This window comes from Callithrix jacchus, chromosome 17 (assembly GCF_049354715.1).
Source record: "Callithrix jacchus isolate 240 chromosome 17, calJac240_pri, whole genome shotgun sequence".
Lineage (NCBI taxonomy): Eukaryota > Metazoa > Chordata > Mammalia > Primates > Cebidae > Callithrix > Callithrix jacchus.
In genome coordinates this window covers 30517638-30589726 of record NC_133518.1, presented here as the reverse complement: position 1 = coordinate 30589726, position 72089 = coordinate 30517638, and the positions used below count along the sequence as shown (strand labels likewise).

General features: G+C 36.7%; 1 long non-coding RNA gene and 1 pseudogene across 2 annotated transcripts; both read left to right on the top strand.

Annotated features, from left to right (window-relative positions):
* Nucleotides 1-16459: 16459 nt before the first annotated feature.
* Nucleotides 16460-41812, top strand: LOC118148908 (uncharacterized). The gene is made up of 5 exons (XR_013528522.1): nt 16460-23132; nt 23263-23521; nt 31180-31279; nt 34265-34382; nt 41140-41812. It is a non-coding gene; the product is annotated as an uncharacterized LOC118148908 (long non-coding RNA).
* Nucleotides 27251-31167, top strand: LOC100395172 (tubulin beta chain pseudogene; annotated as a pseudogene). Its single transcript, XR_013528521.1, has one exon. The product of XR_013528521.1 is annotated as a tubulin beta chain pseudogene (transcript).
* Nucleotides 41813-72089: the final 30277 nt, after the last annotated feature.

Sequence of the window (72089 nt, the reverse complement as noted above, 5' to 3'; positions counted from 1 at the left end):
AATAAGAGGTTGCTTTATGATTTCATTTAGAAGAGTATTTTCCCCTCATGTTAAGTTCAAAAGAAAATGATAATGCTTTGTGAACAGGAAGCAGGTATCTGACAAGGTCTGGCTTTAAAAATAATAATGAAACTGAATACATGAAGCCCCTTCAGCATAAATGAAGCTTCTATCATGAGGGAGAAATTGGTGGAGGAATAAACAAAATTTCAAGGAACATCTTGTTATGGCTGGAAAAAAGATTATAACAGTTTAGGAAGATCTGAGAAAAATTATGTCCTGATCTTTAGGTATGAATTTTAAGCACAAAAAAAATGAAGCTCTGGAAACCCTAAGGCAGGTGAATGTGATTCAGAGTTATTTCTTAGATTAACAGAAAGTTAGAGTAACTTCTTCCTTTAAAATAATCTGGACAAGGATTGAATAGCTCGAGCACATCAAAGGTGGGAGCACTGAAAAGACACCTAATACTGATGCGCCTGATTTAGAAAACAATACCCTAGCCAGGTGCAGTGGCTCATGCCTGTAATCCCAGCACTTTGGGAGGCTGAGACAGGCAGATCACCTGAGGTCAAGAGTTCAAGATCAGCCTGGCCAACATGGTGAAACATCATCTCTTCTAAAAATAAAAAAAATTAGCAGGTGTGGTTGTGAGTGCCTGTTGTCCCACCTACTCAGGAGGCTGAGGCAGGAGAATCACTTGAACCCAGGAGGCGGAGGTTGCAGTAAGCTGAGATCACGCTACTGTACTCAGCCTGGGCGACAGAGCCGGATGAAAGAAAGAAAGAAAGAAATTAAGAAAAAGAAAGAAAGAAGAAAGAAAAAGAAAGAAAGAAGGAAGAAAGAAAAGAAAGACGCTAGTAAATATGTAAGTGCTTAAAATATCAAGACACTAAACCACCAGAAAACTATAAACATATCAAGTTCCGATGCTTTGTCATACTAAAATCCAATAGGTGAAAGATAAAGATCAGCATTAAAGTAGAATAAGGAAGCCCAAAGCTTGATTAATCAATGATTGATACAGTTGAATATGGGTGTGAGAAAAGATCCACATAGTATTTTTTTGATATTAAAAAAATTGCTATAAAGTTTATTCAGCTGGTTCACAGTTGTAAATGGTAGGCACTATTTTGTGTCATAGGGGAATGCTGGATGACTCAAAGGTTTCTATTCCAAAGGAACTCAAAGTTTTGTGAGTTAAAAACACAGAAATAAATTACTACAGCATTGAGTGATGGAGCCCCACATAGCCAAGGGAAGGAAAAAGTGCAGTGGATTCTCCTGCCTCCAGTGGCTCACGCCTATAATCCCAGCACTTTGGGAGGCCAAGTGGGTGGATCACAAGATCAGGAGTTTGAGACCAGCCTGGTCAACATGGTGAAACTTCATCTCTACTAATACAAAAATTAGCTGGGTGTGGTGACAGGAACCTGTAATCCCAGCTACTCTGGAGGCTGAGGCAGGAAGGAGAATCAATTGAACCTGGGAAGCAGAGGCTGCAGTGAGCTAAGACCACACACTGCAGTCCAGTCGAGGCAACAGAGAGAGACTCTGTCTCAAAAAAAAAAGATACTTCTCTGAGGTCTTAAATGATTGGACTCCATGGGAATGGTAAAGGAGAGAGAATATTAAGCATGACTTTGGTTTCTTTCTAGAGGGGCAAATGTTGCATCATAAGGGGCTGAGGAGGTGGAGGAAGTGACAGGTTTCTATTAAGACAGGCAGGGCTTGTAGCACCAGTGAGAAATCCTGGTAATTTTTTATTTTTAATCTGAAAGATCCAGACTGGAGATACAAATAATTATTCAATGACTTATGGGTGTTAGTTAAAAATCATGACAGTGAATGAAATGACCAAGGAAGTGTGTGTATGAAAAAGATAAATAGAAAAGGACCAAGGATAGAATCCTGGGGAACACTGAGACATTGGAAATACCAGAACAGTGACTGAAGACAACAAAATCGTGCAGGAAGAAGCAGTCAGAGAAATTGGTGGAAAACCAATAGCATTATATTTTGGCTAAAGAAACATTGTATAAGAAATTGTATCAGCGACTATTGTTATCATAATGTTATAGTAATGGGTGGCCGAGGCAGGTGGATCACCTGAGGTCAGGAGTTCATGACCAGCCTGACTAACATGGTAAAACCCAGTCTCTGCTAGATACAAAAAAAATTAGCTGGGCATGGTGGTGCATGCCTGTAATCCAAGCTACTTGGGAGGCTGAGACAGGAGAATCACTTGTACGTGGGAGGCAGGGATTACAGTGAGCTGATGTCACGCCATTGCACTCTAGCCTGGGCAACAAGAGTGAAATTTCATCTCAAAATATATATGTGTGTGGGTGTGTGTGTATACACACACATATATACACACACCCACACACATACACATATATATATATATATAGACCAAACCTAAATCCCATTGATAAAAATGCATGGGATAAGAAATTATAGGCAACCACTAAGAATTATTGAAGATAGTGGTGCCTTGTCCAAACGTATAAAAGTAATAAACATGTAAAAGAATTCAAATGAGTAATATGCTGGATAGTGCCATATCCTTCCCATTTTTCACAAGATGTTTATATACACAGGTATTTAAACATGGAAGGAATTATGTAGAATATACTACTTTGGACTAATTTTAGAACATAAAGATAACTATCTAGCTAGTAAAACTTAAATGAGGTCTCACTTCCTTCTCTTTCCAGAGGAAAAATGTTTCACTATACTCATTCACAAACTCCATGTGTTTTCTCCATTAGTAAATACATGTCTTATGCCAAAATGCACTGGCCAAGAAAGAGTAAACAAATGATTTAATACAATCCATCATCAGTACTGGAAAAAATTGGAGTGTACAACTTCTACAGACTGTGAGTCAGAAACACCAGGTTTTCACATGTTGGTTGATAGTGAGAAATGGGAACCTGAGAAAGTTGTGATGTGAATGGGTGCCATCACATCCTGTGAGCTCAGGCTCGCCACAATAAATTATGTATTGTCTCCCTATACTGCCATCTGTCTCCGCTACAGAACTATAAGCTCCTCAAGGACAAGAACAGCAGCATACTTATTTTTCAACCTCAATACCTGGCATAATGTAAACAATAAATCTATTAGACTGAACTTCTAAGCAATAGGGGTTGTCATCCTAAAGAGGGGAAGAAAAGCATAGCATAGCCATAACATATCTGGGAAATGACTAAACCTATCCAAACAAGTGGGGGAATGTTGTTGTTTGTGTTTATTTGGCAGTGCCGAGAAGTACTGTCCTCCAGCAAAGAAGAGAACAAAGAGTCAATGTTTCACTTAAAAGCTCAGTTGGCAAGGGAGCCCATGCTTCAGCCATGGTACACGAGGAAATGCCATTCACTCCACCAATCAAGACAGATTTCTAGGGATACTTTACATAAAACTCTGGGGTTTACCTTTATGACACTTCGAATTATTTGTTGAATGAAACTATTCTGACTGTGTTAGATTATGGGGAGCTGTTAGCAAATAACATACTCTAACACATAATAGATACCAGAAAAGTTATTAAATAAATATACTTGAATTTTAACTCTCAAAGTGACTATTATAAACTGTAGGCTACTATTAACTGTGGCTAAGAACAGGCCATAAACATTCTTGAAAGGTCTGAGCTCAAGCTGGGGCAGTTAAAATACTACCAATCCATTTGTAATAATCATCACCAATATTTACATAGTTCCAGATACTGTTGTAGGTTGTTCACATGTATTAGCTCATTTAATAACCATTGATAATCCTGTGGGATAATTATTATTATCCTAATATTGTAGATGGAGAAACTGAGGCATAGAGAGACATGGAAGAATGAAAGAGACATGCAAAATCCCTGCCACCCGCCATCCTAAACTCTTATTGGGGAAGATCTGGCTACTCACAATTACCAAGTCACAGGGAAAATGCATCCATTAACAGTTAGAGGTCATCAAAACATGAGACACCAAGAATAGAGGATATGGAACAAAGGAATTAGGACTCTAGTCATTGGTACAGGCAATTCTGATAGCATACAGTGAGGAAGATTAGGAACAAGCCTGGATTCCAGAGATATCGTAAAGGAGCATAGGGCCACCACAATGGTAGACATTTAGAAAGGTCATGATTACCTCTGTGTAGAAGTCAAGCTTAATAATCCTGCTCCAAATGCCATAACCTTTGGGAGCAAAATCCCATTTGATGAGGAAGGAAAATTACCAGTATCTTAGAGGGACCGGTCTAGACTAAGCAAGGAGTGACTCACACAAGGTAAATTTAAACTTCCTCAAGTAGTTTATTTAATTCCACTTGAAGTTTAAGGACTCACAGATACTGGGATGCAGACATTTATGTAGTAATATTTCTAAGATGTCACTCAAATTTAGATCAACTTTTCAGGTGATATATGAGATCATCCAGTTCAATTCAAACATCTCCCCTCTACCATGAACACTAGCTCAAGTCAATGAGTTTTCTTTGTATCTGGAAAAAAGCAAGAGAAATTATGCACTACAGTTTTACTTATCAAATAAGTAAGACATCTAATAAATAGGTGAAGTATGTGACAGAGTAATGGGGAATTTTTTATTCTGGTAACTAACAAAAATTTTAATTTTCTAGGAAGGTGGTGCTATAGAGGGAGAGGATGGTGAGGGGAAGGAATTAACCTTCTAAGTTACCTGAAATCGACAAATCTCCTGAAATTCTGGTTTATGCATATGTGTTTTTTGATGGAAAAATATGTTTAACTATTTTTTAATTGCCAAAGCAGTCTGGAACCCAGAAAAGACCAAGAACCACAGGTAAAAAGAAAATAAGTTAGATTTTTTTCAAGTTTATAATTTGCTGTGTCTACTAAATATTTCACACTGAATTGGAGGGATATCAAAAATAATTTTCACCAGAGAGAGGATAAACTGGTCATTACAATTCATACTTTCTCCTTAGAAAACCTACGTTTATATTTTAGTGGGAATTCATCATAATAACTGAAGAAGAGCCTGGCTCTGATGTGAGATCTTCAGGTTCAAATCCCAAACCCTCCTCTTACCAGCTGCATAAGCTGAGAGAAGTTACCTAACATCTCTCCTGCTCAGTTTTCTCATTAATGAAATGAATATAACGATGATGTCTTCCTCCTACTGATTTACGAGGATTAAGTCACATTAAGTTCACGAAGCCCCTATCAAAGTTCCTGGCACCCTGAAAACACTCAAAGAATGTAAGCGATTATAGCGATTGTTATAATCGTGGTGAAATGCTGTATCTAGAAAATAACTTTTCCCAATTTGCCAGGTTGTTTTTCAGAGACCCATGACGGCTCAGCAGTCAGTCATGAAGAAGCCCAGCCTCCATGTGTGTTTACTCTATTGTCTTTGTGTTATTTTGTTGGGTGCCAAGAAATCCACAGTTTATAAATCGCTTTTGTTTTCTAATGATGACATGTTGCCAGGTTTTTGCCAAGTTTCCTCAAACATGAGTTGTAATTTAATTTCAAGTAAAACTTGAAACCCTTGGCACTCCTACTTGGCAACATAGAACTTCCTATTCTTAAGACAAAAGGCTCAATGAGTTCCTTATAGTTTTCACAAAACAATACGTGAGTGAATAAAGAACTAGGTAATCCAAAACTACATAATTAAATTTCCCTTAAAATAAGCGTTCGTTCAGCGCCTTTGTTTTTAATTAGAGGAGAAACATTTTCTAAACATTGAGCTAGTTACTTTGAATTTTTAAGAATAGGATGGAATGCTTCATGACAAACAAAATTAAGATATTTAGCCAAAAGTGATTCCTGTTGAAGGTGGATTATGATTTGTCTTCAGGATTTACCTACAGAGAAAGGTAACAGAGTTTATTCACATAGTAGGTTCATATACTCCTTGAGAGCATGTAAGCAGCTCCACTTAAAATTACTGTTCCCATACAGAGACACAGAAGAGGAGGCTGTGTGAAGAGGGTGGCAGAGAGATTGAAATTACAAGATTAAATATATATATATTTATGTAGTGCAATTTTTTGTAAAACTTACTTGTTTTTATACTATTATTAACAAAGTAAGCTTCCCAAATGTTTACTCTTCTTTGTGTTCTGCAAAAATGCCTTCAGACATGGGGATTAAGCTGCGGACAGGTAGTTCAGAAAACAAATTTATGGGAGTACTGAAGGTTTTTTTTACATGTTTTCAAGCCACTGATAAGTGCAAAATTAAAGTTGTCTTGTTAAAGAAATATATTAAACTGAAAGGGCAATGAATTCTTAACTGGCCAACTCTAGCTCTATTCTGCATAAATAAAATTACTTTAACTTTAATCATTTCTGTCATGAAAGGTTCTAGATTTCTTCACATAAACTCTATAGATCACAGGACCAGAGGCATCCACCGCACACAAGCTTTAGTTTGCTTTCCAGTTCTTACGCTGAATAACCTTCTTATTTACTCGAACTTACAGGTGTTCTCCCAAAAATGTAATCTTTATAGTTCTGTTTAACAAAATATTCTAGGAAATAAAATGCACTCAGATACATTTCATTTTATCTTGCTTTCTATGAAATATGTTCATCATTTAACTGTCTTAAAAATCTTTAAGTGAATCTCTTTAGCACTTTTTCAGCTTTTCTGGCACAAATGTCAAATCATTTATTGCTTTAACTGAATTTATCTCACTTTCATCAGCATATTTCTATTTTTTATTTCTGTGGATACATAATAGATGCATATATTTGTGGGGTATATCAGATGTTTTGATACAGGCATGCAGTGTGAAATAAACACATCAAGGAGAATGAAGTATCCATCCACTCAAGCACTTATACTTTAAGTTACAAATAATCCTTTACAATATCGCTTTACATGGACAATTAAATTATTATTGACTATAGTCACCCTGTTGCACTATCAAATAGTAGGTCTTATGCATCCTTTCTAACCATTTTTTATACCCAGTAATCGTCTCCACCCCTATCCCAAGCCCCAGCCTCTGGTAACCATCCTACTACTCTCTATGTCCTTGAGTTCAATTGTTTTGATTTCTAGATCCCACAGGTTAAGTGAGAGCATGCAAAGTTGCCTTTCTGTGCCTGGCTTATTTCACTTAATGATCTCCAGTTCTATCCACGTTGCTGCAAATGACTAGATCTCATTCTATTTTTTAATGACCGAGTAGTACTCCATTGTGTATATGTATCACATTTTCTCTATCCATTCATCTGCTGATGTACGCTTAGGTTGCTTCCAAATCTTAGATACTGTACACAGTGCTGCAGCAAACATAGAAGTGCAGATATCTCTTCGATACACTGATTTCCTTTCTTTTGAGTATATACTCAGCAATGGGGTTGCTGGATCATACAGTAGCTCTATTTTTAGTTTCTTGAGAAACATCCAAACTGTACATCATAGTGGTAGTATGAATTTATGTTCCTACTGACAGTGTTCAAGGGTTCCCTTTTTTCCACTTCATCGACAGCATTTGTTATTGCCTATCTTTTGGATATAAGCCCTTTTAATTGAGGTAAGATGATATCTCATTGTAGTTTCGATTTATATTTCTCTGATGATCAGTGATGTTGATAGGCCTGTTTGTCATTTCTATGTCTTCTTTTAAGAAAATGTCTATTCGGCCTGGCAAGGTGGCTCACACCTGTAATCCCAGCACTTTGGGAGGCTAAGGTGGGCAGATCATTTGAGGTCAGGAGTTCAAGACCAGCCTAGCCAACATGGTGAACCCTGTCTCTACTAAAAATACAAAAATTAGCTGGGCATGGTGGTGAGTGCCTGTAATCCCAGCTACTTAAAAGGCTGATGCAGGTAAATCACTTGAACCCGGGAGGTGGAGGCTGCAGTGAGCTGAGATCATGGCACTGCACTCCAGCCTGGGCAACAGAGTGAGAATTTGTATAAACAAAAAAGAAAGAAAGGAAAAAAAAAGAAAAGAAAGAAAAAGAAATGTCTGTTTAACCATTTTGCTCAATTTTTCATTGAACTGTCCGATTTCTTTCCTATAGATATACTTGAGCTCCTTATCTATTCTGGTTATTAATCCCTTGTCAGATGGATAGTTTGCAAATACTTTCTCCCATTCTCTGAATTGTCTCTTCACTTTGTTTCCTTTGCTGTGCAGAAATTTTTAACTTGATGTAATGTGTAAACAAAAATTTGTCTATTTTTGCATTGCCTGTTCTTGTGCAAGGAATTTTTGCCCAGATCTACAGCCTAGAGATTTTTTTTCCAATGTTTTCTTATAGTAGTTTGATAATTTGAGGTCTTAGATTTAAGTTTTTAATACATTTTGATTTGACTTTTGTGTATGGCAAGAGATAGGTGTCTAGTTTCATTCTTCTGCATATGGATACCCAGTTTACCCAGCACCATTTATTGAAGAAACGGTCTTTTCCGGAGTATATGTTCTTGGCACCTTTGTTGAAAATGAGTTCACTGTAGGTGTGTGGAATTGTTCCTAGGTTCTCTATTCTGTTTCATTGGTCTATGTGTCTGTTTTTATGGCAGTACCATGCTGTTTCATTTACTATAGCCCTTTAGTATAAGGTAATGTGATTCCTCTAGCTTTGTTTCTTTTGCTTAGGATAGCTTTGGCTATGCTGGGTCTTTTGTGGTTCCACATAAATATCAGGATTGTTTTTTCTATTTCTGATGGCATTTTTTTTTCTATCTGAGAAGAATGTCATTGGTCTGTTGATAGTGATTGCATTGTATCTGTATAGGCATATTTCTATACATAAAGAATCTGTCATTACAAAAATACTGTTTTCAAACCATGGGAGTTATGATTCATCAGTCTTACTCAGTGCTGATCTGTTGTTCCACTTACAGAGCTAGACAAGACTGACATTTCTAAGGTACCAATGCCAACCTCCTTTTTAACTTGCTTTAGCATTTGTTAAGTGTCTACTATATGTGAGTTATCCTGCTTTCTGTTTGCACACACACACAAGTATACAAATAGTCCTGAATGAAATTATATTACATAGTAAGACTATTTACTACAATTTTATGAATGGCACCAAAGTACAACAAAGGAAAGTGTAACCTCATGTAAAAATTTGCATGTGTCCAAATACCCTTCTGACTTCGGGTTTTAAAATATCCTTTATCCCGCGTATTAATCAATACAAATGATATAAAAACTACAATATTAGTTAATGCTCACCAAAAAGGCATTTTCAGAGCAGCTTCCAAAAGTCTCCAATAAAGAAGTCAGGTACAGGTTGAATGAGTAAGCCTGAAGACCAACATACAAAATATCAAAATATGCTTGAATATGACCAAAACACAGAAGACAGGAGGAGGCCATTTTAAAAAATGCCCTTTGATTGTTCAGACTTTTCCAATTGAAGAAATAAAGACTGAAAGGGGATATGTTACTTGTATATAGGCCGTGGCATCGAGCTTATATGTTAGAAATCACCCACACCTTTCCACATATAATACTAAATTTAAAATCACCAAAAAATTTAATATAAACATCCCCATGTTACTAAACCATATAAATGAAAAGTGAAAATTCATTTTTTTCATAGCTTTTTGGGTAGTTGAGGAATATAAAATATCCATAACTCTTCAAATGCCCTAGTACTTAAATCATTAAACATTTTGACCATCTTCTCTTTTTTCCTCTTTTCTCTCAGCATATACTCTCTTAACAATCACTAGGCTTCTGTTATTACCGCTATAGAACTCCTTGGTCTGTGATTCTATTCTGATATCAGCCCAGCACCAATAAAAACCCTGCTCTACCTTTCCACTTTGATAGTCTACCTACACTTTAAGCTCCATATGCATCAGACTGATATATTCTCATCCCTTGAACATATACTCCTTCACATGTACATACAAATTTGGTTTATGGCACCATGAAAATCATCAATACTTACATTCAAATTGAATGCCCAGTGACATTGATTCTATGGTTAGCAGATCTAAAATACATACCCTTTCCTAACTTCATTCTCAGGACATTAATTCAAACCTTAATTATCATCCCTTGTCTTCACTAGTGCAAACTTCCTGCTTCCTTTTCTTTGCCTACTGTTAATCCCTGATTTAACATTTACAGCTCCAGCTACCTGTACAGCCTTACATCTCAGATTATTGTTTAATGGATACCAATTTTATGAAGCAGTTCCTTCTCACATTCTGGGGCAAGTGTCCCACTCTTTCTCCCTTTCCAGTCTAACCAAAAATATTCCTACCATATTCCAATATATGATTTGAATGGGAACCATCATGTTCTAATGGATTGCAATTTCCCTTCTCTCCAATATCCTCATTTAAGTCTTGTATTTTCTGCATTTTTACAATCAAAGTTTCTCTGTTATATAGCCTAACCTCCAGCTAGAATGAAAATATTCACTTTAAAGCTCAACTCAATGTCATGTTGTCCAGAAGGCATTCCTGAATCTCCTACCTATGTATAAGTAATCTGCTTAGGCATAAGAGTTTATTTACATCTCTTTTGTGGCACTCTAATATCTTTATAACTTCCATAACAATTATGGTATACATGCATAACTTTCTCCCCTTTTGAACTCTAAGCTCCTTGGTGATAAGGCCATATGTATTATAAACAACCAGTAAATGTTGAATAAATGAATGATTTCAATGATGAAGAGAAAAAATTTTTGCAAAAGATTATCTGGTGCTTTTTATTTTTCACTCAGATGTTTGGCATCACAGACACACTTCCAAAAAGGAAATAAATTAATGGGTCATAAACAATGTTTTCTCTTCGCTTCCATTCAAATCATTGTGAGCCACAATGTTCTAACTGCATGTTTGTGCTTCCTCAACTTTCATAGCCAAACACCTGCAGTTAACCAACCACACATACCAAAGTATTTTTAACATGACTCAAACTAATCTGGGGAATTGACAACTTCTCAACCTCCAGCTGAATACCAAGCTAAATGTCAGTAGTTTCACAGAGACTCTTTTAACGACATGGGAAAGCCTGAGATTTCTCTTTTCTCATGAAGCAACACACTGGCCTGAGAAAGCTCTATCATACCTCTTCCACTGGATTAGCAGTGCAGACATCTCTATTGTGGATAAACCAAAAAACATCTAGAAGTTCTGGAAGGTTTTACTTTCAAATGCTGTGTACCTATTATTGTACCAGACAACTAGGCTGAAAGAAAATGCAAGTGATTCTTAGTTATTATCGTCACTCTCACAGACTCTCCTTCCATTTCGATCAATGTATTTCAAGCAAAAAATGCTACTAAAATTCTTTTCCCCTTTAGAGCAACAGTAATACCAACTATGCCACTATCTATCACCTTTAAATAAGACTCGTGACTTTCAAAATCCAAGTCAACACATCAGACATATTTCCTCTAATAACTTTATGTTTTAAGACACTCTAAGCTAGCTATATACTTAACTATATAGTCCAAGATTACCTCTCTACAAGCATTAATTCAAGGCAAATTTTTTTCCCGTATAATACTGTTTTATAAGGTTTATAGCTATTTATTTTTTGGGGTGAGCAAATAGAATAGTACTTTATCACAGGCTTTGAATACCTTAAGAAACACCAGTGAGGAATTTATTATTTATAGCCCATATATTAATGAATGCATTTTATATGTGTGTGTGGTTATTAATAACCATGTAATAAAAAGAAAAAATATAAGTTATTTTGATCTGAAAAAATGCATGTACATTTCCATACTGAGTAGCAAGTTCAAAACAACATAACATGGTTTTTAAGAGATTTGTATATAATCATAACCAATATCAAAATCTAACTTCAAAAGTACTGAATATTTAGCATGCACATAATATCCCACTAAGTTTTGGGCAACAAAATATGTTGGACTTTTGCTTCTCCAGAGGCTCGCTGCACACTTTTGGGGTTTGTGTAAAAATAACTATTGTATATTCTCAACCAGTTCCTTTAGTCACTTCTCCGTGGCCCTTAGAACAAAAAAGCAGATGCTCTATATGAAAATTTCCTACCTTACCTGATCTAGGTTTTATTTCCTGACTTGTTCTTAAGGCTACACATGCTTGAGATTGTTGCTTATGTGGTATCTTGAAGGATAGCAGAAATATTTCATCCCAAATCTGTGGTCTACCAGCCTGATACAAGATAGAAAATTTCTTCCATTTTTGTTTTATTGGGACTTTTTTTTTTAATGTCATGAGCACATTTGACAAACTGAAGGAAAAAGAAATACCAAAAACTCAGAATTCATTTGTAGGAGGATCTTCACGCCACCCGGATGAAAGATTTCTCTCTAATCTTCCACTCATAGAAACTGCATTACGATTTGATGCTACCTTCCACTTCTGAGTTTCTGTAATATATGAATCTCTATTTTTCTCTAATTTCAACATTGAATTGCAGGAAAAAGATTTTCATAAGCTGTAGAAGAGGGATTCAGGTTACTTTGAACCCATCTAGGCAGTCAACAGGATTGTTTTGCCTAGAAAGCTTTCTGAACTTCTCCCTAGTATCCCATACAACATGGTACAAGCTGAGTTTCCTGGGGACTTGGCTTTCTCCAGGTACTTTTGATCATCTGCACATGAAGCATTGTGCTGCTTCAGGCTCAAATTAGCCAAGCACATAAAGGCCACCATTCCTTGAAACCTAGATTAAAATAAAACAAAAACTAGTAGTCAGGCTATTGCCACAATTTTAGATTCACAGCATTTAATTAAATATGCATTTACTAAGGAGTTATGATGTTCAAGACATTGAAGCTGACCTCAAAAAGTTTCACACATCAAGATAAGGAAGAATCTCAAAGAAACTTAGATGCCACGTCTTTTTGTCTATAGGGTAGAGAAGTTGGAATATATATTCTTAATTTTGTGTTTTGAGAGCTGGAAGCAAGATATTCATAGCCTTGAAAATAAATATTGGAGACTAGAAATAATATTGATTTTTTAAGTCAGTGTAATAATTTGAGGACTAAAATATTCTTAATAAATTTGAATTATGTATTATTACTATTACTTTCTACTTTACAACTAAAATAACTTTTTATCCCACCAGTGGGAATTTCAGAGCTCAAAGAGCAAATATGTATTGGGCAATTAATCCGTGGCAGGGATTACACTAGGAATTAGACATATATCTTTTTGCTTAGCACAGTGCTCAGATTGATCTTGGCCTTGTAAAATGTTGACAGAGAAACTAGAATATGTTTTAATTCCTTTAGGTTTCCACAAAGTAACTTCTAGCTCTGTATGAAAGAAATTCCCAGAACATGAACCACATCCATCTTGAAACCAAAAAGCAAATGCTGATGAATTCTGAATTTCCAGCTGCCTAGGACTCACTTATTGAACTCCATTATCAGTGTTAACTGAAACCATGTAGGAGCCTGAGATAAAAGGAAAAAACAAACGTGTGGATCTAAGTAAACCTAACAAAATATCCTCCTATATTTTGAACCAAGTGGGAAAGTTAACAAAAGTTCTACAATTAAAACAGTTTATACGCAATGATCAACCTTCGTAGACCCTCCTGGCAGAAGCCAAGAGGGTTGCACTGGCTGAGAACTGTGAGCTGATTGGAAACAACTGTTTCTGTTGCATAATAATGCAGGGTTGTCAGGCAAACAAACAACAAGATGTCTTTATTTACATTTTTGTTATTTTTGTCATGAATTTTTGCATTAATTTTGATTTTTTAAATATTATATTAAAATACTATTTTGGGGCAGTATGGCCATTTTCAAGATATTGATTTTTCCTAACCATGAGCATGGAATGTTTTTCCATCTGTTTGTGTCCTCTCTTATTTCCTTAAGCAGTGGTTGTAGTTCTCCTTGAAGATGGCCTTCACATCCCTTGTTGGTTGTATTCCTAGGAATTTTATTCTCTTTGTAGCAATTGTGAATGGGAGTTTGTTCATGATTTGGCTCTCTGTTTGTCTGTTATGGGTGTATAGGAATGCTTGCGATTTTGTATACTGAGACTTTGCTGAAGTTGCTTATCAGCTTCAGGAGATTTTGGGCTGAGACGATGGATGGGGTTTTCTAAATATATAATCATGTCATCTGCAAACGGACAATCTGAAGTCCTCTCTTCCTATTTGAGTACCCTTTATTTCTTTCTCTTGCCTGATGGCCCTAGCCAGAACTTCCAATACTATGTTGAATATGAGTGGTGAGAGAGGGCATCCTTGTCTTGTGCCAGTTTTCTAAGGGAATGCTTCCAGTTTTTGCCCATTCAGTGTGATATTGACTGTGGGTTTATCATAAATAGCTCTTGTTATTTTGAGATATGATCCATCAATCCGTAGTTTATGGAGAGTTTTTAGCATAAAGGGCTGTTGAATTTTATTGAAGGCTTTCTCTGCATCTACTGAGATAATCAAGTGGTTTTTGTCTTTGGTTCCGTTTATGTGATGGATTATGTTTATAGATTTGTGTATGTTGAACTAGCCTTGCATCCCTGGGATGAAGCCTACTTGATCGTGATGGATACGCTTTTTGGTGTGCTGTTGCAATCGGTTTGCCAGTATTTGATTGAAGATTTTTGCATCAATGTTCATCATGGATATTGACCTGAAATTTTCTTTTTTAGTTTCATCCCTGCCAGGTTTTAGTATCAGGATGATGTTGGCCTCATAAAATGAGTTAGGGAGGATTCCCTCTTTTTGTATTGTTTGGAATAGTTTCAGAAGGAATGGTACCAGCTCCTCTTTGTACCTCTGATAAAATTTGGCTGTGAACCTGTGTAGTCCTGGACTTTTTTTGATTGGTAGGCTATTAATTGCTGCCTCAACTTCAGACCTTGTTGTTGGTCTATTCAGGAATTCAACTTCTTCCTGGTTTAGTCTTGGGAGGGTGTAAGTGTCCAGGAATTTATTGAGATTTACTGGTTTATTTACATAGAGGTGTTTGTAGTAACCTCTGATGGTAGTTTGTATTTCTGTGGGATTGGTAGTGATATTCCTTTTATCATTTTTTATTGCATCTATTTGAATCTTCTCTCTTTGCTTTTTTATTAGTCTGGCTAGTGGTCTATTTTTTTGATCTTCTCAAAAAAACAGCTCCTGGATTTATGGATTTTTTGAAAGGTTTTTTTGTGTCTCTATCTCCTTCATTTCTGATTTTATCTTAGTTGCTTCTTTCCTACTGCTAGCTTTTGAATTTGCTTGATCTTGCTCCTCTAGTTCTTTTGATCATGACATTAGGGTGTCAATTTTTTATCTTTCCTCACTTCTCTGGTGGGCATTTAGTGCTATAAATTTCCCTCTAGAGGGATGTTTCTCAGAGATTCTGGTACATTGTGTCTTTCTTCTCATTGGTTTCAAAGAACATCTTTATTTCTGCCTTCATTTCATTATTTATCTAGTAGTCATTCAGGAGCAGGTTGTCATATATACACCATGGAATACTATGCAGCCATAAAAAAAAGATTAGTTCATGTCCTTTGTAGGGACATGAATGAAACTGGAAAGCATCATTCTCAGAAAACTGACACAAGAACAGAAAACCAAACACCGCATTTTCTCACACATAAGTGGGTATTGAACAATGAGAACACAAGGACACAGGGAGGGGAACATCACACACTGGGGCCTGGGGGTTGGGGGGCTATAGGAGGAATAGCACGGGGTGGGGGGATTGGGGAGGGATAGCTTTAGGAGAAACACCTAATGTAGATGACGGAGATGACAGGGCGATGGATGCAGCAAACCACTGCCATGGCACATGTGATCCTATGTAACCTGCATGATCTGCACATGTGCCCCAGAACTTAAAGTATAATAAATAAATTAATTATAAAATACTATTTTCATTTCTGAGTGTTTTGGTGCCTCCTTAAATTTGCTCTGAGATAGTGATGCTAATCTCAGCTCAGCCCTGTTCATTATTGTAGTTTATCTAATGTTGACTTCAGTTTCAAAACTTCTTTCTCATCCAGCCTGTTCATTGAACCAAGACTGGTTCTTGAGGAACAGTCAGGTGATTGAAAAGTCAGACAATGAATGGAAAAAAAGCTTAAAAGATGAACACTGTACCGCCTGTAATCCCAGCACTTTGGGATGCCAAGGCAGGAAGATCATCTGAGGTCAGGAGTTTCAGACCAGCCTGACCAACACGGTGAAACCCCGTCTCTACTAAAAATACAAAAATTAGCCAGGCATGGTGGTGGGTGCCTGTAATCCTAACTACTTGGGAAACTGAGGCAGGAAAATCACTCGAACCCAGGAGGCAGAGGTTGCAGTGAGCCCAGATTGTGCCACTGCACTTCAGCCTGAGTGACAAGAGAGAAAACTCCATCTCAAAAAAAAAAAAAGAGATGAACACTGATAATACAAAAAACTAAAAAAAAAAAAACCAACAATATATTAAATATTTGAGAGTTAACTATATTTTCTTTACAATTATTTATTGATGGTATTTTGAATTGTTTAATCTTATTTTAAGAGGTTGCTATTTAGTGATACTGTAACTCTTTCATATTTTCAGAAAGATTGTTATAACCATTGTTTTGTTTAAAGCCTAGTTGAGTACATTAAATCCCTACTGTAGATTTAAAGGAAATAATGTTTTTTAATTGAGTCATTAAAAATGACAAAAGTAATAGGTTTTTAAATAAATTTTGTGCATTCTACTGTCAGAGTCCACTGAGTGATACAGAGGCCCCAGTTAACCTCACTTCTAGATTGTGCCAAGTGGAACATATCACATCTAAAGTGACTAACTGAATACATTTTACTCAACTAAGTGGCCTGGATCAACTACACAGAAATATAGTGAAAGTTTGCTTTTCAGTGAATGTTTTCTTCTTTTAAAAAAGTTCAATGCTTATTATACATACTAGTCTCACTCAAAGACAGAAAAACATCTTTCTCAGCATATTTGGTCTAATTCTCAGAGTGAAGGAACTGCCCATAATAAACCAACTGACAATGAATTCATCTGTTCTCAAGTTTCTAAATTTCCTTTTGTATGCCAAGTATCAGTGCATTTATATAGCACATCTTGCGATTATTTATTAAGAAGAAAATTACTGCTTTGTTTCATCCCAGGTATATGGCTTGTATACCGTTAACTCTGCCCTTCATTGTAGTAATGAATTTTTATTTTAATCCTTTACATTATTAATAGCTTTTCCCCATTTTCCCCCTTTCTCTTTCCAAGGAGAGTAGACCCCCTCTTTACCTTAACAATCTTGGTGAAACACTTTTAATTTCAGCCATCCAAAAGACAAAACATTTCAGGAATGTCTTTATAACTTTTTGTTTCCTGATAAATTAACTCATCACTAGCTTTAGAGTCAGATCTTCTTTGAACCCAACACCAACACTGACAAGCCAAGTGACCCTATTCTAGGCAAATAACATTACCTCCCTGACCTCTTTTCTCATCAGCTTTATGTAAATGTTATCTATCTCAAAGCCGAATTGTGGAAATTAAAGCAATATCCTATCTAATGTGCCTAGTACTTCTTACCAGCAATTTCAGATGGTTCAACTCAATTGCAAGGGTTCAGCAGATTCTGGCTTCTGTGTTTTCCCTGGGAAGAGTCTGGCTGGGCAGGGACTTCCAGGGTAGTTGGATTGCCTGAGATTAAATGCAGTTTATCTCATGCAAAGTTCATAGAACATAAGGTGAGCACCTAAGTATAAGGCATTTACCTTGATGGCCAACTAAGATGGTTAATTCTTTTTGCCTTTACTACAGGTTTTCATGAATTTTGACAGATATTCCACTAAAAGCTGGCTCTACCCTATCTTTTACAGAACGTTCTAGAAGAAAAGAAAATTCTTTTCTTTTATTTCTTTAGTTGTTCTCCAGTTCTCCATGGGTCATATTGCTGAAGTACACAGGAAAATTTTTTCCTCTTTTTCTCTTTAGGAAAGCCCAAGATGGAATCTTAATTTCTTAAACACTGTTTTGTTAAATTCCTATCATAAGTTTTCATGACCCATGGTAAGAAAAGACTGGAGACCACGGGATGCTACTGCAGATGACATTGTTGCTGAAAGGCAAATAAATAAAGTTAAAATGCTAACTTCAACATAGCCTTGGTTTGTATCTCAAACAACAAAGATATCTGAAAAAGTTTTTTTTTTATTCCAACTTCTAGAGAGACTTTTTTTGCTTTCTTTAACAAAAGTGAACTTCCTTTTCTTTTACTCATTCCCAGTAGGACAAATCCTCATCTTGTTACTACAACCTTTCAGTTCCCTGCCTTAGGGCAAAGCTCTGTTTGATTTGAATGGAAGCTCCAAGTCTGGCCCAGAAATGTGGGGACAAGATGCAGGGATGAGATCGTGAATGAGGACATGAAATTTAATATTCATAAACTCAAATGTACTTTCCATGGTGTTCAAATAGGGAAATAAAAATATATCAGCATTTCAGCAAAACGTTTGTTATTCTTGCGAGCTTTACTCTTAATTTATGTAGAAAGACAGTTGGCAGAGACACAAGGAAAAAGACTAGAAACTTGAACTAGGATTACAGATCCATTCCTATGTTTCTCTCCAGGACTTAGTCTAACACTCTCACACGTTTTGTTTTCACACATTTTTCAGTCCTTCTTCATCAGGTTTCACCACTGTGCATATCATATTTTTGTCAACCCAAAACATTATTGTGACGCTCTGAAAACACTTTTTGAATTCAAAGAGAAACTGGCACAGACTACTAATGAAACTAGTAAGTTACATCAGCTTTTATAAATATCTTTTAATCACAAGTAATCTTTTGGTTAAATCCTTGTTCTTATAACTCAGGAGTGATAGTTAATTTTTTAATTATCAAAGTTTTGTCTTTGGGAGGCCGAGGCAGGTGGATCACGAGGTCAAGAGATCGAGACCATCCTGGTTAACATGGTGAAATCCTGTCTCTACTGAAAAACAACAAATTAGCTGGGCGTGGTGGCGCATGCCTGTAATCCCAGCTACTCGAGAGGCTGAGGCAGGAAAATTGCTCGAACCCAGGAGGCGGAGGTTGCGGTGAGTGGAGATCGCGCCATTGCACTCCAGCCTGGGTAACAATAGCAAAACTCCGTCTCAAAAAAAAAAAGTTTTGTGCTCACATTGATTATATTTAATTTAAACCTTAAAAGGAATAGATTTGGGGGAATTATGATTCCTCTTCAACATGTCAAATAAAAATTTTTTTGGCTGGCTGCGGTGGCTCACACCTGTGATCCCAGACTTTGGGAGGCCAAGGCAGGCAGATCACGTGAGGTCAGGAGTTCAAGATCAGCCTGGCCAACATGGTGAAACCCTGTCTCTACTAAAAATACAAAAAAAAAAAAAAAAAGAAAAAAAATTAGCCAGTCATGTTGGAGTGCACCTGTAATCCCATCTACTCGGGAGGCTGAGACAGGAGAATCACAAGCATCAGAGATGGAGGTTGCAGTGTGCCAAAGATTGCTCCTCTGCACTCCATCCAGCCTGGTCAACAGAGCAAGACTCTAGCTCAAAAAATATGTGTTTTTTTTCCTTCGGCCTTTGGAGCAATTTCAACCTACCTAAAATGTTAACAGGAATAGCTACCACTAGATTGACGTGGATTACTTTTTTCTTTGTTTCCTTCTTTATACTGTATTTTATTTTTTCCCCTGCACTTTTAAAACTCTTTACAAAATTGGCAATAAGTTAAAAATATTTTAATCAAATAAGATATAAACTAACTGTGTGTGTGTGTGTGTGTGTGTGAGATGGAATCTTGCTCTGTCCATCTAGGCTGGAGTGGAGTGGCCTGATCTCAGCTCACTGCAACCTCCACCTGCAGATTCAAGCAATTCTCCTGCCTCAGCTTCCTGAGTAGCTGGGATTACAGGTGCCCACCACCATACCCAGCTAAATTTTGTGTTTTTAGTAGAGATGGAGTTTTGCCATGTTGGCCAGGCCTGTCTCAAACTCCTAACTTCAGGTGATCCACGTGCCTGGCCTCCGAAAGTGCTGGGATTGCAAGCATGAGCCACTGCGCCTGGCCTAAACTAAGTTTCTTTTGGGACAACATTTATCACAGTTCTGTGGAAAAAGTATGTTTTGTACAAGATTCTGAATGGAGGTAGTGCTGTGACTTGGCAGAGATGAGAAGAGAGAAGCAATGTCAGAGGACAATGACAGATAAGGGTTACTTCACAGGAAGCATAATTTTGTGGCCAACTTTGAAGCAAATTGGAAAGAGCTCAGAACTTAGGGAGCATTGTATTCACTGTAATTTTCAAAGCACAAGCTATCGCAAGGTCAAACTTCTGTGTTATAATGATTATTCCTATAGCAATATTTGCATAAGCTAGATATTCTGCTAATATATTTTCTTTGATTGATTGCTAGTTACTACCCTGTCTAGTTCATTGGATTTTGAACATTTTTGTTGAAAACTCACTTATGAAATATATTTTATATATGGCAACCCAGTATACATAAGCATGCACACAAACACATTCACGTCATATACCTAGATCTATATCAATACTTATATCCATATCAATACCCATATTTTTTGGTATATAAAATTGTTGTGCTGCAATATTTACACTTGCAACATGGAATACACTCCTGTTCTATTCTATTCTGTTCTGCCCTTCTGTATTCTATCTTGCTCTATTCAATTATTTCCATTCCATTGTACTCCACTGTGACCTACTAAGGCCCATAGCTTGAAAAAAAATGCTGGTTTAGTAAATGCTTAGGTGACAAAGTCCTTATGCGTGAAAATGGAAGCATGGTAAATATTATAATATTTTGTTATTATATTGTTGCAGCAGTCCCAACTTAATATAAAAAAATAGCCCAGGCCTGTGGAAGTATAAAAATAAAATAATATTGTATAATTAGAACCATCATGGCTTGTCTTGGGACCTTTGGATGGGAACGAGAGAGAACTGAAAATGACTCGTGTTATGCATCTGAAGGATCCGAAGCCAGTGACTTTGTGGGGAGTATTGGAAATATCAGAAAAGGGTAATGATTTGAGGGTATGATGTGGCCCTTTACCCTTTATTTCAGACAGAAAATTTTGTCCATTTATGTAGTTAAAAATGATCAAACTCTCAATGTGTCTTTTTCCCTGTCTAAAAAAAAAAAAACTTTCATTTTCTATTCATAAGCATTACACAGGGAGTTATTTTGATTTCCATGTCTTTCTTTATTTGCCACAGTACTGAATATGATGTTCTATAAAAACATAGATGACAGACATGTTTAAGAAAAACAAGGGCCAGGCGCGGTGGCTCACGCCTGTAATCCCAGCACTTTGGGAGGCCGAGGCGGGTGGATCATGAGGTCAAGAGATCAAGACCATCCTGGTCAACATGGTGAAACCCTGTCTCTATTAAACGTACAAAAAATTAGCTGGGCATGGTGGCGTGTGCCTGTAATCCCAGCTACTCAGGAGGCTGAGGCAGGAGAATTTCCTGAGCCCATGAGGCGGAGGTTGTGGTGAGCTGAGATCGCGCCATTGCACTCCAGCCTGGAAAACAAGAGCGAAACTCCATCTCAAAAAAAAAAAAACCAGCTTGTCTACTGAAACATTCTTCTTAAGAAGTTGCATGTGTGCAATTCTCTCCTCTTTATTCGCTAGCACTTAGTACAATTGACAGGTCTCTTCTATTTGCAAGAGGAAGAGTTTTGTCTAAGACAGAACTTGGTTTAAATTCTAGCTCCTGACACTTAACAGCCTTGGAATCTTGAGAAAGAGTGTGGTGATCCCAAATCAACCAGGTTTGGGCAAAAAGTGAAATCTAAGTCTAACATGACTATATCTTGCAAATAATGATTCCAGGCATCTATGACTCTTGCTTTCAGAACTCTTTCTTTCTATCAACTTCATTCTCAATCTCACTATAAGTCTCTTTGTGTTAGCAAAAAAAGGGCTCTAACTGCTCCAAACTTGGTATTCTACAGTTTAACAACTCCCAGGGAAAGAGAACTGCATTTCTAATTGTTTCAGAAAAATGCCTTGGGGCTAATGTTGATTGGTTCTAATTCATTTGAATTGAGTCATATGCCCATATCTGAACCAACTGCTATGACAAAGAGGATGCAGTGCCTTCATTTGCTAAGCATGGACCAGAACCCACCCCTAGAACCTGGAGAGGATCCATCTTTCTGAACCACACAGATGGAGAGTAAGAATTCTCCAAAGGAGGCCGGGCACAGTGGCTCAGGCCTGTAATCCCAGCACTTTGGGAGGCTAAGGTGGGTGGATCACGAGGTCAAGAGATCGAGACCATCCTGGCCAACATGGTGAAACCCCGTCTCTACTAGAAATACAAAAATTAGCCGAGCATGGTGGCACCCGCCTGTGGTCCCAGCTACTCGGTAGGCTGAGGCAGAAGAATCACTTGAACCCAGGAGGCAGAGGTAGCACTGAGCCAAGATTGCACCACTGCACTCCAACCTGGAGAAAGAGCAAGACTCCGTCTCAAAAAAAAAAAAAAAATTCTCCAAAGGAAAATTAGAAAGCACTTGAAGAACAAGAGGCAAAAAATAATAGACTTCTACTTCATCTCATAAAGCTTTAGTTTCTTTATATCTAAAATATGGATGAATTTTGAATAAGATTTGTCTGAAGACTAGAAATAAGGAGAGGATAAAAAAACCTGGCAAAAGAGTAGTTAATGAGAGAGAAAATGAAAATAATAAAGCAAACAGAGCAAAATGGTAACAGGAGAATCTACGTGAAAGGATACATTAGTTTTCCTTTTACTATTTTTATTTTTAAAAGTTTGAAACTATTTTCATATAAAATAAATTCTTCCATGTAAAAAAGAGTATGTCTAACCTCTGGTTTCCTTTTCCACATGTAAAGACCTCAGAAGTAGTGACTCTGTCCTAACAACAAGTAAAAAAAAAAAATCTGAACAAACTGAAAAAGCAACAACTCTTCTTGAATCTCAACGGAAGAGGAGGACATGGAGCAGACCACTGTCCTCAAAAGTGGAGAGACAGTTGGATACAGAGAGTGCCTGAGCAGATGTGCAAGCTGAGACCTGAGGAAGCAGCGTCGGGGAGGAAAACACAAAAGGCAGCAGACAAATTGTTGGAGGTTCATGATGGACACTTCTGAGAGAGAAAAACTCCAGGAGAACCCAGTCATTGGGAGGCCTCGACAATATTGTGAGATTTATGTTCAGGAGATCAAGCAAGGTACCACAGTAAATGCCGTGGGGTTGGTGAGGGGGAGGGGTGGGAATCTCCTCACACTTTTAGCAGAAAATGAACCATTTTGAAATTTATCAGAGTATTTTGTTCTTCTTTCTTTTTTTTTTTTTTTTAGACGGATTCTTGCTCTGTCACCCAGGCTGGAGTGCAGTGGTACAGTCAGTCTCGGCTCACTGCAACCTCCATCTCCAGGGGTTCAAGTGATTCCCCTGCCTCAGCCTCCTGAGTAGCTGGGACTACAGGTGTGCACCACCACGTCCGGCCAATTTTTTGTATTTTGGTAGAGACGGGGTTTCACCACGTCCAGGATGGTCTCGATCTTCTGACCTCATGATCTGCCTACCTCGACCTCCCTACGTGCTGGGATTACGGATGTGAGTCACCGTGCTTCTTAACAAGATCTTCAGGGAAACTAGTTAACAAAAGTCTAATCTTCTGTGGCATTATCAGAGCCTAACTAACCTGGGGAAGGGAAATATCCAAATCCACTCAGCTCTAGGCTTTCACATAGAAGAAGGGAAATATCCAACTCTGCATCCTCTAGCTTTCCATGTTGGGGAAAGGAAGATACCCAACTCCAGCCTCCTCTGTCCATAATGTTCCATTTAAATGAGGGGACTGAAGGCACTTTGAAGCCACAGCCCAGAGGCACAGCCTCACTAAAAGACTTGAGACTTAATCACAGGACTACAGAACACTTCTCCCTCACACCTTATCACCACATGACTAAGGCCTACTTAACCAAATTATTTTGTATCCAGTAAATCATGTCTTCCTCTAATCAAAAAAATTGCAAGTTACACTGTAAGGCAGTAAAGCAGTTTGAAGAGGCAGAATAAGCATCTGAACCAACTATATGTGGTGGGAATATTGGAATTAAACCAATAATTTTTTAAAACTACAATTATTATGATAATGGCTTTAATGCAAAAAAGGCCAACATACAAAAAGGGATAGATAATATAAGCAGAGAGGTGAAAATTCTAAGAAAGAATCAAACAGAAATGCTATATATCAAAAACGCATCTGCAGAAATAAAGCATGCCTTTAACAGTTTCATCAGTAAACTGGACAAGGCTGAGGAAAGACTCTCTTAGCCTGAGGATATGACCATAGAAACTTCCAAAACTGAAAAGCAAAGTGAAAAAAGAAAAAAAGGACAGACTATCCAAGCCCTGTGGGATAACTATAAAACATGTAATCCATTCATAATGAAAAAATGCCTGAAGGAGAAGAAAGAGAGAAACAGAACAAATATTTGAAACAATAATGACTAAAATTTTCCCATGATTAATGTCAGACACAAAGTTATAAAATTAGGATGCTCAGAGAACATTAAACAGGATAAACGCCTCAAAAAACAACAGCTAGGGGCCGGGCGCGGTGGCTCAAGCCTGTAATCCCAGCACTTTGGGAGGCCGAGGCGGGTGGATCACAAGGTCAAGAGATTGAGACCATCCAGGTCAACATGGTGAAACCCCATCTCTACTAAAAATACAAAAAATTAGCTGGGCATGGTGGTGTGTGCCTGTAATCCCAGCTACTCGGGAGGCTGAGGCAGGAGAATTGCCTGAACCCAGGAGGCGGAGGTTGCGGTGAGCCGAGATCGCGCCATTGTGCTCCAGCCTGGGTAACAAGAGCGAAACTCTGTCTCAAAAAAAACAACAGCTAGGCCTACTATATTCAAATTATAGAAAATGGGAGATAAAAACTTCTGAAAGAAGCCAGGGGTAGGGAAATGGGGAGTGGGGAATCTTACCTATAAAGCAGGAGTCCCCAGCCCTGGGCCAGAGACCTGTGCTGGTCTGTGGCCTGTTAGGAACTGAGCTGCACAGCAGCAGGTGAGCTACAGTAATCGAGCATTACCACCTGAGCTCCCCGCCTTTTGTCAGATCAGCCGCATTAGATTCTTATAAGAGTGTGAACACTATTGTGAATTGCATATGCACGCGGTTTATGAGAATCTAATTAATGCCTGATGATCTGAGGTGGAAGAGTTTGATCCTATTTGTGGTTAAAAAAAAAAAAAAAAAAAATCTTCCATGAAACTGGTCCCTGATGTCAAAAGGTTGGGGACTGCTGCTTAGAGGAGCAAATTATATTTGACTTCTCAGAAACCATGCAAGCAAGAGTAAAGTGGAATCAAATCTATGACATATTGAGAGGGAAAAACCCCACTAATCTGGAACCTTGTACCCTGTGAAATTATTCTTCAAAAGTGAAGAAGAAATAAAGATTTTCTTAAATAAAAAATGAGAGAATTAGTCGCCAATAGGCCTGCCTTGCAAGAGATCTTAAAAGAAGGTCATCAGAAAGAAGGAAACTGACCTAGGTCAGAAACTTGCATCTACATGAAGAAAATAAGACCAATAAAGAGAAGATAAGTGAAAGTAAGAAAAAAAGTTTTCTGATTGTTGATTGATCTGATAATAATTTGTTCAAAATAACAATGTTTTTGATTTTATATGCTTATGTATGATTATATATGAGTGAAATGAATGACAGAAATGATACAAAGAATGTGATGAAGAAATTCAAATTATTATTATTATTTTTTTTTTTAGAGACGGAGTTTCCCTCTTGTTACCCAGGCTGGAGCGCAATGGCGCGACCTCAGCTCACTGCAACCTCCGCCTCCTGGGTTCAGGCAATTCTCCTGCCTCAGCCTCCTGAGTAGCTGGGATTACAGGCACGCGCCACCGTGCCCAGCTAATTTTTTGTATTTTTAATAGAGACGGGGTTTCACCATGTTGACCAGGATGGTCTCGATCTATTGACCTCGTGATCCACCCGCCTCGGCCTCCCAAAGTGCTGGGATTACAGGCTTGAGCCACCGCGCCTGGCCCCTATTTTTTAAATTATTCACACGATCTCTGAAATGCTATCATGTTATTTTAAAGTGGATTTGGATTAGATGTACATGTTCATCGCAAGGACTAGAAAAATCTTTTTTAAAAATCAAAAAGAAAAATAAGCTAAAAAGGGAAATAAAATGGATCTGTAAAATAATCAATTAAAACCACAAAAAGCAGAAGTAACAGGAGATAAAAACAGAAATAAAGAACAGAGGGGCCAGGCATGCTGGTTCATGCTTGTAATACTAGTGCTTCGGGCAGCCAAGGCAGGAGGATTGCTTGAGGCCAGGAGTTTGAGACCAGCTTGGGCAATATAGTGAGACACCATCTCTACAAAAAATTTAAAAATTATCTCAGCATGGTGGCACATGCCTGTAGTCCTAGCTACTCAAAAGGCTGAGGCAGGAGGATCACTTGAGCACAGGAGTTTGAGGCCACATTGAGCTGTGATCATACTACTGCACTTCACACTCGGTGACACAGACATCTGAAGAAGAAAAGAAAGCCTTGAAGAGAAAACGGTACAAATATGGTAGATGTGAATACAACCATCACTTTGAACATCAATAGTTTAAATGTACCATTTGTAAGACAGATTGAGTAAATTTTTAAAAAATACCAAAATATATATTGTCTGCAAGAAGCCTCTTTTAAATATAAAGGCATGTATAATTTAGAAGTAAATTAATAGAGAAAAATATGGCATGTTAACACTAATTAGAAGAAAATGAAATAGGTATATTAATTTCAGACAGACAAAGATGACTTCAAAGCAAGGAAGGGTATCACAGATGAAGAAGAGCATTGCATAATGATAAAGGAGTCAATTCTAAGGATATCTAACAATTCTTCATGTATAGTCACCTAATAACAGAGTCAAAACAGCTGAGGCAACAAAGGAGAAGAGGTGAATTCATCATTATAGCTGGAGACTTCAACATCCCTTTGTCAAAAATGGACAGATCCAGCAGGCATAAAATTAGTAACAACCTAGTTGAACTAAACAATACCATCAGTCAACTGTACATAACTGACATCTATAGATTATTTTATCAGGCAACAGCTAATTACAAAGTATTCTCGAACTTACATGAAACATTCATGAATATAGATCTTATTCCCGGCCATATGACACATCTTAACAAATTCAAAAGAATATGAATTAGGCAGTGTCTACTTTCAGACAAAATGAAATTAAACTAGAAATCAATAATAAAAAGATAACTGGAAAATCCCACATCCCAAAATGCACACAGATGAAGCCATATGCCTTTTTTTTTAATACAAGGGTTTGTTCTGTCACTCAGACTGAATGAAGTTCAGTGGCATAATAGCTCACTGCATCCTTGAACTCCAGGGCTCAAGCAATCCTGCTTCAGCCTCCGAGTAGCTAGGAGTACAGGCACACACCACCATTCTGGGCTAATTTTTAAAATAACTTTTGTAGAGACAAGGTCTTGCTGTGTTGCCCAGGCTGGTCAGCAACATGCTTTTAAATAACATGTGGGTCAAAGAAGAAATCTCAAAAGAAAATTTTAAATATGAAATTTATAAAATGGAGCAAAAACAGTGCTTAGAGGAAAATTTATCTTATTAAAATGCATGTATTACTTTTAAAAAAAACTAAAATCAATATTCTAAGTTCCTATCTCAGAAAACTAGAAAAAGAGTAGCAAATTAAATCCAAAGTAATTTTTAAGAAAAAAAATAAGAATTAGAGAAAAATCAAGTCAATGAAATTGAAAATAGTACATTAATAGAGAAAAATCAACAAAATCAAAACCTGGTTCTTGGAAAAGAACCAGAAAAAAAAGAAACACAAACTACTAATATCAGAAAAGAAAGATGTGACATCATTATAGAGCCTATAAACATTAAAAGGATTATAAAGGAATACTGTGAGCAACACATACACAAATGTGATAACCTAGATAAAATGGAGCAATTTCTTGAAGAACACAATTTGGCAAAACTGACAGAAAAATAAATAGACAATTTGAATAGTCCTATATTAAGGAAATTGAATCAATAATAACCTTCCAAAACAGAAAGTTCAGGACCAAATAGTTTACTGATGAATTCTATAAAATATTTAGGAAGAAATGATACCAATTCCCTACAATTTCTTTCAGGGTAGAGAAGCAGAGGGAATACTTCTTAACTCATTTTACGAGGCCAATATTACCCTAATACCCAAACTGGACAAAGACATTAGAATAAAAACTATGAATCAATAAATTTTATAAAAATAGCTGTAAAAATCCTCAGTAAATCATATCAAACAATGTATATAAAATCATACATCATGACCAAGTGGGATTTATCCTAGTTATACAAGGCTAGTTCAACATTTGAAAATCAATTTTTGTATTCCATCACATCAACAAGCTAATAAATAAAAATCAATATAATAAATAAAAGGAACTTCCATTCATTGCTGGTGGGAGTGCAAAATGATATAGCTACTGTTGAAGAGAGTTTGAGAGTTTCTACAAAATTGAACTTATCATACAATCTAGCAAACACATTTCTTGGCATTTACACAAGGGAGTTGGAAAGTTATGTCCACACACATATACACATACAAATGCACATGCATGTTTATAACAGCTTTATTCATAGTTGCCAAAACTTGGAAACAACCAAGATATTCTTCAGTGGATGAAGAAAATTAATAAACTGTGGTACATTCAGACATTAAAATATTATTCAGCTCCCTCACAATGTGAAAACAGCCATTTGTGACATCCCACCCCAGGGGCTAAAAATGTCGGCCACCTTCATTGGTAACAACACAGCGATCCAAGAGCTCTTCAAACGCGTCTCCGAACAGTTTACACCTATATTCAGGCGCAAGGCCTTCCTGCCCTGGTACACGGGCGAGGGCACGGATGAGATGGAGTTCACTGAGGCCAAGAGCAACGTTAATGACCTGGAGTCAGAATACCAGCAATACCAAGATGCCACAGCTGAGGAGGAGGAGTTTGAGGAGTATGCTGAGGAGGAGGAGGTAGCCTAGAAGCTTCCTTTTCTAGGTAAAGGGGGAAGCAGTGTGGATTCTTTAGTGTGTTCTGATAGCCATTGTCACTATGCACTTCTTTGAGTCTTTACATCTCCTCCTGCTGCATTTTAAAGCATTTTCATAGTAAGTAGTTTGGCCTAATAAAGCACTTTCATAGCAAAAAAAAAAAAATGAACTACAAAGATATGGAGGAATGCATATTATATATAGTATGGAGGAATGCATATTATATATAGTATATTAAGTGCAGATTGTTAAGTGAAAGATGCCAATCTGAAAAATCTATATGCTATACAATTCCAACATGATCTTCTGGAAAGGCAAAACTATGTAGACTTAAAGATCAGTAGTTGCCAGGGGTTGCAGGAAGGAAGAAATGAATACATGGAACACAAATAATGTTAAGGGCAGTGAACATACTCCATATGGTACTGTAATTATGCATATGTATCCTCATATTTACATTTGTCTAAACCCATAGAATATACAACACCAAGAACAAACTGTAATGTAAACTACAGACTTTGGGTGATTATGATGTGTCAATGGGGGTTCATCAATTGCAACAATATATACTACTCTGGTGAAGGATGTTGATAATAAGGGAAGCTATGCATGTGTAGGGACATGAAGTGTGGGAAATCTATGTTCTTCTCCTTAATTTTGATATGAACTTAAAAATACTCTAAATAAATAAGTAAACAAAAAGAGTAGGTTCTCGATAACTATTAATATTTCCTCCGAACCTGGCTCAGCAATATGTATCATTACGAAGATGGCTTTGTTTAATCTTCCTAAATGTGTAGAACTTTACATTATTTTCAAAGGCAATTTAATAAAGATGTTGGTGCCAGGGCATTTAAATAAGTAATTAAAAAAATTCTACAAGGCTAAGTAAAGCTAGAGATTCTGTCACATTCATAATATGTTATAAGCTATCATAAATATTATGAAATGTCAATCTCAAGAAATTCTTTTCTAGAAATTTCCAGAGCTCACTTGGAAAAATAATTTTTTTCAGGATATGAAGCTCCTGATATTAAATGAAGAAACCTAATCAGTCACTTAAGTGATAGAAGAGAAAAGGAGAAACAGGACCTGAAGGATATTCTAAGGATAAAGGAGCAAGGGTTTTCCATTTTTTCTCAAAAAAGAAAGACAAGGAATTATAAAATATCTAGGAACAACGAGACCCCTTTAGGAATTTTTTTTAATCACTCATATTTGAATTTACAAAAACAGAGTTCCCATGAGTCATAAAAAATGAATGTAATACTGTGTGGAATCGTGATTTGTCTATGGATTTAAGTGAATTCCTGATGTTTCACATAATCAAATGTGGTTTGTACTACATGATATAAACAGCTCTAGAATCCCCCTTCTTGCTGAGAACTTAATGACTGTTGAATCCTCAAAGCTGAGAAGATGCAGGCTACACAAATCTCAAAATCACCAGATTCACCAGACCATGTTCAGGAAGCCATTCCTCATAGCTGGAAGCCAGCCAGCCATCCTGGGCTGTGGAAAACTTGACAACATTTACAGTGAGATTTGAGCAACTTGTGTAAAAGTGGAACTCGGGACGCAATGTCAGTATGCTCAAGACTTACTGTCCGTAAGCACCATTTAGTTCACTTTTTGCACTAATTATCTCACTCTGAGAGAAAATGGAAATGTGGGAAAAGGGCATGAAAAAAAATAAGAGAAAAACCAAACAGAACAGTGAACAGAAAGCCCCAGAATCAGACTTGACTTGTCTTCATCTTTTTACCTGGGCCAACCTGACTGAAAGTGGACGTTTCTCAAGGAAAAGCAAAGACAACTGTGTCTGAGTAACATAAATATTTGGACAAGCATTAAATGTGGCAGCATTAATAATGATTCTACCTAGGTCCTGTTTTGAGGGTGGAAAAATTGAGACAAAAATGTTAAGTAATGTGGCTTTCATAGTACCTAAAAAAAATTAGGACTCTAAGATGAGGGAATTCACTTCTCTGAATTAGGAGGACAAATAAATAAGTTTATACTTAGCAAAAATACAAAATACAGCCCAGATAAAAAGCAAACAGCCTTTAGATAACTACAGAATCAAAAGTGTTAATAGTTGTTTCCAAATTCTGCGACTTATTGATTCTTAGTCTACCTTGTTTGGTAGGACATCTCGGCAATGCATCTGTGGGCCTTTATCTCCACATTCCTCCTGAATGAAGGCCAGAGGCAAATGAGAGGAATCAGAAATCGGGAGAAAACGTAAAGTAAGTATTTCCATTTTAAATTCCAGAATTTAGACATAAAAGGTTTTTGTGTAGTGTTGCCACGTACAATGTATATTTGCTGTGTTTTAGCTGTGTCTGTTCCTCTTTGATTTGGAAACACATTCTCAATCCCTGGAGTAAATTTGCACTCCACTGCTGTGTGTGCTGCCTTCACGGCATTATTTGTCCAGGTGCCGCTATCCAAGTGGTGGGCCTATGACTCAAGTTACGCTAATTATATTCTCTCTTGAAGGATTTGGACGATTGAATAAAGATGCAAAGACCTAAAACCCTGACAGGTGTTTAATTTTAAGGAGGCAGAAACTCAGGCCAGGCATGTTGGCTCACGCCTGTAATCCCAGCAATTTGAGAGGCCAAGGTGGGTGGATCACCTGAGGTCAGGAGTTTGAGACCAGCCTGGCCAACATGGCAAAACCCTGTCTCTACTGAAAATACAAAAATTAGCCAGGGATGGTGGTGCACGCCTATAATCCCAGCTGCTTAGGGGGCTGAGGCAAGAGAATAACTTGAACCGTCAGGTGGAGGTTGCAGTAAGCCGTGATGGTTTCACTGCACTCCAGCCTGGGTGACACAGCAAATCTCTGTCTCAAAACAAAACAAAAAACATGGAAGAAACTGCTCACCATTTCCTGCCACTGAACTTCTAGTGCCTATCTCTCACTGGGTCTACAATTTCCCCTTTTGTTCTAGAGAGTTAGCCAGCATCATTTCAATTAATGTATTAATATTTTTCATTTAAATCTCAGTCTTCAGGTTGCTCACAGCTTAGTAGGAAAGATGTTGGCTCTCGAGATTTTAGCACATTGTTTGACACTTAGAAGATCTTCAGTAAATACTTTTTGAATGTTACGTTTAAGGTAAATGTTGGCTACACTGAAGTGTATAGATTATTATCTTCCATTGTCTTGAGGTAGGTGTAGAGAAGGCTTACCAGAGGAGTGTGGTTGAAAAAGTCATATTTTTAACCTCCCACAGTACCTTATAGAGAATAGGTACTCAATAAATGTTTGAATCAAAAACATAAAATCCTACAAAAATATGTTTCAGTAAATCTCAAATTGATACAGTTTTACTAATTTTTGTTACAACTGCTATGATCTGAATGTGTCTCCCAAAAATTCATATGTTGGCGGCTAATCCTCAATGTGATAGAATTAAGAGATGAGGCTTTGTGGGGTTGATTGAGTTATAAGAGCTCAATCCTAACGAATGGGATTAGTTTCTTTATTTTTTTTATTTTTAATTTTTTTTTGAGACAGAGTTTCACTCTTGTTACCCAGGCTGGAGTGCAATGGCGCGATCTCGGCTCACCACAACCTCCGCCTCCTGGGTTCAAGCAATTCTCCTGCCTCAGCCTCCCGAGTAGCTGGGATTACAGGCACGCGCCACCATGTCCTGCTAACTTTTTGTATTTTTAGTAGAGACGAGTTTCACCATGTTAACCAGGATGCTCTTGGTCTCTCGTGATCCACCCGCCTCAGCCTCCCAAAGTGCTGGGATTACAGGCTTGAGCCACCGTGCCTGGCCAATAAGGCACCATCTTTAAAGGAGAGAGCAAGCCCTCACCAGACACTGAATCTGGTGGTTCCTTGATCTTGGACTTTCCAGCCTTAAGAACTGTGAGCAATAAATTTGTGCTACTCATAAATTACCTAGCCCAAGATGTTTTGTTCTAGCAGCCCTAACAAAAACAATAACCCTTCTAAGATTTGTTATATTATACTGAATGAGACACCATAGATAGAGAAAAAAATTAAATCCTCCCAAAGTCAGGAGTTTTCATATCTTTTTTACTTCTGCCATCAAGTAAATATTACCATCCCCTGAAAGCAACAGAGCTGAGTTCTTTCTCATCTAGGTCTAAGGAATAACAAACATCCCTGCTTTCTTTGAGTGCCAGAGCCAGTAACAGAAAAAGCTGGTATGAATTTTCAAGAGGAAATGCTAATTTGACCCCTTTCCACAAATGTTGACACTTGACAGCTCTGTTTTTAGAATCTGACACCAAGGGTGTTATCAGGGTATAGGAGGTCTTTTTGAGTTAGAGACAGGGCTCGGAGTTCTTTGATGAGAGCCAAAAGGCAGTCTGGGAACTGGAAATGTTTACTGGACCTGTGTTAAGATTTGGAGAACTGTACACTCATATATATATATATATATATTGCCCATAACCTTCATAGTCTTTGCTTCTGGGCCTAAAATAACATTTTTTTCTCTTTTGCTACCAAAGTAGAAGCATTTTTGGAAACCGTATATTTATGGAAAATATATCAAGATAGACTTCAGAGCAGAATATTGCCAAGACTGTCACTTTAGGATAGTGCAAATAAATTAAAATAGTATTCTTAAGCAAAAAAAAAAAAAAGTAGAATTCTTTCTATTCTACTTAGACTTTTCTGAGTTTTATAAGCATTGAGTACTAGACTAACAAAGTATCCAAAGGAAGATTTAGATAATTTGGGACATGCCTTAACGAGAGTACACTCAGTCTCAGGATTTTGTCATTTGGGACAATTGACGTGATAGGGTATGTCAGCTCTAGGACCAAACAGATGAACAACAGTCAAAACATGTGAATTTGACGTTTTTTACATGAGAAAATAATGTAATTTCTAAGTTTTGATTTCTTCAACTGTAAAAAGCTAGTAATAACTTGACATAGGGTTCTTATAAGGATTAAATAAAACAATATATATGAAAGTATTTTGTCCAATGTAAGCCACTATACAATGATAATAATGATGACGATACTCATCATAATGATAAACTGAAGGCAGCAAAACGAAATCACTTTAGAAGCAAGGATACCTTTACAAATAGGGGAAGGAATTCAGTCCACATTTAAATCTTCAGGTTTATCTAGAAAGTCTCTGCCATCTTTGTTGAGAATCTCTATTGTTGTGCCTTTTCCTGCAAAATTGAAGTTTTCCTCTGCCATTCTTTGTGTTCTCTCATACCTTCTAGATGAAAGCTTGAAGCCTAAGCACAAGAAAAGAGAACCGTGTATGGGAGAACACAGAGACAGTGCTGTGGACATACATCAGAATCGGGACGGTCCCAGTTCTGCCCTTCAGACATGACGGTATCTATTCCTGGAAGAAAGGGGAATAACAGGACAAGGGCTCTGGAATCCTGAGGAAGTTAAAGCTAGCAGTGGTTTTGCAGCTTCCTGACTATCTTCTGACTCCACTTATTTTTCCTTAATGTGTTATCTTGGATCTTGTCAGGCAGTGACAACAAAGCTGATGAGTCTATTCTTGAGATGCTGCAGTAGATGCAGGCCAAGTAACCTTTACCTCCCCTTCTAGGTCCAAGAGCAGAAATCTAGTATCTTTCACTCTCCAAGGAAACTTCCAGTGGTCTTGGAAATTGTACAGCCCCCAAATGTCCTGGATGATACCAATCACCAGTGTCAGATGTTTTACTATCACCTCTGATGGCCTCACCCTCACATTTGTCTCCCTCAGTACTTGAAGGTTTCTCTCTTGTTCCCACTACCTCTGCTACTACCTTTGCAGAAATACTCAATATATAGTGCACTGATTTTTATTAGACCCAGTAGTCTCATTTATAAAAAATAAAAATAAAGAAGGAACCAGAAAAAAAGACTCAGATGTATAATCAAGAGCTCTTAATTTTTCTATTTGCTCTGCTTGACATTACTAAAATTTAGATGTCTGATGATTTAGCCAACCAATCTCTAGGTATGTCAACATCTCAAAATAACTGTACACAGAGTATAAACCATTTTATTAAGTGAAGATTATTAAAAACAGGCAACTCCCTCCTTCAAATATTTTAGGATTCCCTTTCTGACCTAACATAATTAAAATTCCAACTGGTCAAATGCCATTTTATAAAACGGGTTTATCCATGTTAACTTTTAAAAATATTTTTTCATTTATCTTATAAATTAATATATTAGTTTCAATGCAGATAAATAGAAAGAATACCTATAATCTCACCACCAAGAAAGAGTTAACTGCTCAGAAAAATTTGGTGCATTTCTCCTCTTCTGTGTGTTATTTTTAAGTTTAGCATGTACAATATATACAATTTTATTGTCTTTCTTTCTTTTTTTTTTTTTTGAGACAGAGTTTTGCTCTTGTTACCCAGGCTGGAGTGTAATGGCACGATCTTGGCTCACCACAACCTCCGACTCCTGGGTTCAAGCAATTCTCCTGCCTCAGCCTCCTGAGCAGCAGGGACCACAGGCACACGCCACCACGCCCAGCCAATTTTTGTATTTTTAGAGTTTCACCACATTGACCAGAATGGTCTTGATCTCTTGACCTCGTGATCCACCCACCTTGGCCTCCCGAAGTGCTGGGATTATAGGTGTGAGCCACCGCGCCCGGCCATTTTTATTGTCTTTTTTAACCTGTTTTGTCATAAGTCTTTTCCATCCATTAGATAATTTTTATAAACACAGTTTGAATGAATGTTTATTAAATGTTATAAATTATTGTATAATATAAATAAAATAATAGATATTACATTTGTGGAACTTCTCTAATTTTATATAATATATAAATTTTTTATGATACTTCTAAGTATATTACTATCTGAATGAAAGTTACATCCAGAAGAGGCTTTTTGCTTTTTTGAATAATTAATGTGATTACTATTTCTGTACCTAAGTATGTTTTCATCTTGAATTACTTTCTTCTTAGAATATATTTCCCAGGTTGGGCACGGTGGCTCATGCCTGTAATCTCAGCACTTTCTGAGACCAAGGTGGGTGGATCATGAGGTCAGAAATTTGAGACCAGCCGGGCCAACATGATGAAACCCCATCTCTACTAAAAATACAAAATTAGCTAGAGGTGGTGGCAGCCACCTGTAATCCCAGCTACTTGGGAGGCTGAGGCAGGAGAATCGCTTGAACCCAGGAAGCAGAGGTTGCAGTGAGCTGAGATCATGCCACTGCACTCCAGCCTCAGTGACAGAGCAAGACTCTGTCTCAAAAAAAAATATATATATATATATATATATATATCTCCCAAATTGAAATACTAGGTGAAGTCATTAGAAGTTACGTTTTGTGTTATAATTTTTTGGTGATCTTGATACATAGGAACATAGCAAATTTTAAATCCTAGGCTCATTTCAAATCAATCGTTATTGAGGTCATCATAGAATAGGACTTGCATTTAATAATAGATAGTATTATTGAGCATTTTATGTGACTCTTCTAAATCCTACTTATTTCTCCCAACAGTCCTGATATGAAGGCCCTATTATTAACCCTATTTAATAGAAGAGAACAGCAAACCCCAGAGAGCTGAAATAACTGGCCCAAGGTCACAGCTAAAGATAGTGAGAGTCAAGATCTGAACCCATGCAACCTGATTCCAGGACCTTTATTCTTAACTATCACTTGTCCTCTAATAAGATAGCAATTCTTCAGCTCTTAAGGCAGAAAAAAACTTTCTCCCTATAAAACGTCTACTTACTATTTATTATCTGCTTCCTTTCATTAAAAAGAATAATCTTACTTGGAAGACAGCAGAGTAAAATTAAAGCAATTACAAGGGTACACTGGCCAGAGAAGCTGGGTTAAAATATTGCTAGAATAAGCTGATGTTTATGAGAAGAAAATTTCAGGGGAAACCTCATTTATTAGTCCAGTCTCATATTGCTATAAAGAAATATCTGACACTTGATAATTTATGAAGAAAAGAGTTTTAATTAACTCACAGTTCTGCAGTCTGTACAGCAAGCATGTCCTCAGGAAGCTTCTAATCATAGCGGAAGGTGAAGCACGTGTTACCATGTAAGCACATGTTACCGTGGTGGAGCAGGAGAGAGAGAAGGAGGAGGAGGAAGTGCTACACACTTTTAAACAATCAGATCTCGTGAGAACTCACTATCACAAGAACAGCAAGGGGGAACTCCACCCCCATGATACAATCACCTCCCACCAGGTCCCTCACCCAACACTGGAAATTCAACATGAGATTTGAGTGGGCACAGAGGGCCAAACCATATCACCCCATTTCCGAGGGACATGATAGAGGAAACTCCAAAGGATTCAGACATTGCTCTCAGCTAATGTCTCTGAGCTGAATAAGGGATAACTGAATGTAAGTGGCAAAAGAAAGAAAGGTTTAGTTTAGAGGGAGTGTGGGAACCAGAAAATAAGAGTTAGACAGGCAGGAAAAGTTCATCCACTAACCTGTGAGTACCCCTATGACAGAGGTCATGTCTTTTTAGTTATTATAGCCCCAACACCAAACACACTGCCTGGCACATAGAAACACCTCAATAAATGATTGCTGAACAAAAATGAACTATGCTAGGCTGGGCACGGTGGCTAAAGCCTGTAATCCCAGGACTATGGGATTGAGGCAGGTGAATCACCTGAACTCAGAAGTTTGAGACCAGCCTGACCAACATGGCAAAACCCTGTCTCTATAAAAATATATAAAAATTAAGCAACTGTAGCGGCACACACCTGTAATCCCAGCTATTCAGGAGGTTGAGGCAGAAGATAACTTGAGCCCGGGAGGCAGAGGTTGCTGTGAGCTAAAATCATGCCACTGCACTCCAGCCTGGGCGACAGAGCAAGAATCCGTCTCAAAAACAAACAAACAAGAACTGTGCTACTTGCCAAATGGCCTCCAAGGGCAACTCTCCAACAGAGGGCGAGTGAAAGCCATTCCATATAGACATTAACAGTATGAGAACAAAGGAATGGATTTGTAGAAGGATATTTGACCTGGAGGATGAGTGAGCAAAAGTGGAAATAATGCACACATTAGAAGAAATAAGATCCTAAATAAAAGAGACGTTTTCTTATTTTAGAGATATAAAAAAGAAATTGCTAGAATTTGGTATCTGAAAACTGGAGGCTGACAGAAGAATCTCCTACCCTGCCCTTGAATCTAAGATTTTTACATAGAAAATGTTTTGACTCTATGGATTTAGGTATTTTAAGCAAAAATATCCTAACATTTAAATTTTTTGTTTGAGAATTCTTTCTATAGCAATTTTAATTAAGGTAGAAAGAGATTGACAACAAGAGGGTAGGGGAAAAAGTCAAGGAAAGACAGAGGAAACTCTAAAAATGCTTAATTCAAGGCAAACTGTGAACCCTAAAGAAAAGTTATGCTTGTGGATGTTTACCCTCTTGTGATTTGTGCAATTTTAATATATGTTTCACTGTGTGTAACTCTTACAGATTGGAGTTTTTGGCTTCCCACCCGGTATTTTATATCCCTTGCAGTTAGCAGCTGTGGCTTCTACACTGTCCTTGCCCATAGATCTTAAAATGGTACCATTTATCACTGACTCTAAAATGATGCTAAAAATGACCATAATGATGTTGAAGAACTTTTCAAATGTATCTTGTGTTAGTCTGTGTTCACACTACTGATAAAGACATACCCAAGACTGGGTAATTTATTAAGAAAAAGAGATTTAATGGACACACAGTTTCTCGTGAATGCGGAGGCCTCACAATCAAGGCAGAAGGCCATCTTACATGGCAGCAGGCAAGAGAGAATGCGAACCAAGCAAAAGGGAAAAACCCTTATAAAACCATCAGATCTCATGAGACTTACTACCATAAGAACAGTATGGGAGAAACCATCCCCATGATTCAATTATCTCCCACCAGTTCCTTCCCACAACACGTGGGAATTATGGGAGTACCATTCAAGAAGAGATCTGAGTGAGGACACAGCCAAACTATATTATATCTGCTCATCTCCCAAGCAATCAAGGTTAACTTGAAAATATTTAACAACGCAATTTTAAATGCCTGCTCTTCATAGAGTTTACATAAACATTTGGGAAGCTGGGGAGCAATATTAATTGATGGTTAAGAATATAGTCTTTAAGACCTGGACTCCAGTCCCAGCTCTGCCACTTACTAGCTGTGTGATCTTGAGGTCAAAGAATTGAGCTGCAGGGTTTTCATTATAAAATGGGGATAATGCTGTCTACTTGATAGGATTGTCATCAGACATAGAGGACATGATATATGTAAAGTGCTTAACACCGTGTCTGGTATTTACTGGGCAACAAATAGTAGTTGCTGTTGACCCTAATTCAACTCTGCAGAGTTTGCAAAGTGGACCATAACTGTTACAAGAACAGGATTCCTCATGAGACTCACATAACTTCCTGAATATGGGTAGGCCAGAAATTCTCTGGGAACTGTTGAAATGTTTCCTTCCAGATCTGATGAATTCCAGGACTTGCAGAAAATGCAGAAGTGAAAATCATTAACTAACATCTGCAAAAATCATTATATATGAATGGGTGAATTTTGCGTTCATTCTCATTGAATCCCAACTATGTTTCAGTTCTTGGTAGGTAGTTTCCACCTTTATTTTGTATGTTTGCCTTGGGCTTTGTTCAGATCTTATTTCTGTTGAAATCAAGTTCCCCTGTGGCCTCACAAACAAACTTGTTCTCCTATGTGGCACATGGAAGTTGAAGACTTGATTATGAAAAGACAAAGACAACTGATTGGAAGAAGTTGTTATTTGACTTTACAGTTGGAAGAAAACGTGTGATTTGCTAGTGAATTTTCTTTTTCCTCTTTGTTTATTGAAGACTGAGGAAGATACTTTCTCCATTTTTCCCCTTGATCCTCTGCATTACTCCTTCCACTCTAAAATAAATAAGTGAAAGTAAAATTCATATATATAAAACATGTTCAAACAAGCCTTCAGTACAGGGCAATAAAAGTGCACAAAGCCACTAGCAGAATGTATAAGAAAATTTCACTACCAGTAATATAGAAAGCCAGGCCTTAATTTACTTATGTGTGATAATTTGAATCCTAAAATTGAGTTGTATACTTTTATAAGCAAGGCTCACAGTTTTATTATTTAATTGACTTGCAACCCTTTTTTTTCCAATTTAAACAGAGTCGGAGGTCAGTCATATTTAAAAGGCCAGAAAGACATAGACAAAAATCATTAGTCTCCCTTTCTGGGGCACAGATTAACTTTATAGCATCTACTTTATAGCATAGACCATGATTCCTGCCTATGATTTAAAAATCTAGGAGAGTAATAATATTTTAAATGGGAGGGAGGGAGATATAATACATTCACTTGTAGTTTTAAAAAATGAAGTAAGCTGAGAAAAGATACCAACACATAAAAAAGCAAATAAGAAACCAGAATAAAAATAAACAAGATGAAGCAAAATCAAATTTATGAAAGAGAATTGACTAGACTGCATAAAAAGGCAAAAATAAATCAAAACAATTGTATAAATTGGTAGGAAAAGACAAAATAGGTTTTGATCAATGCTTTAATAGAATAGAGATTGGGAGAATATATAAACCAAATAGGGGTGTGTGTGTGTGTGTGTGTGTGTGTGTGTGTGTGTGTGTTGTGTTCATTATATTAAGATGATACCACAAATTCAAATGAATTAGAGTTATATCAAGCCAAATATAGTTCTCAAAATTAAAAAGTTGTGAAGTTCAGCATTTTTTTATCCCTTTTTTACCTTTCTGGGCATGACATTGCTTCATGGGTCCTGTAGACCGATAGCTAGGTAGAGCTGGGTAGCTGACAGAGAATGCAGGTTTTTCCCTGTGACTCCAGGAAAAGTCTCCTGTCACTGTCTCAGCCTGTGAGAGACACCTATATCAGGAGACGTACCCTGCTCAGTGAACATATGTGGAGTCTGTCCTGCAGACTCTCACTGAGCAACAGATGAAAGGAGTTCACAGACACAGGTATGCTGCCTGTGAGTTTGCTAGGGGACCTCAATAAGCAGGAAATGCTCACATTAATTTAGTGCAGATTTCATGACTAGGGCCTAGAGCAAACAGCATTTGTGGGTAATTAACATTGTTGTCTCCTTTTCAGGGAGGAGTCATGCGTGTAGATGAGCAAAGTTCCATTTTAGGACCACGTGAGTAAACAAGTCATTTAGATAAACTCCCCTACATTCCCTTGTACTTACTCCTCTCCCTTTGCCTTAGGGTAAGAACAGCCCCTTCAGCTCATTCTCCCCCAAGGATATGCAAAACTTCCCAGCCTTCCAAGTAGTTGTGCATCTTTTCTATCATTTTTCCTATCACCCTGACTGGTTTCCTACAAATATGGGACCAAGAATCTATTGCTTCAGCCACACCCAGCAAGGGTGTGAGATGTGACCAGTTTTACATCATTTTGGCAACAGCAGTAACCAGTCATTGTGGTAATAAAGAAATTCATTTTTCAGATTCCATTTCACCTAATTTGAACAAACTTAATATTTTCTGCCTGTTCATAGTCAAGGCTGTATTTTTTGCCTCAAATAATGTGGATGCAAAGCCTTTTGAAAATGTTTAGTTGTCATTAATGTTTTTTTTAATGTTCAAATGCTTCAAAAGTTTAAAGCTGAGTTAGATAGGGTTCTTTCAAGTGCACTTTGGAAGTGGAAATTAGTATCGAGTAGCTCAATTTTATGATAAATAGAAAAATATAAATGTCATTGATAATAGCTCTAATGTACAATCTTGTGTTAATTTTTAATTTTATTATAAAATTAACTGCACTTTTAAATTCTTCATCTAGTATCTTATTACATTGTGACTAATCCTAGATTATTATTTGGATTTAATCTTTTTGTTCTGTTATCATTTTTAATGTTTCTTATTTCTAAGTAAATGAACACATGGAGAACATTAATTTTTAAAGTACTAATTACACATCAGTGTCTTAATGTGTTTTCTTTATCAGACACCTCAACATTCCTTGTGCATCTGAGACATCTCACCTTAAACTGCCTATCTAGGTAGCTCTCAGTCTTCCACAGTGTCTGGAGTGTCATCAGTCACTAGGGGGGATGGATCTCTACCTTCTCATTTGCTTCTAGATGTTGCAAAGTTACTAAGCCTTCCTTTAAAAATATTGCAAAGTTTGGTTTGGAAGAAAGTTGTGTCACTTTTGGCTGTTACTGGAAAAGTTTGTCATCACTTCAGTAACATTCTTCCTGGTTATTTCATATCTTGGCATCCGTATGCCCTTCAGAAAACATAGTTAAGTAACAGAATTGAACTCTCCCAAGAATTCCTTAAGAACGCATTTTTGTTCTGAAAACTTTCTCCCTTAGATTTTATCCTCAGTTCAAAGCCTATTCTTGCAAATACTCTGCCAGAGAATGCACAGAAAATGTTTTTCAAGGCACAGTGTGTTTAAGGAAATTCACTGGTGAGACAAACATATTTAAGACTCTCACAGAGATCCTAATAGGATGACCCAGTAGAAATCACTGGAATACACAGTGTAGGAGAAAATTGCAGTCAGTCTATCAACAAAATTAATTGGATGTCTGGCCATGAACTAAGTGCTGACATTCAGACATGAGAGAAGGTAGAATCACGTAACAGTCACTCACAAGAAATAGTTTGGGAAAAAACACAAATTCTTTGTATGGGAGTCAGATTTCTATAACTTGAATTTTTTTCTGAACTTGTAAGATAAAATAAGTTCTGTGATATTTAAAGAGTCTCTCCAGCAACTCCTGACATTGCAAGATTCTAAAATGTTTTCTAGTACTTCTGCAGAAACCACTCTTCCTTAACAAAACTATAATATTTTAACTAAATGTCTTGGCACAGAAAATGACTATGCAAGAGACAAGTTAAATTAGAAGGAAAGAAAAAGTACATTAAGGAAAACAAAATTAAATTTGAAGCTGTATAATAATAATCATTTACATAGCATTTACTATGGGTTAGCCACCTTTCTCAGCACTTCATATATTTTAACATATTTCTTCCAACAAGTTAATGAGCTGGATTTTAATACAAATCTTATTTTTATATGCAGAAAGCCAAACACACACACCAGCTTAAGTTACAAAGAATAATGATTCAAACTTTGAGAGTCTGGTTCCAGAGCTTTGCATATAAGCATTACATTATACTATCTCTTAGTACCCCTGATGGTGTTTCTACATGTTTAAGAGCACAACTTTCTGGTCTGATATCTCCAAGTATAACTAAAGCAAGTTATTTATTGAATCAACGTTGATTGACTAGACATATCAATGCGAATAGAAAAATCAATAAACAGTAGTGGGATGAGGAAAGCCACAAGACAGCAAGCAAGCGTGATGTACTATCAAAACAAAATAGCAACTCAATTCAAAATGCATTTTTAAAACTTATTATTAAAAACTAAACACGTAAACAGTGCCAGAAAAAAATACCCAAGCAAAATGTTAAAATCTAATTCTTAGAGGAATAATATTAGGGGTGGAATAAAACTGGCTTTAGCTTTCTGGTGAAGGCCTTGGAGGTCAGGGTCATTATGCTGCATGGAAAAATAATTACTGAAGATGCCAATCAATTTGACTTAGGTCTATAGGACATAGACTCAGCATCAGCCAATCATTGCAAAGATACGTCTGTTCTAGCAAAGGTATAATTTTGTAGCAGATGAAATGCATTTTAATAATAAGCTTAGTTGTATTAAATTAGCAATGATACCAACATAATAATTCTAATGTTTACTCACTGCATCACTAAGACTTACAATCACTGCTGTCAGTTTCAACTGCAAAGCTGTCCTAATAACTTGCTTTTATTCATATAGAATGAGGTATTTCACTAGGCATTGGCTTAATCTGAATGTAGAAATCATATATTTTTTTAAATTAACACATGGGCCGGTTGCAGTGGCTCATGCCTGTAATCCCAGCCCTTTGGAAGGCCGAGGCGAGCGCATCATAAGGTCACAAGTTCCAGACCACCCTGGCCAATATGGTGAAACCCCATCTCTACTAAAAATACAAAAGAATTAGCCAGGTCTGGTAGCACACGCCTGTAATCCCAGCTACTCGGGAGGCTGAGGCAGGAGAATTGCTTGAACCTGAGAGGAAGAGGTTGCAATGAGCTGAGATTGTGCCACTGCACTCCTGCCTGGGCGACAGAGTGAGACTCTTGTCTCAAACAACAACAACAAAATTAACACATGAATAAGCCATTTCACTATGTTTGGATTAACCCTCTTAGGATCAATATAGAAGGAAGTTGCTTTGACATCATGACTCCATAGCGCCTAGAAAAATGCTTGTCATATACAGTAGGTGCTCAACTATATTTCTTGCTTGAATGAATAAATAAAAGAAAAGCCAACAGAATGTGTTTCCCTTAAATATGATAACATAGGAACCTGAGTTACTCTACCTCTTATTAAAGTGAAATAAAAATAGAAGAGAATTCTGGTTTCTGGTGCAGTATATGTATATAAGGAACTTAGAAGTCATCACTCTGTCTTACAAACAAGTAAAAACCCAGGCAAAATGATAATTGCACAACTGTTCTTAGATCTGTCAGAGAAGTGGGATCACAAGGCAAGCCACGCCTCCCAAATTGAAGATATAGGTAGATTCAGAAAATCACAGAAACCAGAACTGAAGAAAGAACCATAACTAACAAATTACTGAAGAATCAATGTGGGCAAAGCTGAGAGCTAAAACTCTAGGGATACCTAGTTGTAGGGAACCCTTCATGCTTCTGGGAGTTTCACCTCCAGGAGCTCTATCAGGTCAGCACCATAAATATTTGAGAAAAAAAACCCTTCCTGTTTCGAGCAGTGGGAGATAAAAGGTAACCACTCTGACATACCTCAAAGCATTCTGCTTTTCTCAGAGCCTAACCCACTAGGATGTCATCAGAGCCTAACAAGCCCAGGAGAAGGGAATACTTAACTCGAGGGGTTTCTAGCCTTCCATGTGGGAAAAGGAAATACTCCGCTCCAGCTCCCTCTAAATCTCATGTTTAATACTAATGTGAGAGGAAACCTGAGGAGCACTTCTGCAGCTCATGGCTCAGAGGCACAGACTTGCTAAAAGTCGTAGATCTGCTGATAAGACTCTAGAAGGCCTTTTCTGCCCCACACCTTACACCATAATACTAAAGGCCTATTTAATGCAGTTTATTGTACTGGATATATTATATCTAACTCTCAACAAAAATTTACAAGGCATACTAAAAGGCAAAAATCACAGTGTGAAGAAATTAAATAAGCATCAGAAGCAGAGTCAGATGTAACAGGAATGCTAGACTTCTAAATTCAAGAATTTTAAAATCTATGATCCAAATACTGTAAGGGCTTTAATAAAGTAAGTAGATAACATGCGAGAAGGGATACGTAATGTAAGCAGAAACAAGTTCTAGGGCACGGTGGCTCACGCCTATAATCCCAGCACTTTGGGAGTCAGAGATCACAAGGTCAAGAGATCAAGACCATCCCGGATAACACAGTGAAACACCGTCTCTACTAAAAATACAAAAAATTAGCTGGGCATGCTGGCATGCACCTGTAGTTCCAGCTACTCTAGAGGCTGAGGCAGGAGAATCACTTGAACCTGCGAGGTGGAGGTTGTAGTGAGCTGAGATTGCATCACTGTACCCCAGCCTGGGCACTGGAGTGAGACTCCGTCTAAAAAAAAAAGAAATTCTATTCTAAGAGAGACACATTAGAGGCAATAGAAATTTTGACAAACTGAAAACAAAGAGAAGAAAAAGACTGACTAGAAAAACTAGAAAAGAATGTTTAAGCACAATGGGACAAATGCAAGAGACACAAATAGGAATAACTGGAATATTATAGAAGAAGGAACAGGATAAACATTTAAAGCAATAATGATTGTGAATTTCAAATTACTATCAAATTATAGTAATAGGAAGCTTATAGAACACCAAGAAAGACACCCCCCCAAAATATTCCCAGTCTATCATATTCAAACTTCAGAAAATTAAAGATAGAGAAAGAAGATAGAGGGAAAATAAAACACTTTACCTATAGAGGAGCAAAGAACCAGATGAAACTTCTCCCCAAGAACCATGCAAGTAAGTAGAGTATAGATAATATTTAAAGTGTTGAGAAAAAAAATACAAACCTAGAATTTTGTGCCCTGTGAAAATATCCTTGACAGGAAGGAGAAATAAAGACTTTCTCAGTCAAACAAAAATTGAGAGAATTGGTTGCCAGACCTGCCTTGCAATGAATAAAAACAGAAATTCATCAGAGGAAGGAAAATGATATAGTTTCAGAAACTACATAAAGGAAGAACGTCAGAGAATTAATAATTAAAGGTAAAACTTTTATTTTTCTGATTCTTAATTGATTTAACAGATAAGAGTTTGTTCAAAATAATAATAACAAAGTATTTAATGATGCATACTTAGGTGCATATATATGCATAAGCCTATGTATATATATGTGTAAGCTTATGAATAAGTGAAAACCAATGACAGCAATGACACATAAGACAAGAGGAAAGAATTACGATTATTTTGCTTTTATACAGTACTCACACTACTCCTTAAGTGATATTGTGTCATTTGAAAGTGGACTTAGATTAGTTGTAAATGTGTATTACAAACTCTACAACACACACTAAAGAAATAAAAATTTTTAAAAAGACCTATACTTGATAACTAAGAAAATATAAAAAGTAGAATTATTTAAAATGCTTAATTAAAAGCAAAGGAAGCAAAGAAAAGTACAGTAGACAAACACGGAAGATAGAACAATGGCAACAAATAAAAAACACTAATAACTAGGATATATATGAACCCAACTATATCAATGATCACCTTAAATGTCAATTATCAATGGGCAAAATACACCAATTAAACGACAATGATTGGCCAGGCACAGAGGCTTATGCCTGTAATCCCGATACTTTGAGAGGCTGAGGAGGGCAGATTACTTGAGGTTAGGAGTTTAAGACCAGCCTGGCCAACATGGTGAAACCCCATCTCTAATGAAATACAAAAATTAGCCAGGTGTGGTGGCATGCACCTGTAATCACAGCTACGCTGGCAGCTGAGGCACAGGGAGTTACTTGAGCCAAGATCGTGTCACTGCACTCCAGCCTGGGCAACAGTGTGAGACTCCGTCTCAAAAAAAAAAAAAAAAATTATTGTCAGAGTGAATAGAAAAACAAGATCCAACTGTGTGTTATCTACAACTTTAAGTATTAAAATACTTGCAAGTCAAAAGTAAATGGAAGGTGAAAAACATACCATGCTACCACTAATCAACAGAAAACACAGCTATCATATTTTAATTTATTAGACTATGTTAATTTTTTTTTACTAATTTTAGACAGCACAGACTTCAAGCAAAGTTACAAGGGACGAAATGAGTATTACATAATGATTAAAAGGTCACTGCTTCTAGAAGATATAACAATCCATAAGGTATATACATCTAACTAAAGAATTTCAAACTATGTGAAGCAAACTGATAGAACTTAAAGAATAAACAAATGTATTATTATACTTGGAGACTATAATATTCTTTATTAATTTAACTTAATAACATTATTAATTTAATTGACAGATCTAGTAGGCAGAAAGTCAGGACATATTTTAACTCAACAGCATCGTCAATCAGTCAACATCTGTAGATTAACATCATCCGACAATGGCAGATTATGTATTTTTCTTAAGTTCATATGGAACATTCAATAAAATACGCCACAGTCCGTGTCATTAGAAACACCTCAAGAAATTTTAAACAATACAACTTTAAATTGTACTCTGCCCTGCGACCACAACAGAATTAAAGTAGAAAACAATAACGGAAAGATAGCTGGGAAATACATGCAGAATCCCATGTATTTACCAAAATACATGCAGATTTTAAAAACCTTCCAAATTAAACATCAATCAAAGAAGAAATTTAAAGAGAAGTAAAAAAATATTTTGAACTAAATTAAAATGATAATACAGCTTACCAAAACTTGTGGGATATAGCGAAAGCTGTGCTCGCAGGGAAATTTACAGCACCGAATGCATATAATAGAAAAGAAGAAACATCGAAAAGTCAATAATCTAAAAGAGACAAAGGAGGAGATTATATAACGATAATGGGGTCAGTTTAGCAAGAGAACATAACTGTTGTAAATACATATACACCCCACAATGCAGCATGTAGATATATAAAGCAAATATTATTAGAACTATCAGAGAGATTGGCCCCAATATAATAATAGCTGGGAGCTCCAACACACTACATACAGCATTTAAAAAATAATCAAGACAGAAAATCAATAAGGAAACACTGGACTTATTCTGTATTATAGACCAAATGGACCTAAATAGATATTTAGAAAATTTCATTCAATGAAATAAGCATATTAAAAGATGCTCTGCATCATATGTCATCAGAGAAAAGCAAATTGAAACAACAATGAGATACCATTACTTGCATATTAGCATGGCCATAATCCAAAATCTTAATAACAACAAACACTGGTGAGGATGTGGAGCAACAGAAACTTTTATTCATTGTTGGTAGAAATGCAAAATGGTACAGTTAATTGGAAGGCAGTTTGGCAGTTTCTTAGGAAACTAAACATATTCATACCATGTATTTCACCAGTTGCACACTTGGTATTTATCCAAATGAGTTGAAACATATCCAAACAAAAACACATACATATATATTTATAGCAACTTTATTTATAATTATCAAAACTTGGAAGCAACCAAGATGTCCTTCAGGAGATGAAGGATTAATAAACTGTAGTACTTCCAGACAGCAGAGTATTATTCAGCTTTAAAAAGAAATAAAGTATCAAGCCATGAAAAGGCATGGAGGAAACTTAAACACATATTGCTAAGTAAAAGAAATCAGTCTGAAAAGAAGGTAACATTAAAGAGAAGGAAGAAAAATAAACAGGACTAGGAAGGAGACCAGTATGCCTTCATTTGAAAATTAATTTTAAAGCCATGAGACAATCAATTAAAATGATAAGATGAGCCTCAAAATTTACAAATCAGAGATTAGATTTACTGTGGTAAGGATTAAGGAGATGCTATCAACTATAGTGCTGATATGACATTTTTAAAAACTTATCAATCTAGCATTCTTTACCAAGGAAAAATATTTATTAAAACAAAGGTAAAATAAAGGCTTATTCAGACATACAAAATCTGAATTCATCACTAGTAGACTGCTTATTGCAAAAATATAATTAAAGTTTATCATCAGAAAAAAAAATGATACCAGATTAAAATGTGAATCTATATAAAGGAATAAAAGGCACCAGAAATGGTAAGTACGTAAGTAATTAGAAAAATTTTTTTATTAGTCTGTTCTCACATTGCTGTAAAGGAATATCTGAGACTGAGTGATTTATAAAGAAAAGAGATTTAATCAGCTCATGGTTCTGCAGGCTGTATAGGAAGCATGACTGGGGAGGCCTCAGGAAAACTTCCAATCATGGTAGAAAGTGAAGGGGAAGCAGACAAGTCTTCACATTGCCAGAGCAGGAGGAAGAGAGCAAGGGAGGAGGTGCCATTTTCCAGTGTCTTTATAGCAATGTCCCACTTCTTGGTGCCAACTTTCTGTATTAGTTTGTTCTCGCACTGCTATAAAGAAATATCTGCAACTGGGTAATTCATAAAGAAAAAAGATTTAATTGGCTTACAGTTCTTCAGGCCGTACAGGAAGCATAGCTTAGGAGGCCTCAGGAAGCTTACAATCATGGTAGAAAGTGAAGAGGAAGCAGGCATGTCTTTACATGGCAAGAACCAAAGGAAGCTAGCAAGGGGGAGGGTGCCACACACTTTTAAAAAACCAAATCTGACTAACACTCACTCATTGTCACAAGAGCAGAACCGAGGGAGAAATCTGCTTTCATGATGCAAGCACTTCCCACCAGGCCCAAGCTCTAACACTGGGGATTACAATTAGACGTGAGATTTGGTTAGGGACATAGAAACCCAAACTATATCAACTTTCTGTTTTTTTGAATGTCTTTTAAAAACTGTTAAAAGAGAAAAAAAAAATGTATCACAGGATCTTAGGATCTACAATATACATAGAAGTAAAATATATGACAATAATATCACAAAGGCCAGGAGGGGACGTATGAAAGTATACTGACATGAGGTTCTTATTATATATATATGTAGTGGTATATAAGGAAAGCTGTGATAAGTTAAAAATGCATACTTCAAACATAACATATTCACATAACACATAAACACATACACACAACAAAGAGTTATAATTAATAAACCAAAAAAATAAATAAAATAAAAATCCAAAAGAAGCCAGAAAATGCAGTAAAAGGGAATTAAAAGCATGAGGAAAAACGGAAAAAAAATAAGATATGATAGACGTATATTCACCTATATCAGTAATTTTATTAATTATTAATGATCCATGCACTCCAATTAAAAGACAGAAATTGTATTGAAAATAAACAAAAAATGCTACCAAAAAGAAACTCTATATCACACTAATGAGGGACTGTGTTAAAGAAACTTCTCTTTCTGGGTCTGTGAGGCGCGTGGTTTCAAAGGCAGGAATTTCCTGGCTCCAGGCCTCCATCCAGAGACCAGAGGGTTTGAAACGTCAAGTTATTTGTCTTTGTCTGGGTTTCCCGCTGGGCAGGTAGGGAGAGCCAGGTGGGGAAAGCCAGGTGGGGCTCCTTTGTCCCAAAATTCCACCGAAAGCTCTGGGAGGAGGGGGCTCTGTAACTCAAGGCTGTGGACCAAGTAGCCAATCTGATATCAGAGTCAAAGATCAATCACTCCAGAGGAAGTTTGAAAGAACTCCTCTCATTGGACAAGAACATAAATGAGGCGGGAATAAAGGGTTAAATTTTCAGCTGCTCCTTACCTTCTCCGGGCTCCCCTCCCACAACAGCCTGGGAGCTCGCTCAGAAATCACCCTTCCGCAAAACTGTTTGGGTCCACTATACTTATTTGAACAGCAAACTCACCACGCCTCCGGGGCCCCTTTCCCCATTATTTGTGGTTAGAGAGGCCAAGAGCTTCTTCAGAACTGGGAGCTGGGTATGCTCCCCCAGTTACACTACCATTAATCACTCATATTAATATTAGATAATATAGATTTTAGAGCACGGAATATTACCAGGGATAAAAAGGGACATTTTATAATAATAAAAGTTTCTATTCATCAAATGGACAATTCTAAATGTTTTTATACCTAATAACAGAGTTTCAAATTACATGAAGCAAAAACTGATAACCCTGCAAAGAAAAATAGGCAAATTCTGTTATAGCTAGAAATTTCAGCATACCTCTCAATAATTGATAGGAGAAACATAAAATCACTAAGTATATTGAACACTTGAATAACACTACCAACCAACTTGACCTACCAGAAAACTATTAGAATGCTCCATCCAGAAACAACAAAATCCACATTTTTTTAAGTGCCCAGTAAGCATTTACCAAGATAGAACATATTCAGGATGATAAAAAAAGCCTTATTAAATTTGAAAGGTTTTATGGTATACAAAATATATTGTATAAACATGTTAGAATTTAACTAAAATCGAGATATCTGACAAATCCTAAAGATTTGGAAATTAAATAACACACTTCTAAATAACCCATATATCAAAGAAAGATTTTTTATAAATCAGAAAATATTTTGAACTGAACAAAAATGTGGAATACAGTTAAAGCAGTATGTGAGGGGAAATTATAGCAGCAATGGCTGTATTAGAAAAGAGAAAGAAGGCCTCAGATTAATGATCTTAGCTTCTACATTTAAAAACTAAAAAAACATAAATAATGTAAACTCCAATTAAGTAAAATTGTTCATAAACAATTTAATGCCAATGAACTTAACTTAGATGGTGGGGGAAAATCATCGAATGTCTACCAACCATCACTTATAAATAATGAGAATAGCCTAATATTTATTAAAACATTGAGTTTATAGTTAAAAATCTTCCTATAAAAATTCAGGCCCAAATAACTTCTTTAGGGAAGCTTACCAAATATTTAAGAAAGAAATATCACCAATCGTAAACAAAGTCTCTGAAAAAAATGAAAAGGAACAAATACTTACCAACATGTTCTATGGTGCAAGCACTACCCTAATACCAAAATCTGAAAAAGATAGTACAAGAAAACTGCAAGCTAATACCCCTCATGAACATATATGCAAAATTTCCCAACCATCTAAAATCTGAGCCTGTTTCTCTTATGGTCAGAAAGTGTTTGCACCTTATGGTCTCTCTTTATAATTACAGTTGGTATATATACGTATTAACTGCATTTATACTTTCAGAGTTTGTAAAGGGATACATTTTCTAGTTTTAAAGCCATTTTTTGTTAAACTTTTTAGTGAAGTTTCATAAACATAGAGAAGAGTGCCTATTTATAGAGCACCACTCAATAAACTTTCATACACTGAACACACCCATATAAGCAAATCCAGCTCAATAAATGAAACATCGGCAATACCAGAAGCCCCTTTGTGAAGCCTACTTGTCACTACCTGCTCCCTCTAACAGTATCAGTTTTTCTGACTTCTAACAGCAAAGATTCATTTGAAGGCATTTGATTTTATCAGTTAGCTCTTTAAAACGCTTTTTCAGCTTGACATTCATCTAAAATTAATGTGTAAATATTTTTGAATGATCACCCATTTTATTAAAACATATTTTGTACATATCCCCTGCTATTTATTTATAAATCACACAAATGTTATGTTTTAAAAACTTGAATTTTTATTTTCTATCACAATATATACCTGAGGCATGGTTCATTAATAGTATAACTCAATTTTTCAGATGGATTTTCAGATAGTTACAATTTTATAACAGATTTCATAACAGATTTCTCATATGTAATTGAATCATGATTTTTTTCCTTGAAATGTACTAATGAAATTCTTGAGGATTATTTGTGCTGAATTTTAACATAATCTCAACTTGAGTTTTTCATATGAGAGAATCTTTAGACCACTTGTCTGTTTCATGAGGATGGATGTAGTTAGAAACTGATTAATATTTTCTGTAAATCTATTTAGCTAATATATATATATATATAAAGTGCTACATATATATATACGTATATATATATGGAGAGAGGGAGAGAGAGAGAGAGAGAGAGAGGTATTTTTTAAAAACTGGCTCACACAATTGTGGGGACTTGATAAATTCAAAATCCGCAAGGTGGAGATGCTGTCAGGCTAAAGACCCAGGGGAGAGTTGCAGCTTGAATCTGAAGGCAATCTGCTAACAGAATTTATTCTTCCTTCAGGGAAGGTCAGTCTCTGTTCTATTAAGGTCTTCGACTAGTTGGATGAGGCCTACCCACACTATGAAAGGTAATCTGCTTTACACAAAATCCACCAATTTAAGTGTTAATCTCATATAAAACACACCTTCACCAAACACACAGAATAATGTTTGATGGATTGTCTGGTGCCTTAGCTCAGCCAAGTTTACATATAAAATTATGCATTGTAGTTTGGAGCTCATCCTTCTGATAGGATGGCCTCCACATCCTCACACATTGACCAAATGAGGGCTCCTAAGCCAATCCATGCTTCAAAAAGTAAAAAAGTAAAGCGTCTTATTTGTTTAAGATTAAACATGATAGGCCTAGCCCAGTGGTTCATGCCTGTAATCCCAGCACTTTGGGAGGCCAAGGTGGGAGTATCACCTGAGGTTGGGAATTCCCAGCTTGACCAACATGGAGAAACCCCGTCACTACTAAAAATACAAAATTATCTGGGCATGGTGGTGCATGCTTGTAATCTCAGCTAACTCCGGAGGCTGAGGCAGGAGAATTGCTTGAACCTGGGAGGTAGACATCGCGGTGAGCCCAGATTGCCCCATTGCACTCAAGCCTGGACAACAAGAGTGAAACTCCATCTCAAAAAAAAAAAAGTTTAAACATGATACATAATGAGAATATGAAAATAATAGTATAAATATTTTTAAATGCAAATAAAAGATGTAATATTGTCTTCTAGCTACAATGGATTATCTTTTAATATCTTCCAGTGTTTTCCTTCTAAATGATGCAGGGATTTTTAAAAAGCACTACTGGTATACGTGAATAAGGTTTGTCTTAGTTTACATAATTTAGTAAAATAAAATATTTGGTATTGATTTTATTATAATTTCAAATATTGTTTTTCTAGTCAATTATTTTATTCATCTTAACTTGGCTGTTACCTAAGCTTTACTTTCAGCTTTCTTAGAACCCAAGAGCTTAAACACACAATGATCTGGAAATTCATTTAGTGCATGGGAAATTAAATAGTCTATGAAATAGAAATGCATTCTTTTATAACATATAAAATACCCTATTGTTTAAGTATTTCATGTGTTGTATTTCTTAAATAAGGATTATATTTGGCAAATGGACATTTTAGGGGTCTGTATTTTAGGTAAGCAAGAATCTGATGTTTAAATAACAAAAGGAAATGCATCTACCTCAGTCAACTGAAGTTTAACAAACTCAGTTGCATTTCTATTAGGATTTTATTGTGAGAAATAGCTGATATCGTTATTTGCTTTGTCCTCTTTGGTGATTCAATTTCACCTTTGTATATTCAACAGTGGAGAAATACTGTTGGCTGGACCACAGTTTGATTTACATTTGGTCTCCTAGAATTTCATTATAATAGTTTTGTTTGGCATCCAAAGTCTATGTAAGTCCCAGCTTATATTCCCCCTCAGCTGAATAATTACAAGTCACCACATTTCCATAATCTTTGCCAACATTTTTTTTTCCTTTCAGTGGTAGTGGAAAGTAGTTTCTGTTCTGATTGTGTTTGTTTGCCAAGGGCATTATTACCAAGACTTGGTATAGGCTCTGATTGGGCCACATATTCTTCAGCTGGTTCCACTCATGCTCCTGGCCTTGACCAGTGCAGCTGGTTTGTTTGTTTAAACTCAGAGTTGTTTTTTCTCCCATTATGTGCTTTCATGAGCTGGAAAGTTTTAGAAAATAATTGTTTTAATTAACTATAAGATATTCTGAAAACTCGAAATGTAGCCAAAATAATTTCACTTGTTGAAAAACAAAATAGCATATGTTACAAGCTCAGTCTCTGGACCCTTGGGGTAGTCATATGGTTTTGAGTCCTGGCCCCACAACTTATTAACCTCTCTGTGCCCTTGTTGCTGGGTCTTACAAATGGGGGAACTAATAGTATTCTAATTTAAACGTTGCTATGAATAATCCCTTCCACATTATAAGTGTTGTTTGTCATAATGTGTTAGATACACTGTCTTTGGAGTAGGTAGTTCAATAAATTAAACCACTTAGATATTTACTAAGCTCTCTAGTAGGCTAGTTAGTTGATTTAGTTAATGGAATGTTGCAATTTCCATACAGTTACATAATTCCTTTACATTGAATGGATTAAAATGTAGAAGCATTAAGTAAGTTTAGTGATTCTCCTGGGAATAAATATTAATCATGAACCTAGGTATCTTTAAGTTATATGCAAAATGATAGCTCACTCTTAAAAGTCATTAATTCAAGGTGGGCTGTAGTGGCGATTGCCTATAGTCCCAGCTATTTGGGAGGCTCACTTGAGACCAGGAGTTTGAGGCTGCAGTGCACTATGATTATTGTACCTGTGAATAACCACTGTATCCCAGCCTGGATAACATAGTAAGACCCCCATCCCTGAAAATAAATAAGTGAAAGATTGTAAAGACAGCTCATGTTATTAGGATACGGTTTATAATCTGTGATTGCAATTACAGTCAGCCAGACCTTGCCTAAGCATTCTCAAGCTCAGTCACAGTTTTCACATTCTTGTCACATCTATGGAATTAAATGCCTTGTTAATAATATATGTGTTGAGTTTAATTGTCTTTTAAAACCTATTTTAAAAGATTACAATATAACTGAGCATTAACACAAAAAATTATTGTATTTGTAATAAAGCATGGAAACAGAACATTGAGTATACATTTGATACTGGAGAAGCAGAAATTTATTCTTGAAAAGATAGTCACAATTTTTTTTCTTGCAATGCAACAATCCAGTGCTCTATAGAACCTAAGAAAGAATAGTACTTACCGGCATGAAAAGTTATGATATGGTTTGCTCCTAAAATACATGTAACTGCCCATAGACACTTTTTAGTAAGGCCAGTAATTTAGGGAGAAAAATCTACAGCTAATGTTCAGGAAATATTTAAAGAAATGCCATCTTCTCAGTTCTGGGGCAATACTGTGTTGAAAACACAGATGTTAACAACTCTAAGTTGAAAAGTGAGTCAGAAGCATTGGACTCAGATTGTAAAGAAGTTTAGGAAATATCTTCTTCATTAACTTTTTAAAAGATGGAGTCTTGCTCTGTCACCAGTCTGGGGTGCAGTGGCGTGATCTCAGCTCACTACAACCTCTGCCTCCTGAGTTCAAGCAATTCTTCTGCCTCAGCCTCTCCAGTAGCTGGGATTACAGATGCCCACCTCCAAGTATGGCTAATTTTTATATATTTTTTAGTAGAGACAGGGTTTCACCATGTTGGCCAGGCTGGTCTCAATCTCCTGACCTTGTGATCCACCCACTTCAGCCTCCCAAAGTGCTGGTATTACAGGTGCGAGCCAACACCCCTGGCCCTTCTTCATTAACATTTTCCTTTTATACCCACGTAAGAGTGATATACAAGTCCTTAAAACTGTGTTAAATCTAAAAGAGCTCTTTCAATAAATATAAAATTTTAAAAACTAAGTGAGGCCGGGCATGGTGGCCCACGCCTCTAATCCTGGTACTTTGAGAGGCCAACACAGGCAGATCATGAGATCATGAGTTTAAGACCAGCCTGACTAACATGGTGAAACCCTGTCTCTACTAAAAGTACAAAAATTAGCTGGGCGTGGTGGTGCGCACCTGTCATCCCAGCTACTTGGGAGGCTGGGGCAGGAGAATTGCTTGACCCTGAGAGGTGGAGGCTGCAGTGAGGTGAAATCACACCACTGTACTCCTCCAGCCTGGGTGACAGAGTGAGACTCCACCTCAAAAAAAACACAAAAAAACCTAAGTGATATATAGGCCTTATGGATAGCTTAATTGGTAGCATTGTTTTCTTTGTTTGTATTAATATTTAAAGATAATACCACATGTTAAATTGATGGAATCATATCTGATTAAATATAATAAGCGTAAGTAACAGTATAAACCTATCTATGGCAAAGGGTCTAGTTTCAATTTTCAATTCATCACAGGTATTTTATAAAGTACAAGAAAAATGAAATTTAAAAGATATGAAAGTATTATAAGCTAATTCTTTGAATTATTATATATAACAAATGTAAAATGACTTTGTCAAATTGCTCCAAAATTTTCTAGGTGCTCAGTCTCACTTTTTAACTTGTCTTGCCCCAGCCCAGTAACAATCCATGGGCCAGGAGGTTGTGGGCCACACTGAGCCACTGATCTTTGCTGCTATTGAAGTGACAACACTGAACATCAAATATTCTCAGGAATGGTTGTTGAAGTTCAGAGAAAGATAAACTTTAGGTTTTCTTTCTTATACACATCAACATGGTGTTTGATCTTTGTATGGAACTTAACAGTTTATGAAATACTTGCACCAATGAAGCCTTCCAGCTAAGTTGTCTGGGTAAGTTCAGGCTTTGATGCATACTCTCTACTATAAACACATATACAGGCTGATAACAGAGAGAGCAAAAAGACATAGGCCATCTCAAAAACAAGATCATCGTTTTTATTGGGCAGAAATGCAAAGCAAAAGCAGGTGCAAAACTCAAGGTGGACAATAGCAGTTAGGAGCTTAGCCCTTGTCAGTTAAAGAGCAGACAGCGCTCCACACAAGAAGACAACAGAAATACTCATTTCCCAGAGCTGGAGACTGCAGTGAGGCTCCTGCCCTCATGAAAGGAAAGGACAAAAACCACTTCTGACTCAAGTCTATAAGAAGCTGTAAGCCAGGAGGCCAGAGTGCAAAGACACCATTTTATGATTAGGTACTGGGTCATAAGCATACTTCCTGCAGGTTCCGGATTGTAACACTAATATCTTCAGTTGTCAAAAGGCTTATTTTTGGCCATTGGCTCAGGTGTTTCGCCTCAACTACCCTGAGGAAAAGTGGGTGTGTAGAATGATTCCTATCACACAAATGAGAAAATTAAAGCTCAGAGAAGTTACCTAGGAGCACGCAGGACTAATGCCCAACTTGCTGTGCTATTTCAAAATCGCGATCTGAGTTGTATAGTCGGAGTTAATGGAATTGATAGCAGAAAACTTGTTTTTTCCTTAAAAATTGATGTTGTTTTTTTGAGACAGTCTTACCCTGTTGTCCAAGCTGGAGTGCAACGGCATGATCTCGGCTTACTGCAACTTCTGCCTCCTGATTTCAAGCGGTTCTTGTGCCTCAGCTTCCCAAGTAGCTGGGATTACGGGCACACGCCACCACGCCTGGCTAATTTTGTATTTTTAGTAGAGGCAGTGGTGGGTATGGGACGTGGCAGTGTTCACCATTTTGGATAGGCTGGACTGGAATTCCTCACCTCAAGTGATCCACCTGCCTCAGCCTCCCAAAGTGCTGGGATTACAGGCGTAAGCCACTGTGACTGGCTGAAAATTCGGGCATTTTTAAATTAAAACTGAATGTATGTTATAATTGTGGTTTTATAATTGTTTTCCCAAAGAGTATCAGTTTTTATGATCAAATTTCAACAGTAGGTGGAGTAAATAAACTTTTGTCTCTTACAATTTAGTATATTGGTTTCTACATGGTATTATCAAATTCCAGGGTACAAGCATTTTCCCCAAAAATGTGGAGAGGATCTTCATATTTTATTAGATGGGGAGAAACCACTGACAGGGTGATCTAGAGCCTCAACAGGAATTTTCAAACAGTTGAAAAACAATTGAGAAATATATGGTCGCATACATCCTGGAATTTTCAAAATAGTCCCAATTTCATATAACTTTATTTCCTACTTACCTTTTCTTAACAGATTATGGATATGTGATTTAATTCCAGTGGCTTTGCAAGATGCACTATATAAATCAAGGCAAACAAGTAAAAACTTTCATCAGATATCTTAACTTTAATTGTTTTTTATTCAGAAGCTCTCGGCTACATTTGAGAGAGACCTCTGCAATCAAAGTACCAATCAACAGGTGTGTGGATTCAGCTTGAACAGATATGGAAATTAGTACAGGAAGCACAGTCATAACAGCAAGCATGGGTAATCTTGTAAACTAAAGCCACCCTCACCTTGCCCCAGTTACTTTAAAAAAAATTCCCTCTGAATTTACTTACTCCTCAACTTACTTCTAGCATCTGCCCATTTGTCTGTTGACAAATATTAAAAATTTCCTTCTCTAGGCTCATCCTTCTTTATCCCCACCAACTGCTCTCTTCAGCCAAGTAACACAGTACCATAAAGGATATCATACTATTGTATTTCTTGAAATTATGTGTAGGATTTTGTTAGAACTTATAGAAGATGTGGTTATGCTTTTTAATTTAAAAAGTAAATATAGGGCCTGGTGCAGTGGTTCACGTCTATAGTCCTAGCACTTTGGGAGGCTGAGGCAGGCATCATTGCCTGAGCTCAGGAGTTCGGAACCAGCTTGGGCAACATGGTGAAACCCCATCTCTACTAAATACAAAAAAAATTAGCCAGGTATGGCAGCATGCACCTGTAGTACCAGCTACTCAGGAGGCTGAGGCAGGAGAATTGCTTGAATCCAGGAGGTGGAGGTTGCAGTGAGCTAAGATCACACCACTGCACTCCAGCCCAGGCGACAGAGTGAGACTCCATCTCAAAAAAAAAAAAAAAAGTCAAAATAGGATTTTTCTTTATTCTTCTTCAATGCTTTCTTCTTCTCATTCTGACATTGAAAGTGATATTATACAGTCAAACTTTAGGAGTGTTTAGATGTACACATGTCTTACATACATGTGTATTTTACATAGTCTTATGCATCACTTGACATACAGTTCCTAGTTTGCACTTTGAGGATAAGTCGTCATCATTTTCAGGCATACAGTGGAAGGGTAGGAAATGAGCACATCTTGATTTCTTGCACAGTGGATCAGACATGCCCTTAACCCTGAAATCCATTAGGGAAAGGATTCCACAGATATTAGCTCACTTAAAAATAGCTCATGCTTTAGGACAGTTTGTTTCTTTCAAGGTTGTAAGACTGGATAAATAATGTAGAGACTCTTGAAATGTCGAGTTTACATCTTAGCAATTAACAGTATTCAAAAATAAACCATAAATGCTTGTGATTTATATGTTTGGCAGAGCACTTATAAATTGAGGTTTGCTTTTTTTCTTTTAATTCCAAAATGGGAATTCCTTATCTCATTTAAGAAGTAGGAAAATGTTTTGTTTGTTTGTTTTTCTTTTTGTCCATCATCTTTGTAGCTTTCCACAGAATTTTGGTGCATGGAGCCCATTTTCAAATAACATCTGCCAACTGTTCTTATAGATCAGATTAATTTAAGAAAAAGAAAGAAAGAAAAAGAATTAGGCCAGTTATGACACAAGCTTATAACCAAAAATAATGGCTGAAATTAATGTGTTTCTAACTGTTTAAGCACCTAAGTGATGTTTAAAAATCTCTCTGGATGTGTAAGAGAAACTTGCCAGAATTTGCTCTGTGCTAGTTCATTCCTGATTTTAAATACTCTATGCTTGCAGAAATTATCCAGCTCCAAATAAACTATTAATTGCACACACAGATATTTATTTATAGTTTTGTGGTTGGCATATATGTCTGGGTTCAGGACTCTCACTGCTTTGAAAAACTTAACAATGTCTGCCAACTGACATTCATAGGTGTATCATTATCTATTATTTCCTAGGTTTGAAAGAGAAACTAAAAAAACTTTTGTCAGACCTTTGCCTTTTTTTTTTTTTTAAATTCAGAAGCTCTAGGTTACATCTGAGGAAGAGCCCCTGATTCATATATAGGAGTTAATGAATTAAGGCATTTATTTGATAAGCACTGTTAAATGCCTCATATGTCATACAGTATTTTGGGTCCTGGTGATAAGACTGATAAGACATGACTCATACCAAAGAGTACAAACAATTTAAATGGAAGAGAAGACTGCATAAACAAGTAAGTGGAAAGAAGTTTTATAGGGGCTTTATAGAAGTATTCATGGAGTATGCTGGGTTCATAAAGAAATGAGTCATTGACAGCTGGGTGGGGCCGTGGGAAATCAGAATGTTAATCAATGGAGAAGGGGCTTGAATTAAGTCTAGAGAATGTATTCATTCGGAAGTAAAGGTAGTGTGAGTCTACAAAGAAGAGTCACTTGAGTCAAGGCACAGTTGTATGGTACATTTGGAGAACTCTGGGTATTTCATTGTGACATGAATGTAAGATACAGGAAGAACTGGGTTCAGATTTGAAGCTGAAGAGAAAAGCATGAACCAAAGTAGAAAGCATGAACCTCATGTTCCGGCCAGATGTTTAAATAAAACCTTACCAATAAAAGGCAACCTTTGAAAAATTCTAAAAGGGTAAAACCTAAAAGGTAGGGACATCATCAGTTTGAAATTTAGAGCTAAAAGTCTGGGAGCAGAATGAGAACAAACGGGAAGGGGTTAGATAAGAATCAGCGACCACATAACAAGAGACTATGAAAAAGATGGTGAAAATCTAAATAAAGGCAGCAGTGGTTGGGAGCAGGAGGAGACACAAAGGAGAGATATTAAGGAGGCAGAATGCAAATAGCTTGAACACAGATGAAATAAATCTTTGAATGGATAGAGCAATATTTTGCTTATCCATTCTCTATGGCCCATTATTATCAATAAAATTAATTTCCAAAACACCTGAATTTGAAAATGAATGGCCATGGAAAAAGGAAATCTTTCTTTTTTTTTTTTTTTTTTAATTTTTTATTGGATTATAGGTTTTGGGGTACATGAGCAGAGCATGCAAGACAGTTGCGTAGGTACACACATGGCAGTGTGCTTTGCTTTTCTTCTCCCCTTCACCCACATTTGGCATTTCTCCCCAGGCTATCCCTCCCCACCTCCCCCTCCCACTGGCCCTCCCCTTTTCCCCCCAATAGACCCCAGTGTTTAGTACTCCCCTTTCTGTGTCCATGTGTTCTCATTTTTCATCACCCACCTATGAGTGAGAATATGCGGTGTTTCATTTTCTGTTCTTGTGTCAGTTTGCTGAGGATGATGTTCTCCAGATTCTATCATTTAACAATCACATAATTAATAGCCCAGGCACGTAGTCTGGTCCTCGGCACTGAACCAGGGCTAGGAGTGTCTTTGCTGTGTCGGGTATTAACCTCTTCATTGTTGAATACTTGGAAAGTTTCAGGGGGTCATCTAATGGAAGAATCAGAGTGGCAGGAGTTGTGGTGGAAGGATTGGGGACTCGGGACAGTATTTACTAAACAGGTAGGAGGTATGTTAGCATTTTAACAGCTGTCACGGTGGAATATTAGCTCTGGCTGTATGGAAAGCAAAAATATTAGATTGGTGCAAAAGTAATTTGCCACTAAAAGTAATGGTCAAAACCTTGGTTACTTTTGCACCATCCTAAAAGCAAGCCTGACAGAGATTTACCCCAATTTTAAACAAGCCAATAACCACATAAATTCACAGACATCCTCTTCTATGCATCACTAAACACCCTACCAGCTCAAGATTTGGTGAGAAAGAGAAAGGTTAAGAGCTGAGAGATCTAAGTCGGCATTCTGATTCTGACCTTTATTGTATGACCTCAGGCAAATATTTAACATTTCTGAACTTTATTATTTTCTGTCATAAAATGAAACTAACAGCATTTATCCTACTGCCTCCCAGGAATAAAGTGTGGATCAAGTAACATAACATATACAAAAGATCTTTGTAAATTGTGAAACTCTCTCTGTAAAGGTTGGTTGTTGTTACAATATTAATGCTGTAACCTGAGTTTCCCTAAGCATCATCAAGCTGTGGAAGCCTTAATGACATTGGAATGACATTAATTTAAGTTGCAATAGATAGTCCTTGTTTCCACCTGCTCAGTCAATATCTCAGCCCCTGCAGCATTCTCCTGATGACTTGCCAGAGCTCTTAAAGAAGTCCAGCCTTCAATCTTAGTGACACATCATCTTCTGTTGAGCACCACCATCATGGAGGGCATGGAATTTGCTTCTTCTGATTCCAGTGACCCACTTCCTGGGGCAGTGCAGTCATCTCCATCTGGACAGATCACTAGTTCCACCATGTCCTCACAGCTACTCCATTGCCCCACCAGGCACTATGGCTGATCACCATGGTCACATTCTGCTGGAAATTTCCTTTGGCACCCCAACAAGGTTCTAGGGCAGGAATTCTCAATACGTGCTGTACATTAACTTCTCCTGGGAGGATTTTTTTAGAATATCAATGCCTAGATCCTGCTCGCAGCAGACTAATGGAAACCAAATCCTGAGGTTAGAGCCTGGATATCAGTATTTTTGAAAACATACAAATGATTCTGATGCATACTAAGTGTTGAGAGCCACCCTGTGGGATGCAGAAGTACCTATCTCTCCCCTGTCATGTGTCCTCTGGTAAAGGTGCCACAAAAACTGTGCTGCATGTGCCGCCTGGCTTAAAGAGGTTCTCTGGAGCCTTGAAAAAATTACAGAGTAAAAGAAATATCTACATGAAATTTTTCTTCATATTCAAATTTGTAGTGATAGTATACAATTGGCCCTTGTACACATGGGTCTCTTAGGCCTGAATTCAAGCAACCTCAGATCAAAAATATTTGGAAAAAATACAATAAAAAGTAATATAAATTTTTAAAATACAGTATTAGAACTACTTATATAGCGCTTACATTGTATTAGTTATTTTAAGTAATCTGGAGATGAATTAAAGTATACAGGCGGATATGCCTGGCTTATTTGAAAATAATATGCTATTTTATGTAAGGGATTTGAGCTTTCATGGATTTCAGTATCTGCTGGGTTCCTGGAGCCAGTCCCCCACAAATACCAAAGGAATGACTGTATACTCCTTCAGGTATGAGAAAATGCTCTTTCATTTTTATACTCTTATGTTATTTTAAGTGTGTGTTTTATAATGTGGTGCATAAATAAGCAAAGTGTATATAATGTTGCATGCTCAAAACATTTTACTTATAGGGATGTGGGGTCAAAATTTCATAGAAGACTGTTTTCTTTTTAACATTGATGACATTCTATAGTTTCTTACTTAAAATCGGCAATTTTTTTCTCATCTAAAAAAAAAACCCTACAACCTATTCACTAAATGATCTCATATATAGACTATTAAAAACCAAAAAGTGGTTGATTTTTTCTTTTTTAGCAAGTTGGTCTCCTGATTCCCAGAAATTTTTTCCAAATATTTAAAGATTACATGTTTAGATACAAAATATTAGTATACATAGATGGAAAACAAAGAAAATTTCGTCTGTGAAATAACAATAACACAGTACACTTTAAAATGACAGAAGGAGACTTTCTCACATGTTTCTAATCTGACAGTGAAATAACAATCTGCATTTTAGCCAGGTGGAAGGCCTCAACTGTAATATTTTTCTTCTTTAAGGGTAATTTTGTAAACAGCATGCTCCTTAATTAAGCAACATCAAAATGCACGTCTAAATGCCTGATTTCTACTATATTTGTAAGGGATTGAAAAAGGACTATAATTACTCATATCAGTTCCCTGCAAATAGTTTTATACACACACACACACCTTTTTCATTCTATACTGTGAATTATTTACCTCATTATACAACATAAGTTATTAAAGCAAAGCAGTTATACAAAGACTGAGTGGTCATGTTATAAAAACTTTGAATTTTATTGGAAAGTGGAAAAAAACATTTCCTGTGATTCTCAGATCAAAACTCCCTTGGGCCTCATCACAAGGCCTTTCAAAAGCAGCCCTTGACATTGAGGTAAGGAAATTTTGCCTACATAAGAAACTCTGCTCTGCTTTGTTTAGGAAGTGTTGACTGAAGTTTAATTCATTGGATCACATGGCCCGGAAATGCTGTGCCAGCTTGGACCCACTTTGAGTTTCCTTGAGAAACCTGGTATGTTTTAATTCAATGATGTGGAGACCTGTTGGCAACTCTTTGGAAGCATTTAACAAACTATATTAAGGCTAACTTCAGGCACTTCATTTATAAGCTGTAAGAGTTCTGGCTGTTTTCCCTTGAGTCTGTTTTTCTAGAGAATACTTTTCTTCCATTAAATTCTCTGTCACAGATAAAATAATTTTTTGTAAAACATACTTATTAATTTGCTTTTATCTAAATATCTATGCAAAGAAAGTGGTCTACACTCTTTAAGCAGCTACTTGTATTAGAATGTCAATTTCTTTTCTAGATTTAGCTAATAGGTTGGGAATGTAAACTTGATTTGGTTGCTAAAATTACTCTTTTTAGATCTTTCTAATCACATAATTTTATTCTAAGCTAAGTTTTCTCTTTTCTTTCTCATCCTATTTTCCTTGATCATCTTAGAAGAATTTAATTTCTGTTACATTCTTTCTGCTTATGCATTACATGTAAGAGGCATTTTTTTAACATTGTAATCACCATGGCCAAAAAAGCAACTCCAGATCTTCCTTATGTATGTGCTTCCCCTAGTAACAGAAGAAGGGCATCAAAGATTGTGCTTTTAGGAAACAATGAATTTAGATTCAAATAATCTCTTAATGAAGAAATATAAGTAACTTTAAATTTATTTACAGTGAATTATTTCAGTCTGTTTCTGTTTTTTTAACTGAATTTTTTCAAGAGTTAGTCCTATGAAAATCACTGTATGGTAAGTATATGAACAAATATGACTGAATTATTTTAAGGTCAGTCTGGGAACTGTTTACTTCCTTCATTAAATCCATTTTTCAAATTTGTTAGCACTGAAGCAATAACATTAGGGAGGTGAGTCTACAGAAAAGCAGAGTATAAATATGGAGTCAAACAAATACTGCAAAGATATAATGAAGTTTAATATTAAATAACCTGCAATAGTCAAGGACTATGACAAAAGTTTCAAGAATAGGCCAAGATAAAAGAAGAAAAATCATCTTACAACATTTCAGTCAAAGGCATAGAGAAAAAAACAAAACAACAGCCTTTGCAAATAGCAACCTATTACTCATAAGGCTGGTTTTGCATAGAGAAAAGTAATTTAAGCTATAATTTTCTATTTTCACTGATCCTTTTTTTTACATCAAAAACATATGCATACATGACATAACAATGTGTAACTTTGGAAACTTATGGAAATAATGTATATATTAAACTTTCTAAGAAAATCATGTATGAAGGATGATGTAGTTTGAATGTTTGTCCCCTCAAAAATCTCATGTTAAAAGATAGACATTTCTCAAAAGAAAACAAATGGTCAACAAATTATTTTAAAAGGTTTAACATCACTCACTAGTCATTAGGGAAATGCAAATCAAAACCTCAATAAGGTATTATTTCACCCCAGTTAAAATGGCTGTTATCAAAACAACAAAAAATTTTAAAATGTTGGTGAGGATGCAGAGAATAGGGAACTCTGAAATATAAGCTAGTACAACCACTATGTGGGAATATAAGCTAGTACGACCACTATGGTGAACAGTGTGAAAGATCCTCAAAAATGACAAAGACAGTCACCATATGATCCAGCGATCCCAGTGCTGGGCACTTATCCAAAGGAAAGGAGATAATTATCACACGATGGTTGGGGATCCACTGGCTCATCTTGCAACTGCCAAAAATATGATTAATATTTATAAGTTCCTATTAAACCTTTCTCTCTGAGAAAAAAAATAATTATATCAGAGAGACATCTAAACCCCCATATTATGGCAGCACTATTCATAATAGCCAAGATTAGAAATCAACATAGATGTCCAATAACAGATGAATGGATAAAGAAAATGTGATATATATGTGTGTGTGTGTGTGTGTGTGTGTGTGTGATACATATATATATATATATACACACACACACTGGAATACTATTCAGCCATAGAAATTAATGAGATTCTGTTATTCATTACAACATGGATAAAGTGGGAGGAAATTATGTTAAATGAAACATATTGAAATATTACTTTGTATCCCATGAATACATACAGTTATAATTTGTCAATTTAAAGCAAAATTTTAAAAACTTGTGATAAATGAGAATGTCCAATGTCCAGAGAACTCTTTCTTTGAAGATTTTAAAGTAAAAAAGAGAAAAAAGGCCGGGCGCAGTGGCTCAAGCCTGTAATCCCAGCACTTTAGGAGGCCGAGGCGGGTGGATCACGAGGTCGAGAGATCCAGACCAACCTGGTCAACATGGTGAAACCCCGTCTCAACTAAAAATACAAAAAAGTAGCTGGGCATGGTGGCACGTGCCTGTAATCCCAGCTACTCAGGAGGCTGAGGCAGGAGAATTGCCTGGACCCAGGAGGCGGAGGTTGCGGTGAGCCGAGATCGCGCCATTGCACTCCAGCCCGGGTAACAAGAGCGAAACTCTGTCTGAAAAAAAAAAAAAAAAAGTTTATTCCCTTTTCTTCCTAAAGTATAAGACTATAAGAGATTATTACTCAAATACTTCCTGGAACAAAGATGACAAATTTACAGCTTCTAAGCCCTAGTACATCATGGCTATTCCATCACCACTGAGCCAAAATGGAGCCCCATAATGTTTTTCAGCTGAGGATTCCCAGCCATTTAACCTGTCAATAAGAGATATAGGAACTATTTCATTTTATTTATACACCACCCAGAATTTTAAAAATTAAGAAGCCTTGTGCTTCATAAAAAGGAATAATTGAAATAAAACAAAACAAAACTCAAACCATAAAAGAATGAATAACATATCCTGAAGAAATTTCCTCTTTCTCAAAATTAAAAAGGCTTCAACCTTGAATTTTCAAAATAAACCCCTCTCAGAGCTGCCACTGTGGTTAGTGAAAACTATTAAGCTACAGACTTTGTACTGATGTTATTTCTTCTCTGTTCACTACTTGTGACCCATATTGCCCTACCCTATTTCTCTTCTGTTCTCTGTTTTCATTGGTCTTTGTTGGGTCACTTAGCTCAAGCTAAACAGAAAGAGCAGAAAAAGAGGCTTTCTTTTGCCTTCCTGTCAGCATGCAGGCATATAACCCCTCTGGAATCACAAAACCTGCAGGTTATTACACTCCAACCATCATAAATGACATCAGAACTGAGTTCATGTGAATACCAATTCTAACAGTATTTTTTTTTAAATCAGGGCATGGTTTGTGCTTTGAGTAGAAAATGTTAGAAGACGCACATGTTGTGCCCCCCAATCTCTATCTCCATCCTACTTTCACCTTCTCTAGGTGAAAGGACAGTCAGGCACCAAGGTCAAATTCACACTGATAGAGAGCTAACAGAAATAAAAAGACTGAAGGAGGGAGAAAAGGTGTTTATTAAATTTGGGGTCAAAAAAGGAAACAAATACTATTTATTATTCTCTCCCCTCCTGTTGCAAGAAGAGGTGAAAGAGGCTGAAATGTTAGAAACTTTTGCTAGGTAAAAGGAAAGGATTTTAAAAACTAACTAAATAAATAAATATTCTGTGGAGAATAATTTCTCCATTGTGCTTTTTTAGGTATAGAGTTTTAGACGATGGGCATTTGTCTAAGACATTTTCAAGATTTCAAGAGACTTTATAAACCTGTGGAAGTGGATAGAAAGGTAGGCAGGCAGGTTAGGTGTGCTTTCAAATATACCAAAGAAGACAAAGATGGAGATTCTAGACTACGGGCAAAAGAATCACTGGGGGACTTCAGATGATCTCCTTACTTGTCCAGACAAATTTACCATTGGGAGAAAAGGCAGATTTCTGAAGAATTACTTAGCAGAAATAAAGATATTATCAGGCAGGAAAAGTCATGTTATGCTACAATGACAAAACCTTGTTGACTTAAAATAATCAAGTTTTGTTTCTTGTTCATTCATCTACTCTGCTCATAATATTCATTCAGGGAGCACTCACCATGTCAATCATTAAGATGAGAGAAAAGAGAATTCTGAAGTTTCTCACTTTAGTTAATAAATGATTACCCTGGAAATATCATGTGCTACTTTTGCTCATAACTCATTATTCAGAACCAATCACTGGGCCCCACTCAGACACAATGAGGATGAAAGTTATTATCTCATGTGCCTGGAACAGAAGACAGGGGAAGCATTTAGGAATACAGCACTAATAACTACCTCAAGAGGGCATCCTCCTGTTTCTCAAGAACCTAAACAAGTATAGTGGAGTCTCAGAGTCAGAAGAAGAAAATTTATAACATGCCTTCTGCTTGTAAGTATGAATATAAAACAGAAGTGGCATAGAGCATAAATAACCTCTAAGCTACCTGATTTCCCCACTTCTGGCATGCAAGATAAGGTATATAAATACTTGGAGCATCTAGGAAATTGATTCCCTGGTATATGATTGATAACTAGATAGCTTAGCTAGAAATGAAGGAGGCTAGACTAAGGGTCAAGAAAAAATTATTTTTTCTTCTCCTACAGATAGGTAGAGCAAAGACATAATAGAATTTCATTAATATGGGCTGGATGGGGAGAAATCCACACTAATTTTAGTCAAAGGTGTATATTATTAAATATACTAAAATTAATTTAATGATTATTTTTAAAAAATATTATTGTCATTATTACAAAATATTTAAGAGGAAATATTACATATGAAACCTCAAACAATCAGATTTCGTTCATATATATTGACTTAAATAAAAAGGAATGCAAGACTTCCAAGAATTTGGCATATGTAGCCACAGACTCGTTCGTTGATGTCTCTCCACTACCAAATCATTGGTTTCACAGACATCCAACTTTTCTTCAGACTGAAAAGGATTCAGTTAGCTTGCCATGACATTTTATGATAAATTTATGGTTAGTCTATACTTTTAAATGATAAAAACTAATTTTAATTTGAAAAATAATGCATACTTTATGTAAGGTCATAAAAGACACATTGGTCATTGTCATTTATTCTTGCTTTACTCATGTTTTAGTTGTTTTCTATTGTGAGAATGATCAATTAAGATTGCAGAAAAACTCTGAATGACATAACGAGAAAGGGAATATATTGAGAGGATCACAGCCAGAACAGGAGGAGAAGCCTACAACGGGCTTTGAAAAATAACACACACTAGGACATCAGAAACTAGACCATCATACAGGAGTGAAATGGCTGTCATAGAATAAGGACACACCAATCATTGTTCAAGGTTTTGCATTGTTCTCCTGAAGAGTCTGCATCTTACAGCAAATACTATTTAGCCTACTCAAAGTTATGTTTCCATCCCTTTGGTTAGAAAAGGTCAAGATATTTTGACTGACAGGCTTCTTAATCTTGCACACATTGAAGAAGAGAGAATTTCTCAAAAAGGATGTGTTTGTTTTTCCCAAGTCAAGGGAAAACAGCATAATGAATACCCAATAAAATAGAAAATATCTACTATACTAGAATCTGCTCCTAAGAACTTTAAAACTCAACAACATTCCTTTTAGGGGCATATATAAACTTCCTCCTAAGGCTTATAGTGGAAGCTAGATGATAAAGGACCTTGTATGTCAGGAGTTTGGAATTTTGCCAAGCAGGTTATGAGGTGCTACTGATTTGTGTTTGTGTGTTTATCTGCTTAAGCACTAGCTGAAATGTCTGAAGTGGGTTATAGGAGTAAACCATAGGAAGTATTAAGAGAAAGACTAGTTAGGCAGCTGGCAAAAACTGAGTCAAAGAAAAGTTATAGGAACCTAATGTATGACAATATCAGTAGAACTAGAAAAAAGGATCTGTATTAATAAGCGTTTTCCATACCAAAAGAAAACACCCCAAAACTTATAGATTTAAAGTGACTACCACTTATTTAGCTGATTGGTCCTCAACCAGTGAGATGGGGAAGTGAGTGAGATATTTGGCAATGTCTAAAAACATTTTTGGTTGTCACAACTGGGAATGAGGATACTGTAGTCATCTAGTTATTAGAAGCCAGGGATGCTGCTAAACATTTTACAGTGCAAGGAAAGTACCTCTCCTCCCCAAGAATTATTCAGTCCAAAATGTCAATATTACCAAGGTTGAGAAACCTTGATTTAGCTTAAGACTCTGCAGGTCAGCAGAGTGATTTGGGCTTCATTGGAATTCTGCTGATTTGGGCCACGCTCACCTGATCTCAACTTGCTGATTCATACATCTGTGGTCAACTATTAATAGCCAGTCAAGCGGGAGCGGGCTAAGCTGAAGGGCTTAGCTGGAACAGCTCCATTCTGATCCCTGTGGTTTCTCATCCTCTGGAAGGATGATCAGGGATGGTTCATACAGTGAAGGCTACAAGAGATTAAGAAGAAATATGCAAGGCCTCTTGAGACCTAGCCTCAGAATGCACACACTGTTGTGTGTGTCAGTCTTATTCTGTGAGCCAAAGCAAGTCACAAGGCCAACCTAAAGACAAAGGGCTGACATCCAGAATTTACAAAGAACTCAAACAGATTTACAGGAAAAAAACAAACAAGCCCATTCAAAAGTGGGCAAAGGATATGAACAGACACTTTCCAAAAGAAGACATATATGAGGCCAACAATCATATGAAAAAATGCTCATCATCACTGGTCATCAGAGAGATGCAAATCAAAACCACATTGAGATACCATCTCACTGTGTACCATCTAACTGGTACCTTATGTACCAGTTAGAATGGCGATCATTAAAAAATCTGGAGACAACAGATGCTGGAGAGGATGTGGAGAAAAAGGAACACTTTTACACTGTTGGTGGGAGTGTAAATTAGTTCAACCATTGTGGAAGACAGTGTGGCGATTCCTCAAGGCCTTAGAAATAGAAATTCCATTTGACCCAGCAATCCCATTACTGGGTATATATCCAAAGGAGTATAAATCATTCTACTATAAGGACACATGCACACGAATATTCATTGCAGCACACTTTACAATAGCAAAGACCTGGAATCAACCCAAATGCCCATTGACGATAGACTGGATTGGAAAAATGTGGCACAGATACACCATGGAATATTATGCAGCAATCAGAAATGATGAG